This window comes from Ambystoma mexicanum, chromosome 5q (assembly GCF_040938575.1).
Source record: "Ambystoma mexicanum isolate Mex_15411 chromosome 5q, UKY_AmexF1_1, whole genome shotgun sequence".
NCBI classification, from domain to species: Eukaryota; Metazoa; Chordata; class Amphibia; order Caudata; family Ambystomatidae; genus Ambystoma; species Ambystoma mexicanum.
This window is the reverse complement of record NC_090933.1, coordinates 475633631-475705719: the sequence shown is the minus strand read 5'-3', so window position 1 is coordinate 475705719 and position 72089 is coordinate 475633631. Positions and strand designations below refer to the sequence as shown.

Genomic DNA, 72089 nt, shown 5'->3' with positions numbered 1-72089 from the left:
TAGCCTTAAATCAAAGCATAATCAGGTTCTGAATAGAACCGTAATATTGGACCTATTCCAGAAAATCCCGGCTCTCAGATCAGTAACATCTGATTGTCCAGACGTAATCGAATTCTCGGGTCCCCACAGCATAGACAGTGTCTTTATCCACATATCTTCAGCTAGCACGAGATCCAAACTCAAGGCGGAGGCCAAAGCCCTCAAAGAACTAGGCTACTACTTGGAAGAATTACACGGAGACAGGGTGAATCCTAGCCACACATCGATCGGACTAAAGGATAGAGATCACACATACATCAGAGGCCGTGTGCCCCCATATAAGACAGACACTTCCCCAAGAGACCGAGCTTCACATTACGCTTCTCCCAATTCTCAACCGGGCAATAAAGCTCAAGTCAGGAGCGAAAGGAAGACATTTGAGGCCAACCATGACGATCGAGCACGACATCGGGTCTCACACTATAGACCTTATAAAAACGTCGAGGAAACTAGAACCTGGAACCAAGAAGATAGGAGCCCACTTGGAAAACAGCACGGAAGGGCACCTAATTGGGAGACGAGTAAAACTGTCAACTACAGAGACAGACGGGAACTGCAGTTCACTCCAATCAAAACCCAACAATGGCATAAAAGTGCGCGGAGTGGGTCCAGGAGCGAACACAACGGAAAACAGAGTAACAGGGTTTCAGATCGTGATCTGAAGGGACCCCTGCAGAACTGGAAGTCACCAAAGGACCGAGCATACTCCAGAAATAGTACAAGCGAACTATACAATCATTCACGTCCCCATCGGCAAGATCCGGAAAAAAAAAGAGGGTCCGGGACGCAAGAAAGCCTCTCAACAGAAATAAGAAGATAGCCACGATCGACCACAAAAGGAGTCAACGAAGTATCTGACAACCTTCATCAGACCGCAAGCAAATTAAAAATGGGGTCGTGGAACACAAGAGGATTCTCCCAGATGACACTCAAATCAGACGTGCAACTGGGGTCATTCGACCTCCTTTGTCTACAGGAGACGTGGCTCCTAAAGAAGCCAACATTAGACGGCTTCGAAATCGACTTCTCTCCAGCTACACAAGGAACATTAGGAAGACCCACCTCAGGCCTCCTGACAGCAGTCAGAATCTGCAGCGGCCTACAACTTAAACAAACAATACTATCGAATGCGTCAATCCTAGCTTCCTTGATATTAGAACTGAAGTCTGGAGAGTGGGTGAACGGGAACAAACCAACATCGTATCTAGTGATAAACACATACTGGAATCCAAAAGTCGTGAAGGAAGCAGTACTCCTTGAAACCATCGGACAAACAATAGAATCCTGCCTAAACATGATGGCATTAGACCACATCATAATATGCGGAGACTTAAACTTGACACTACCCAACATTGGCCAAACTACACCAAACTGTGACCCATACTCAGCATTGGTACCCAAAGACTCTTCGACAACTCGAGACTCTGATCTGAGAGGTAAAGGATGGGAACTCCTTATGGATGCATTTGATCTTCATAATCTTCATTACTTGACCTCTCATACACCAAACTGTATTCCAACTTGGGAACAAGGCTCTCGTAAGGCCTTTCTGGATCACATATACGTATCCAGAAACCTGCTTGCAAAGACATCTGCATTCGAAGTCATAAGAACCAAAAACAGTGACCATAACCTCCTGATGGCCATATGGTCAGTCCCAGAACGGAAATCGGAGGCAAACAGACAGAAAATGACCTCGTCAATTCTTACTAACGGCGCAGGGACTAGACTAAGACTCACCGCTGAAGCAATAAGAAACATCACAAGGACTTACGAAAGAACTACTGTTGCTCCAGGGGAAGCAAATACACCTGACTATTACCCCCTGTTGATTCCCTATCACCAACAAAGGAATGCTCAAGCCTTAGCCAAAAAGCCATACCACACGCATAACAAGCCATTGGTGGAGAAAAGAAGAGAATTGAGAAGAATCTTACGCAAAGCGAAATCTTGCCCCTCAAAACAAACAGAGGAGGCAGCAGTATTCGCGAAAAAATCCTACAAAAACTGGCTTAAATCACACCGTGCAATTCTGTACCAAGAAGACTCTGAGAACATGTTAAAGACCCTAAGTGGGAAACAATCTAAAAACTTCTGGGCCCTGATTGACCCGAAAGGAGACAACTCAAATAATGCTTTAGCCAATTCAATTGGAGAGACGCATTGGAGATCCTTTTTCTCGGATATGTTTGCCTTACCAAAGGGTAACACCCAAGAAACCATACAGCTCCAAAAAAATCGATGGGATATTGAAAAGGACGAAAAGGAAATCTGCGAAAAAATAAGGAAACTGAATAACTCCCGGGCACCTGGACCCGACGGAATCTCCAATGTGGATCTCAAAAATAACAGCGAAGTATGGGGCGCACTAATATCTCGAATATTCCAACAATGCGCCGCCACCCAATCTATCCCGAAATCTTGGAAGCTAGCAAACGTGGTCCCAATTTTCAAGAAAGGCGATAAAGCCAATCCAGCAAACTTCGGCCAATCGCCTTATTGGACACTATTGGGAAACTATTCGGAACTTTTCTTCTGGATAAATTCAAGATATGGGTAGCCTCCTCTGAATTACACCATGACTTTCAGACAGGATTTGTAAAAAAATATCGGAACACTGGCAAACATAATGCTACTGAGTGTACTGAAAGCCAAGGTGTTAGAGGGACGTCCAAAGATATACCTGGCTTCTATAGACCTCTCTCATGCATTTGATACGGTCAATAGAGAGCTACTTTGGACAAAACTGAGGACACGGAACTGTCCGACTTCAATCCTGAACCCAATCACCGAGCTGTATTCCGGAACATCTATGAGGGTTAGACTCAATGGAAACGGCCAACTTTCAGAGGAGATCAACACTTACAGAGGCGTAAAACAAGGGTGCCCACTAGCCCCCGCATTGTACAATGCGTTCATTGGCGACTACCAAAACTGGGACCTCACTGTTAGAACATTCCCCCCCAAAATTGGAGATGAAAAGGTTGGGAGACTACTCTACGCCGACGATATTTTATTATTGGATCAAACCGCTATAGGACTGCAACGTAAACTTACCTCGCTTTCAGAATAGCTTGAGGTTAATGACCTGATTCTAAATTCATCAAAAACAAAAATAATGATTCTTGAAAAAATCACAACACAAAAAGAAAAATCAAAATGGTCTCTGGCGGGAGAGAGATTGGAGAAAGTAAAATCATTCCGATATCTGGGAGTCACGATCAATACAAATCGCTTTGAAACTCCCATGCAGGAATCCTTGATCGCCAAGACTAAAATTATGATGACACAAGCTCGATTGATGGACAAAAAATATGGAAAATTCTCATTAAAACCAGTGCTGAACTTTTACACAGCGAAAGCAGTACCCGCCATCACTTATGGTGCAGAGGCGATGCTCATGATTCCGGAGCGAATATGGCTGAAACTGGAAGGCTTATTTTGGAGGAAAATTCTAACACTCCCAAATTCTACCCCGATGGCTTCTATCCGCAGAGAAATCAATGTCATCTCTTTAAAAGGAAGAGTCAAGCTAAACACCCTAATGCTGAGCCGGAAAATCAGGCTATCCTCTGAGAAGATCTTCAAGGTAATAAAGGAAGAACTCAAAAAAGGAGAGAATAACATTCTAGCCTCTTGGGAGCAAAGGAACACGGAAATCCTCGATGAAATCGGAAGCTCATGGGAAGAATTGGAAAATAACCCCACCAAAACAACAAAAAAATTCAAACAAATGGATTGGATTAAAACGCTGGAAGAAGCGGCCAAATACAAACTGACTGCAGACCTTCCAGTGAACCACCAAAAACAGAACAAACCCATGAGCTATCTACTACAAAGGCCTAGTAAGCAAATTAGAAATACATTCCTAAGGGCTAGGCTGAATCTCTTACATACGAAAGAAATCTTATTCATCAGGGGTTCTGCTCCTAACAACCTCTGCAGATTCTGCAACAAACCAGAAACAGTAGAAACCCTGAGGCACCTTTTGCTGTCATGCCCGGAACTGGCCGCAAAAAGAATGACACACATGGGACATTTATCCAAAAACAGCAGGTGCGGGGAGGAAGAATACTGGTGGAACATCTTGATGTCAGGGGCAAATGTAAAATCAGTATCTGCAGTCGGTCAGTTCTTTCAGAATATGAACCTGAAGAAAGAAGAGGCAACCTGAGAGCAACCGGGAAAACTAAAATCTCTACCTGACCAGGCGGTGAAGCGGAAAAGAGAAGATAAAATAAAAAAAAAACAGCCTTTTCATGTTCACACCATTTGTAAAAACTGTGAAAACAGTTGAATCAAACAAAAAAAAATTAATATAGCATGCATATCTCTCTAATTTTAACAATGTACTTTCACTATATATTGGCCAAGAGTATTCTTTTCTTCTCAACAACATTGTATTTCACTCTTACTGATTACATTGCAACATTCACACTCTTTCTATTCCCATCTAAACATTGCTCTTGAGTCAATACACCACACATTCCTTACTGCCTAACAACACACCCATCTCTCAAAAACTTCTATACCACCATTTCACTTCCTTACTATTCCATACACCTATCCACATGAGGTCCTAATTTCCAACGCAGGAATGTTCAAACTCATTGCATTCAAAATCACTAATGCACATAAACACACATACACATACTTCCTCACGCCTCTTCCTTTACACCCACACAACCCTCATACCTATGCACTAAATCACATAATGATAACAACCACGGTTTCCCCCAAACATATTTTTTTTAAATGTATTTAATAAACATATAATCATAATGCATAGACAAAACAAAACTTTACAGATTACAATATAAAAACATGACATACATCAACCAGCTAAGATCAGGTAAATAAAAAACTAAAATCGAGGTACAACCCTAGTTCTTAAAATATCAAAAATCTCTGTACAATTCTAATACAATTTCACCATAAAGTATATAAAATATATGTCATTACCCTCCATAAATGTTTGCCAAAGCATTAGTGTATTAGTGCAGTGCATTTGGTTATTATATGACTTATTAAATGTATCTCCAATAAATGTAAGACTCTGGCACTTTGCCAGAATATGTTCAAGTGATTCAATTTCATTCTCGCAACACAGTCTACATTTGCATTCTGTGCGAGGAATACCAATTTTTGCACCCTTGATTCCAAGGACTTCACAATGATTAAATGTTAGTAGAAGGTACTGTCTTATGATCCCACTATCGGGGAAGGCATCAATGTAAGCTGGCTTGCGACGGGGGTCATTTCAATATTGAATTAACAGGCCACTATTGGACTTAGTAGATCATTGTACAATGTGGTTATCACGACTGAAACTGATTATCTTTTGCTTTAACCAATGTTTGATCTTATGGACAGTATTTGATAGCAGAGGGTGGTCACAGCCAGCCTGCCATTTGTTGAAGAGTGATAATAGTTTTCCAAAGGTGCCCATCTTGCTACAATTATCGAGACATAAGAAAGCCTTTAAATAGTGCACCATTACAGTACCATTGCTAAGTGCACGTAGATTTACAAAAATCACAAAGATTCTTGATACATATATCCATGCAATCCCAATTAAGTTGAATTCAAGATATAGATATTCAATTGATAGTGCTTGCAGCATTCAGAACAGCTTTCGCAACATTTTCACCTCAAATATGATTAGGTCCGCGATGTACGCCTGACCCCATATCTCGATCCCACATGTCAAAACAGGCACAATTTTCAATGAGTACAAAAGCACAATATCTGAACAGAGTAACACGCGTTCTTCCCAGTGAAGGCAATTGTGGCACCTTCCATTTTCATGCATTAGTTTCATGGCAATGTAATTTCCAAGGCCAAGGTACTGTTATGATTTAACACATTCAAATTAAGTACCATCCAATACCCAACTAGTTCTCAGGTTCAATTTCGGTTTATTGGAAAACATCATGACCTTGCATTTAGCAATGTTCCCTTTTAAGCAATTTTTATGCCCAAATACGCCAAGACCGTTAATCAGGGATTGCAACCACTTTGGGGTGTGATCAAGCAGCAATAGATCATCTGCATAAGCTAACCAGCTGAGACGTTGTGAGACGACTTTAACTCGGCAGATATCTCTATTACTGAATGCCATTTGCAAATCAGCTAAATATAAATTAAATAGAGTGGCTGCAACTATGCTGCCCTGCTTCACCCCCCTACCAATGGCAATAAATGCGGACAAATGACCAATGCCATCAAGGCACACTCTGACACTGGTGTCAGTGTAGAGCAACATAAGCATCTTCAGAAGTCGTGGTGGAATATTCCAAGCCACCAATTTTCGCCATAAGTTGTTCTGGAGAACACTATAGTCTCTCTTTGAAGCCATGCATTTTCGACAGAGGACATCAAGATAATACTGTTTGATGTGGATGATGTGGCTCTAAAGCCAGTTTGATTGGGACTTAGAATGGCATTATCATTTATCCAAGAGTTCAATTCAGCCAGTAAGACCCATGCAAAGATGTTTTGCTGTACTGTCCAGCATTGCTAGCATTCGATAATTTCCTGGTCATCACAAGGGACTTTCTTATATATAGGTAAATTGTGTCTCTCACACAATGTAACAGGCAAAGTGCCCAACCTTCCAATGTCTGTAAATAAAAGATGTAAATCATGTGCCCACAATACAGATGACATCTTTAACAGACCATTAAATATAACGGCACGCCCTGCTACACGTGACATATTAGCTGCTCTATAATTAGTATGATGTCAGGGACCATTGCTTTACAGATCCATGTCGTTTGGGGGGTGGCCATCACTTCATCTTTAGGGACACTGAACCCCAAGTTGGAATTATTAAGGGCAACCCACAGTGGCTCTGAAACACAATTTATTGGAAAGTCACTTTTAGATGCCACCTTTATTACCTTCCAGATTTCAGTATTGTTGTTTGAGGTAGCAAGGTGAGCAATTCGCAACCAACGTTCCTTTTTCGCATCTGGCTTTATGTTCTTTCAGCAAGCAGCTGTAATTCTTTTTGATACATTTGATCTGATTACTAATTTCAGCAGCACTATAAATGTTCAGAGAGAGAAATAAGGAGGCTGAAATGTTGGCCCATATTTGCTTTTTAGCTGTCTTAATCCTCACATCATAGTTAGCTCGCTTAAAGTAAATTTTATTACTGTGCTTGTAAGGGCTTTTCCATCGTCTTTGCTTGTAAATTCCAACATTTCACAAACAATCAAAGACGAACAGGCTTCTCCTGTACTTGTAGATGATGTAGATGCAGGGATTGAGAATTGTTCTATAAAGGCAGTTAACAGTTGTTCAGAGGCATGTTTGCCTTTGTCCAAATTGTGAGGGTTCACCTAACCAAGATAAGCCACCTTTAGGTCATCCGAGACAACCTTTCATAGCTACTTTTTGACATGTGTTACGACCATCCAAATGCATTCTCCCTTTAAGCCACGTTCCTGCAATACTATAAATGAAAATAAATCCATTGCGACCATAATCCATCTTCCCCAAAGAGATGAGAGAATCCCTGCATGTTCCAGGAGCATAGGATGTTAACGTCATTGAGACATCAAAGAAAAGTGAGATTTGAACAGACGGCAGCCATTACCAGTAACCGTCACTTGGAATCAAACACCTGGGGTCCATAGTACCCTCAGGTGTTTTGGTTCTGTTAGTAGAAATGCTGACACCTTGATTGATCGTAGTGCTGGAGAAATAATGAGTAGTGATACAGCCAGATATCTGCATAGCGCTACAACCAGCACTCATTAGATGAGTATCTACAATATTTGTCCGAGACATGCATTGTTTGCTTTTTGGATTGATGGAAACAGCTTTACAGGGTCTAAATTATAAGAGTTATATTCACTATACTACAAATATACTCAAGTTGATATAACTCAGCCTCAACCAGATATTTGAGATACTAGTTGAGATGTGTTAAATCTGATCAACAATTTTGATGTTATCTGAACAGATTACTCTTAAGGCGGCAACAGAATAGAAAAGGTAATGGCCCAAAATGATGCCGTCAGAATTCCGACTCCCAAAAATCTGACTTTTTCTTTTGTTCTGACCCCCTTACACCACATATATATAGTTGTATGGGGGGGCATGCGGGGGTCTGCATTTTCAGCCGTCAGAATTCTGGGGGTCTTGGAACTCACATAGATCCATGAAAAATACTAAGAACTACATCTCTATTTATGGGGGAAGATATTCCTCTATAGATACTGGCTTAAGCTGCAGAGCTTTCATATGTACTAAAGGATTAGGAGTCAGGTTATTCAGGGTAACCCTCGTCTTTTGTGAGGGAAAAGTGGCCCAGAGATCAGATAGTTTTGTTTGACCAAGTTGGTTAGTGGCAATAATAAGACTGGGAATGGATGCAGTACTTATTATCTGAGAGACCTCACATTCACGGTTACGGGGTCACAAAATCCACCACATTCACGAGTAAAAGTATTCTTACTTTCTTTTGATGTCAATAGATTGAATTTTGTGCCTGGGAACATTATTCATAGGAACACTACACCCCTTTTTATGAGTTTTAGCTCATTTGGCATACATAAATGCCTGTCAGGTGAATTTGGCTTTCCTTTTAGTAGTTTCACCTTTAGGAGGTAGGGACACTTTCACCACTACTGCTGGGATAGTAGCAAGACACTCATCATCAATATTAATAATCATCACTTTAAATGTAGAATTTGGACTAAACACAGTGCCAGATAGGTTGGTGTTACAGCCGTGGCCTCCTCTAGTTTTCTGTCCATGATTGATGTCCTTATGGAGAATCAGAGATTGGAGATCTAATTTATCCTACAGTTTCTCACACTTCGATACCAAAGTGGTCAACAAGCTTTCAAAAATGACATAAACATGTCATTTGAAGACATGCTTGTCATACTGCCATCAATCAAGCCAGAGACGGACATGGCATGATTGGTAGAATCTTCCCCATTATCCCTGGGGCTATCAATAGGGGTCATTAGAACAAACACATAATTTTTCTGGGTATCAACTAATTTAACAACCGCACCATCAGGATTGGCACTCACATCAAAGAATGTTTGGGAGTCAATAGAGGGCGGACAGGGGGTGGAGGTTAAGTCCATCAGATTACTCATATATTAAACTTTAGGCACATCATTTGGGATATATATTTCCGCTTGGAAAGCCATGAGGCTTGCTGTCACTTAATTAAATGAATTGTGAATCATAACTATGGTGATTCCTTTTTCAGGGATCGCCACAGTTTGCACGCTTCCTGCATCGGGTGTCAGAGCATTATCATATACAGATTCTTCAGGAGCTACCAGTAAAGGCAAGCTATAATTGGTGGCAGGAGTCTCATACATCATTGTGCCACACACAGATTCAGGCGCCGGAGCAACAGGTATCACATGCAGCTATTCAGACACTGCAGCAGGGTCAGAATTAACGGTTACAGAAATCACATTATCAATTAGCTTAGATCCCAGACACCCCAAAGATAGATTCAATTCAATAACAATCACTTGAACCGCATTCTCTTAATCCATTTTACTTAACACACTCAGTTTAGGAAAAAAGGATGTCATTTTTCTCACATTAGATGCCATTGGTGCTCTTGTAATAATTTCTGGAGTGCATGTTGTCTGACAACACCGCAGGGGCTTAGAAACTCCGGCATCAACACTGGTATCACCCATAATAACCACACCAAATGGCTCGTCCACACAATCAGCAGGTACAAGCAAACGCGTATGGCCAGACACAGGTCTCAAAAGGAACTAGAAGAGGTATCACACAAAACACAACAGTTTTCTCCACGGGATTTGGCCGATATAATAAAATAAGTAACAAAACTGCTATATAGAGGAGCCACACAGCAGTATCACCATGTGTGCAATTACTTTACTATTAGGAGTGAAAAAATTAAGGTTCATACGTGTGCACTCACTAAGAGCTGGGGATGATCTACACTCCTCCCGGCAAGACAAATGATAAAAGTATTACACTTTTACAAGTACTAACGGTAGTAGCTATCATTTCCATTCATACCATTTTATCAGGGAGTTTTTTAATGAGCGATTATACTCCCGGAGACCCTGCAGCTAACTGGGATAATGATGCTCGAAGTTTTGTTAATACATATTTACCTGGAGAAAAGAGGGAAGAGTTCCGCCACTGCATACAATGTCGCAATGAACTGCGAACTGCTCTTTCAATGCAATTCCAAATGCATGTGCCTAACAACACATTCATCTCTCATCAACTTCTATGCCACAATTTCACTTCCTTACTATTCCATACCCCTATCCACATGAGATCCTAATTCCAACCCAAGAATGTTCAAACTCATTGCATTCAAAATCACTAACACACATTAGCACACTTAAAAACACGTCCTCATGTATTTTCCTTTAGACCTGCACAACCCTCATACCTATGCACTAAATCACATCATGATAACCATTGGTTTCCACAAAACATCATAATGTCCCTACTTATTCAATCACACCACCACGCCCTTCCACACTAAACCAAACCCATCACACCTTTACAGCCTCTTACTCTTATAACCTTCCCAACCACACCTATCATCCCACTACACAATGACACAACACTCTATTCATCTGCACAATCACACCCACACACCCATGCATAATACATGCATAAACATTCCACAACTTTTATACACACACCTTCTTGTTTTCCCAACAGGCAGATCAGAATGCCTTCTAAAAACCAACTCTGTAGATAACAAATAATATATAGAGCAGATAAAAATAAAAGCAAGCTATAGTGTCATTCACCTCTAAAACAATGAATAGAAAACATTAAAACAACACAGTTAGAAACCTCACTCAACAAAACTAAACCAGCCACCACTAAAAAAGTAAGGCCCATCTTGCAAAAGCTAAAAGTAAAAGAAGATGTACAAATAAAAGCAGACTGACTAAGGAACCTAATACTATATCTACCAATGTTAACATAACCACAGTAAAACATTGCAAAAAATGTAGTTAAAAAACATGTCAACCATAGAGTCCTTAAAAACTGCTACAGAAAACAAATCTTCGATTCTCTAATTGACAATTCATTTCTACTAAAGAGAAAGTTGTTTATATTAATGTTCATCAGAATGAAACCACTAACTAAATAATCAATACATTACAAGAAGTACTTCTAAAAATGTGAAATGTCAATATAGATGCCTTTTCAAACTTCTGTTAAGGTGAATGGATTCACACAATCAGCACAAAACCATATTTAAATGAAGACTCTTATAAACAAGAACAAAAAACAAACACTTGGCAGAGGGTATGAAATGGAAGGAGACACCATTATGGCAAAAGAAACCCTTATAGAAAAAACTTCCTGAGCAAAGTTCCAAACAAATGTTACTTTAGCCAGAACAAACTGTCCAGTGTACAAATGGATGTGCTGCTCAATATGTAACGTACGCCAACAATCCTTCCAATCTTTATGGCAATTCCTCAATCACTATGTGAAACTTAACGACAAAGGTAGAATAAAAAGTTTACAAACCATGGACAATGCCCAGTACGCATCCACATTGGATTGGCAGGATGTTCATTATCCTGCATTTCAAGAATTGCTTGAAAAAGCCTGTCCCACCACATCAAAATGTTAGCATTGTGCTATACAAAATCGTGTGAATAGTCTGTACTATGAAAAAGCTCCTGCTCTAGAACTGTAACATTTAAATAACTTTCTCCTACATGGAACAGCCAAACAACTCCTTCAAGAAATAGAGCACATCCAAAGTAAATATTTTGGAACTGAAGTTGACTTAGAAAATTCAGTAACTTTGGAAAAAAACATTAGCGTAAATCTCACTGACATCACCCACCTTACAAATACATACAAAAAAGAAATAGCTAAGTTTCAAAAGACATCTGATGAAATACCAGACAAAGTATGTGTCTGTTGTGGCAGAACTGTTTCTAAAAAGAGCACAAAAATAGTAAAGATGGCCTGCAAAATAGAGGAAAATGAGGAATCCCTATGCTTCCAATTAGCTTTATAGATAACAGCAGAAAATAAATACAAAATAACTGACCCCTCAATAGTTTGTGCGTACTGTAATACAAAGTGTAGCAATAACCAAATGTCATCATATGCTATCACTAATAACAGTGCAGACCACACTTGTGACTTCATCGATTCGTATGAAAATTTGATATTGAATCAGTATAATTCTTGATCACCCTATACTTAAAACACAGCAATATTTACCCATATATCCAAGACAAAAACATTACATCAGTACATTTTTAAAACAACTCTAATAAAAAAGATATGAAAGTGCAATGTGACAAAATGCCCACGCTCAGTACTACCAGGTCTATGCACCTCGAACTGTGCACTTATTGCAACTTTTCACAAGATCCTTTTATGAACCTCACCATCCTTACAATGCCCAACATGTTTCATTCCTTTTAACTCAGACCCAATCTGTGGAACCTCTTTGGGTGCTTTCTATACACTTTCAATACCTATGGTGATCCGTGACCTTCCTGCCTTTATTTATCCAACAGGTGGCCACTGCTCTATGCTGCTATGAGCCATACTATCTTATCAATCCGCCTCCTCTGTAGATCTAGATTTTGTATTTTTACTTCTCTCCTATATATACACAAGGTACATCAATTGTAACCTTCTATCGTGCTCTTTTTCTATTGAACAACCTACCACTATTCACAGCTAGACTTTGTAGACCATTTCAGTAGGCTGTGCATTGCGACACAGTGTCCAGCTTCTTGCTGCTTGCCGTTTGTGACTCTCTGTGGGTAAATCATATATAGTATCCATTAGCTATTGCTTTATTACTTTATCAGCTTGACTATTCTCTTTCCTCTAGTCATACTTTCACACTTTTCGCTTAAGGCAAGGGCAGTAGTTTCCTCCCTGCATCTGTACTTTAACCTAAATAAAAGTGAAGACTTGTTGTGGGCTTTATGTTTATTGTGTCTGGCTTCAGAGTTATATATTAGCATAACTCACATTGTTTACATATTAGCACACCACGTACTTGTATGTGAGGAGCTTTACTTCTCCTGCTGTGTAGCACTATTCCTCCCTTAGATATCATTCCTTTTCTGTAGAAGGGTAAAATAAATGTATTGAACACTACTCCAGGTTTCGTCATTTACTTAGCAAATCATTTATATGGACTTACTGTTTTTTTTTCTCAATTTGTTTGTTTTTTATAGCAGCTCACTTACTTGCCAGAATCACCAGTATCGTCAGTATAGTGCTTGGCTTAATAACGTTTCTTCTTCTGTCTGTCCTTCAGTTTCAGCATTTACGGCATGCTGCAGGACATAAGTGGGTGTCAGACTCATATTCTAAGTCACCTACACCTATTCGATATCTAGTTTACTTATTCACATGTCGGTGCCTTTCTCAATCTACCTACCGTCTCAGATGTAAGGTTCTAACTTGGAAAGTGTGCTGCTTACTATAGCTACTATTGTGTCTGTCTCCTTTCCTTGGCTGCGCGAATGCAACCAGTTGTTCATGCTGGTGGCTAGCGGCAACGCGATCGCATGATCTCCATTACACCATGGTTAAGCAAGGTGGAAAAAGTGGGCACCATCTTGTCGAGGTATCTTTATTCTTAACGGGCTAGTATTTCAAAGGGCGCTATTGGCCAATTGTTTAGGGTATGGTGAACCATTCATTTTGTTTTGTTGCTGGTCTATTGTAGTAATATTACCAACACTTTTAAAACAATATTTTACTCCAATGTTTCCATTACCATGGTGCGTTCTAGATAGAATCAGATAAAGCTATATGGGATTTCTAAATCACCTCATGGTTGGTGATTCCAAACTCTGGATGGCTCTATAAATATCACACTGGGTCTCTGTTGAATCCAGAGCAGATATGTTTTGTCACATATTATATTCACTGTTGCCTACATTGTGGCGTATTCTGCTTATATAAAGTCGGGCTTGATGCACTGGATCCATAATTAAAAACATGGAGGTGTACTCAACATTATTTAATGTAGCCACACTTCCCTTTTATTGCTATATCAATATACTCCAACTCATCGCCGTCTTTTTTCTATTTTTCTTTTTTTATCTCTTAAACACAATTGCTGAATCATTGGCGCTCCTATATTTATCAGTATGTTCTCTTCACGGGTTCTAAATTAGGAAGTGTGCAAAATTCTTGATACAAGAAACTTCTTTATCTACAAATGCAACACCTACACCTCACTAGTCATATTTAAAGTGTAATATAATAATGTTATTTGTACACCTCGTCCTACATTATGGCACTCTAGATACATAATATATTTCATCGATAGTCCAAACACGGTACATACCGCTTGTTTACAATTCCAAATATATAAAAAAATGTAAAAAAATAGCTATGCATGACCACTGCGAGAACAAACACGGCCAATTGACCCGTCATATACTTATTACATTCTTCCCAACTGTATGACTGTCCATAAAGGGGCAGTCATACTCTTACAACCAGTGTGGGGACACTCAAATTATGGCTACTAGGTAAAACTGTATTTTTGTATAGTTTAATCTTGTGCCACTCAATGTTTTCATTTAACCAGACTTGATCACATTTCGCTAAGAAAATGAATTATTTTTCTTTTTTGAAAATTCTGTCTTTATCAACATTGCTGTCATTAATGCGGACCATTTTATATCTTCACAACTGTGTCCTTTTGGTAAAAAAGTGTTCTACCAGAAGCTCTTCTGTTCGCTTATTTGTGTTTTCACTTTTCTTATTGTTTTACAGATGCAGAGCAATCGGTATGGGCACTAAATTGCATATACTACCATCTCGGTGTTGCAGTTGGGTAGTGATGTTTGTTGCCATTTAGTCTTCAAGCCTATGCCAATCTCTTTTGGTCTTTCTGTCGTCACGCAACATTCACATTTTCCACATGGATCATGTCCTCTTGTTGTTTCCATTCCACATAGTGCTGGCAGGTTTATTTGTTTTTGTGAATTAGGGCAAATATAATTTCTCATTATTTGGTCTTTAAGGTTTGCAATCCTTTGAAATGACATCAGAGGAGGACCTATTGGCATCTTCCCTTCATGAAGGATTTTACAATTCTTTTTGATGGATTTTGTAATTTCATTAGATTGGTCTGAATATGTGCTTACAAACACCATCTTCTCAAAATTGTTATCATTTTTGCTTTTGTATTCGAGAATAGTTTCCCTATTGTTGTTTCTGGCTCCTTTGCATTATTTTTTGACCAGTAGTTTTGGATATCCTCTTTTAATTAGTTTACTTTTGAGGACGTTTGCTTCTATTTCATAGTTGGTTGTGGCCGTACTGTTCCATTTCAATCGCAGAAATTGTCCAAAAGGAAGGTTCTCCCTGTTGTGTTTTAGATGGAAGCTTTGAAAGTTCAACAATGCATTTGTATCTGTTGCTTTGTGGTAGGGTTTCACAGCCGGTAGTCTTGTATGCATATCTGCGAAAACGGTAATGTCTAAATTGTTTATCTGTTGGTGATCATAGTTCATTGTGAACTGTAGACATATATCCTGATTGTTCATCCATTCGACAAAATCAGTGGTTTCATCTACATTGTTACCTTCCCATATTGGAAGCACATTATCAATGTACCCTTTCCATAATTTTATTTGATATTTAAAATGATTTAGGTCAGCATATATCTTGATCTCCTCTAACATTTCCACAAATAGATTAGCTAAACTTGGTGCTACTGTAGCCCCCATTGCAGTACCATGGATTTGCTTGTAATTTTCTCTTAGCGTCATCTCTACGTACCATATCATCAATGAATTGGGGTGTCGTTTGAGGTAAGTTTAAGGTATAATAGTTCTTCTAGCATTTGTAGAGCATTGGCTTGAGGAATCATGGTATATAAAGATACAATACCTAAACTGACCAGAGTTTCTTAGGTGGGATCAAATGCCATTCCTTCTACCTGCTTGATGATGGCTGTAGTGTCTCGTACGTACAACTGCATTTGCATCACTAGCGGTCTGAGGTACCTGTCACCAAATTTAGATAGAGGTTCGAGGACTCTGAATTTAAAACCATGTTTGTTCGTGGTTACGTAGCCCAGACCTTTGTTAAGTACTGTAGATTCAGTGGATGTCAAAATATGCGATGAACGAATAATTCTAAGGTTTGGAGGCTCCTTATTACTCTTGGTTCCATCTCCCATGCTCCATGGTCCTGATCTAAAAAACAATTTCCCTTCTTGGCCTCGTCTTCTTCTTCCTCTTTAACCTCTGGGTCTTTGGTTATCATAGTTGCCTCTGTAGTTTTGTCCTCTATACCTCTTGTCTTGCTCTTGATTCCTATTGTCGTCATCTGAGCTATCCACCATAGAGCTGTAGGATGTATTATCAAATCATGCTTGTTTGTCAAGCCTTTTTTCATTCTTTTAATTCTTTCTTTTGTTATGAAATATTTAAACTCTGTCATTTCCATTTTGATTTCATTCAGATGCTTCCTAAATACTTCTAGGGGAACTATTTTCCTGATGTCCTCTTCTAGTAGTTCTATAAGCATTTTGTCTGCCATCCCTGTTGCTGTATATGATCACTATTACCCAGTCTTGTCCGTATTTATTTGCTATGTAACTCTGTTGCAGTATAAATTCTTTTTTTGTCCAGCTAGCTTCATTATGCACTATCAGACACTGGGGTAGTGTGCCGTTTCTTAAATATTCTAATAAAATTGACCCATGAATTCAGTCCTTATTAATAATTTTTTCATTTGTGTAAGTTTGTCCCAATTTGTAAGGTTCATGGTATTGTTGGGATCTGTACTGTCTCCAAATAATGAGGCATTTGCCAATGATTCTGTGACCTATCGATCGTCATAACTCAGTAACTCAGGCATTTGTCTGCTGCCATATTTTCCTGTGCTTTATTTGCAGGAAAATATATCTCACAAATCACAGCAATAAAAGAGTAGTGTGGCTACATTAAATGATGCTGAGTACACCTCCATGTTTTTAGTTATGGATCCAGTCATTCAAGCAACACTTTATTTCAGACTAGACCACGATGTAGGCAACAATGAATATAATGAGGGACATAGAAGTCCTTAGAGACACCACATTAATGAAGGGAGAATGACGGGCATGACAAGACAAGAAAATACCATATCTGCTCTGTGATTATAATGAGATACAGTGTGATATTTATAGAGCCTTCTGGAGTTTGGCATAACCAATCATTGGGTGATTTAGAAATGTGATCCGATATAGCTGTGTCTGGTGTTATTTAGAACGCGCTGTGAGAACAGAAACATTTTGTTTTAAAAGGGTTGGTAATAATGAGCCAGGGAATGATTCCCCAGATGTTAGGGCAGATATTAGAAGTCTGAGGTAGGAACTAAAATCCGTCTGGCAGGAAAAAGCACTCAACCACTTAAGATTAGTTAAGCAGAGGTACTTCGAGAAGGGTGACAAAGCCCACACATTGTTAGCGGCCAGAATCTGTAAGCAAAGAGTGGACACAGCGGTCCAAAAGCTAATCTCCCCCTGAGGAGTCACCTTGATAGACACTTTGGTTAGACTGTGTTGCAGACTATTACCAACGGTTATACTCATCCGAGAACGCACCCCAACCAGACAACACCCTGGTTCCTCCACCTAATGTTAAATTTACACCTATTGTGGAGGCAGACCGTGAGAAATTGAATGCGGCCATCACTGCAGAAGAAGTGGGCCAGGCTATTTCACACCTAAAGGCAGGTTCAGCACCGGGAATGGACGGGTTCACCCCAGAATACTTTAAGAGAATGAAGGGCGCGCTTTCCACGTTCCTTGCCCTCCTATACAATAACATCATGACCACTGGTGTGGTCCCATCCTCCTTTACAGAGGCCAGGATAATTGTGATCCCCATGGAAGGCAGGGACAAGCTGCTTTGTGGGTCATGTAGGCTGATCTCATTGCTTAACGTTGATGTCAAAGTCTACGCAAGCATCTTAGCCAGCAGACTTAATGCGGCTCTCCCCCAGCTTATTCATAGTGATCAAGCTGGATATGTTAGGGAGAGGCAGGGGGTGGACAATATTCGCAAGATGCTGCACTTAATGGCGCCCTCAAGTCCCACAGATGAGAATCCCATTTTCATTTTGTTCGATGCCGAGAAGGCCTTCCACCGCGTCGAATGGCAGTACATGGAACAGGTACTGCAAAAGGCCGCCCTGGGCTCGGAATGGGTGCAGAGAGCATGGCCCTCTATAAGAACACTTGTGCTAAGGTCATGGTTAATGGGGTGGCGTTGTTCCAATTTGCTTTCACTAGAGGTACTAGGCAAGGCTGCCCCCGCTTGCCCTTGGTCTTTATTTTAACTATGGAACCCATGGCCCAGAGCATTGAGAAACAATAGTAGAATAAAGGGGCTCATTAGGGGCCTCAAAGAATATAAGCTAGCCCTATTTGCAGATGATATCCTCGTTTATGTTACACACCCGGAACAATCCATCCTGGTGCTGCTAGAGCGGATTGAAATGTACGGCGCTCGCTCGGGATTCTGCATTAATCAATATAAAACATTTGCCCTACCCCTGGGAGACAGTGAACCAGGGCCTCAAAACCACCTAGAACAGTATTCACTATCTGAGTGTACCGAACACCAAACAGTTAGATGACTTGTATCGAGCCAATTATACCCCACTCTGGACAGCCATGCAGGCAGATGTAGAGAGCTGTAGTAAAATCAATCTTTCCTGGGCAGGTAGGTTTACCTCCATAAAAATAAACGTGCTTCCGCGCCTCCTGTTTCTCTTCCAATCTCTTCCTGTCTTGCTGCCGGACGCTTTCCTGGCGATAGCTAAAAAAATGCTTTTGGCCTTCTTGTGGGAGAGAAAGAGACTCTGAATAACATACAGTACACTCATCCTTCCGAAAGAGCAAAGGGGCCTTGCATATCCTGATCTTGGAAAATATTATAAAGCATCCCAGATCAGGTCCTAGTGGACCATATCCACGAAACGCTGTTCAGGCAGTGGGTTCGCTTAGAAAACTGCCTGTTCACCCCTGTTACCCTGAGCAAATGGTTGTGGGTCCCATACCGGTCCATGCCGCGCAAGATTTGTGAAAACTCAGTGCTGAAAGTCCCGTGGGCCCTATGGAGGGCCAATAGCCCCAGCATGGTCGGGTTACCACATGGCCCTCTCCGCTTAGCTGTATCTGGGCGCCTCCCATAAGAGACGCAACAATAGATCCCAACCGCTTTCAGCCGCAATATGAGCAGGGGTTGGTTAGGGCGGGCCAAATGTGGAGGGACAGGGTTTTCCTATCTAAAACAGACCTGGAGGCAGCCCAACAGGGATAGGTGATCAATCCTCTCCCATATTTGCAGCTCATGGGAGTCCCTACGGACATGAAATGAAAGGGCCAGCTGCAACGCTCACTCACAGCGTTTGAATCCATATTGGATTCCCACAACGGGACAAGGGGTCTCATAAAAAAAATGTACAGGGCTCCCATGGGAACGGGCCACCTGCCCCCATCGAACTCCAAAGCAAAGTGGGATGCCGCATTAGGCTGGGTCGACAACCAAAAGGGATGTGAGGCCATATACAGGGTAGTGTGGAAGTCCTCCATAGCAATGCAATATAAGATCCACAATTGCAGACTCCTTGTCCATTGACACTTTACACCCCAGCGCTTTGCCAAGATGTTCCCCAACGCTTCACCATACTGCTGGAAGGGCTGTTCTCAAATATCAACGTATTGGCATCAGTGGTGGGACTGTCCTCACATGCAAACATTTTGGAAAGAAATCCTGGGGTGGATCCGTCAGATAGAGGGCATACAGAGGTCTCTTACCCCCTCCTAGTTCTGTTTGGGGTGGAACACATAGACGACCACTAAAGAATCCTCCCTCACATGGCAAGGAATTTGCCCCGGGCGGACCGGGAGTGCGTCACAATTAAATGGAAAGCGAGTCCCTCCCCCCACACAAGCCGACTGGCTGCATAAGGCCAAAGATATTTATGATATGGAGAGCCTTACAGCAATGGTCATGGAAACCCATTCACACATAGCTATGCAGTGGCTGCCCTTTTTAGAGTTCTACAGGGAAGTCTCCCTGGCGCATTGAGCCCCCGGAGAGCAGCATTCTGTGCATCCTATTACCACCGGTCCAGCTCCTCATTCAGCTACCACACCTATAGGACAGCAATGGTTACCCCCCTGAGACTCTTAAGTACTGGACCTAGGGGTGGGGTGAGTGGGGGAGGGGGATTGAAACGGGTGGGGGTGGGGGTTTTGCTCGTCTTTCCTGCTTCTTATTTCATATTTCTCTTTCCATTTGTCTTTTTCTGTCCTTCTCGGTTTCATTTTGAAAATACTGAAACCGTTATTTGGAGATCTGTCTCATGTTGTTTTGCACTGCGGTGCAGCAAGTTGATGTCTGTTTGATGTCTCAATAAAAACTATTAAAAAAAAGTGCTGGTAATATTTCTATGATAGACCAGCAAATTAATAAATGGTTCACTATATCCTAAGTAACAATTGGCCAATAGGGCCCTTTGAAATACCAGCATTTTAAGAATAAAGATACCTCGACAAGATGGCACCTGCTTTTCCACCCTGCTTAACCAAGGTGTAAGTGAGATCATGCGGTCGCGTTGCCCCTAGCTAACAGCATAAACCACTGATGGCATTCACTCGACCAAGGAAAGGAGACAGAAACAACCGGAGCTATAGCAAGCAGCACACTTTCCAAGTCAGAACCTTGCATCTGAGCCATTATGTAGATTGAGAGAGGCACTGGTATGTGAATAAGAAAACTAGATATCAAATAGGTGTAGGTGACTTAGAATATGAGTCTGACACCCACTTATTTCCTGCAGCATGCAGTAAATGCTGAAATTGAAGGACACACAGAAGAGGAAACGTTATTAAGCCAAGCACTATAGAGTAGTAGTGATTCTGGCAAGTAAGTGAGATGCTCTAACGTACAAAAGAAATGTAAAAACTAGTAAGTCCATAGAAATGATGTGCTAAGTAAATGAGGGCACCTAGAGTAGTGTTCCTTAAATTCATTTTCTTCTTCTACAGAAAATTAATGATATCTAAGGGAGGGACAGTGCCACACAACTGGAGAAGTAAAACACCTCACATACAAGTAAGTGGTTGGCTAATATATGAACAATGTGAGTTATGCTAACATATAACTCTGAAGCCAGACATGGTAGACAGAAAGCCTACAAGTCTTCATTTGTATTTAGGTTAAAGTACAGATGCAGAGAGATATCTACTGCCCTTGCCTAAAACAAAATGTGTGAAAAGAGAAGTTGCACAATGTGTTGTAATACAGAGCCTACTGAAATGGTCTAGCTGTGAATATTGGCAGGCGGTTCAATAGAAAAAGAGCAAGATAGAAGTTTACAATCAGTGTACCTTTATTTTAGATAGGAGAGAAGGCAAACTACAAAATCTAGACCTACAGAGAAGGTGGATTGATAATATTGTACGGCTCATAGCTGCATAGAGAAGTGACCACCTGTTGAATAAATAAAGGCAGGAAGGTCAAAGATCACCCTAGGTATTAAACGTGTATAGAAAGACCCTGAATAGGTTCCACAGATTGGGTCTGAGTTAAGAGGAATGAAACATGTTGGGCATTGTAAGGATGGTGAGATCCGTAACATGATCTTGTGAAAAGTTGCAATAAGTGCACAGTTAGAGGTGCTGGGTATTTTGGCCCATTGCACTTTAATATTGTTTTTTATTAGAAGTGTTTTAAAAATGTGCGTTTTAAGTATACGGTTGTAAAAAATTGTACTGATTCAATATTACATTTTCATAAGAATCGATGAAGTCACCATTGCGGTCTGCAGTGTTTTGACTCAACCTATATTGCCAGTCCATGAAGATTTGTTTACTATAGGAGTGCTCAAATCGCAGTAAATGATGGACAACTCACCATTCATATAGAAATCACTGAAGAAATTGAACATGGTTTTAAACATGAAACTAAAACTTGTAGCTATAAAAACTATAAACCTCTGCTTCTGTATGTAAGTGATGATCTGGTTCTGGCAAAACGTTTGTAGTTAAAATAATCGACACATTTCTACTAGATTTAACAAACAATAACCATTCATCTGTTATAACAGCCCCCACAGGTAGAGCTGCCTAAAACATACGAGGTGTAACATTACAACTGATACTGCTCCTCCCACTATAACACCAACATAAATTAGAATACTACAAATTATCAGCATAAGCTGCTACCGATGAGCACAGGATTTTGAAACAAATGAAAGTGCTCCTGATAGATGAAGTAAACATGGTTTCCAACCTCATGTTGGCTATAATTCATCTCAGAATGCAGGAAGTCCTAAAAAAACAACTACGAAGTACTGTTTGGAGGAAAACACGTTTTTGCTGTTGGGTACCTCGTAAAGTTGATATTGATATTTTATTTCTATCACGCTCGTACACAAGTGTTTCAGTGTTTCAGTTAACAGCAGTAAAAGGATAGCCTATTTTCTTAACATTAGGACTCAATCAATGCCATAACACACTCTGCAGCATTTTAAATGTAAATCTCTGGCAACATTTTTTTTGCTACAGAGAACTAACTCAAAACAATTGTCAGTCTGCAGATCTCATCTATGCTAACATTTTACAAAGCATTAGAACTGGTCTGATTACTAAAGATGCAAAAACCATTTTAAAAACTAGACTAATCCATGAGCTCTATGGGGTAAACACATCTGCCCCTGATGTCAAGAAACAATTAACACAATTTAAAATGTATGTCCTTGATGACAACCCTTGCAAGCTGTAGTCAATACAGTGATACAAAGTTGAAAAATGAAATGCCACCCATAGTGTATACCACCTCCAACACAGCTGGATTAGAAAAAGTATTAACCCTTGTTATAAACTATAGAGTAAGTCTAAAATGTAACCTTGAAGTAGAACAAGGTTAATTCAATGAAGCAATTGGTAGAGTTGTTTTCTTCCAAACATATCCACATGACAACACCATTTAGTTTGTCAACATCCACTTTGACAAACTTGCAGAAGTTAAATAAATAGTCAGTACAATAGCACATGTCCTTCTTTTCAATGACATGTGCGTACACAGAGAACACAGAGAACAATTCTCTCTATCTATTGCATATGCTGTGCCTATTCACAAATCACAAGATCTAACCCTAGATCACACATTGATTGATATTGGCAGCACAGTCTTCCAAGAAGTTATTGGTTACATAGCACTTTCACATCTCTGTACACCAATGGTTTATTCCCAGTTAACTTTGATGCAAAGTCTATGCAGACATTCTTTGCATCATCCTTGAATAGAATAAGCTACATAAACTGCACATCCCCTTTCTAGATATGTACCTTGTACCTCAAAAATGAAAGCTCTTGAAAAGAAAACTAATACAAGAAGAACCTATAGCAGATCTCCCTGCAATACCGCTAAAAAAACAAAGAACAACTGCTGCATCTAATAATGCAACCACCAAACTCTCTAGTCCAAAAACAACTGCATGTCCATCAGAAAACAAAGAGACCAATGTCTCTTCTCAAAAAACAACTGCAGGCCCATCAAATGATACAGAGCACAACTCTCTGGTCCATTTAAATTCAACAACACAACTTTAGTAAATTGCTATGCAAATGTAGCAATCAATCTTCTCTTCCAATCGCCCAGAAATGCCATAAATAATCTTGACAGCTCTTACAGTGTCTCAGGTATAAGGCAAGAGTTGGACTACTCTACGGGAATGGTGAATTTCACCATAAACACACAAGAATTCCTAATGTATTCCTAAGTACCAGAAAACAAAAACATCCCTGTAAATGAAATCTTAAAGATTTCATACACGTGGAAACATGCATGCACTCTCTGAAACCATGTTTCACAAGAGCACATCCCTAATGAATGATTTGTGTATGTATCCATACCAAATTATGAATCGCTTCCATTTCACCAGCTTCTGCAGAATACAGGTCATGGCATAGTATGCCCTTTTTGCATTTCAGACAATCATTCCAGCATACAAATAAACTCACATGGCCAATATGCATTACCAATGCTCTTAAGGTACATTGCAGATGGTACGAAAAATAACTGTAATCTTATTAGCTTTACACACGGCCAAGAATCTCTTGGCAAGAAAACTTTCACATCAGCAAACATAATCTACCACACTGGTACCACAACCACGTCAGGCCACTATAGTGCATATATGATAAAAGAAGTGGTTGGTTTGAATGTAACAACACTTCTGTTACTCCAAAACATAGCTAACCAGCAAATCTACCAAATATATAGTTAATATTCTGTCAACCCAAATGTACTCACTAAAGTATAGTACAATGCACAGTTAGAATACACCAATGGGTATCTAACTACATCCATAATACTACAATAGTATTTGTAAAATCCAAGACAGTTAGAATACACCAACAAGTATCTAACTACTTTAAAAATACCTTTCATTGTAATACACTACAAATTTGCCGTCACAGTTATTGTTCCTGTTCTTGGAAAGATCAATATAGTTAGAATACACCAATGGGTATCTAACTACTTAAAGCTACCCTTAATTACATCTACATTCACATAATATATCCATGCTACCGCACACATGTATTATTTAGCATGTATATTCTTTAAAAGTATGTAATTGCCAGAAACTGTATGTAAATACAGTAGTTCTTTTTATCCACTATGGATTTTTATTTTATTTCCCAATGACCCAATTATTATTTCATGTTGATACAACAACAGTGTACAACACACTAATGTTGTACCAAACACAGCATATAGTATGCACTATTCATGAGGGGCAAATAAGTCAATCTTCAATTCAAAATAAGTCAAATAAAACAATTGTACAATTGTTTGCAATGAAATATTTTAAACGATCTTGTTTAACAAACTATGCTGTTGTTTCACAGAAAAAAACCCACCAGAGATTCCAGCTTTATTACCATATGCAACTAAATAACCATGGCCAGTATTATCCGATGTGTTTCTTCACAGATAAACACATACATATTATATAGGCACTATCCTCAATTGTACTACAATCATAAATACCATATACACTTCAATAATATCATTCCACCATATTACAAATACTGTATATTCCCCCTACAGTACCTATAATTACTGTACACATAGTATTATAGTGTGGGTGGCCAGTGGCCAGAATCTGGCCAATGGCCCAAAACACCAAAATAGAATTAAGCCATATAACAAGTATGTACAATACACCTTCAAATAGCAAGACTCACCTGAACCCCCCCATTCCCAATGACATCCATGGACAGTAAAATATACAGTGCACTCAGTGGCAACTGCATCGCTTTTTTCATCTATACAAGCTCTGTATGAACTGTTTTCTGCTCCCCACCCATCGAGACCCTCGTTCTGCCATAAAATATACCCAAATGTATCTCCAGACTTTTTTCTCAATGCGCTGTCCGCGGACCATGTGGTCCGCGGATCCAATATGGTGACCGTTAAAAAAATGATGACTCACCTCATGTTTTTGAACATCCAATCAGCATGTGTCTTTGATGTACGTGGACACCAAACCACCCCCTGAGTGGTCCAGGGAGATCCGCGGACTCTGAATCAGGAAATGGGTCAGCGGACCGGACCCAGATATCACAAATTATTTTGTACCTACTTTTTGACCATTTTTTAAAAAAAACTACTGGACGGATTTACACCAAATTTGAAAAAGCATGCTTTTGTGACCAATCTGCCGCTCCTCGCGCCTGTTTGGTGCAAATCCGTGCAGCGATTTGGGCTGTTGGTGCGTGCAAAATGTATTTTCCATTATGTCTATGAGGATTTTAAAAGTTTTGGAACCCCCCATAACTTTGTCCCCCCCGAACAAAACTGCTCCAAACTTCACTTCTAAAGTGGGCATATACTTTTTTGCAAAATTTGGTGAGAATTCGTCGAACGGTGCCAAAGTTAGAAGCCGTCCAAAAAGTACTCTTTCTATGAGTTGAGCAACTTGACCATAACTACACTGCCGCTACCACAAGCCGTATGAGTAATATTGTATCTAAAAGGAAAAAGAATTACAGCTAAAAGAAACAGAATACACAGTATAAAAAGTCACTTCATTTTATATATTAAAAAAATCTGTGAAAGAAACTTTTTCTTTTAAATCTTTCCACATAAAACATTCAAACTACGCTCAAAGAAAGCAGCCATAAATTGTGCACTTTACTATACATAGCTACGGTGGATAGGTCAACTACCAGACCTGTGCAGCTGTGAGCCAAGTTATGGCAGTTTAGTGCCATAAAAAAGACAAGGTTTCCCGATAAACTGCCCCAAATTATTCCATTGAAGAAACATGTTGTGGGTTGATTTTAACCGGCTAGTTGGAGAAAGCAAACTCTTAAAAGTCACACATCACTGCTCTTGGTTCTTGCTCGCAAAAGTGCCAGTTCATGCCTCTCCCTAAATGTAATAGAGCTGAAAAATTCGGAACTACGAGGATATTACACATAGCATATCTCACAAACTGAGTGCTGTAATGAGGAAGCTTGGATATCAAGACGATTGCTCAACTTGAACTTTCAATGTAAATATATTGGACTGGCTGAATACACTTGAAGGTCATAGAAGGACTAAAAGTGAGTAAAATAATTAAGGGTGTTGAATGATAAACAGAAGAAGGTGGAAAAGGGAGAATCAGCGAGACCGAGCGAAAAGGAAAATTTGAAACAGAGGAGCTAATAAGATGAGAAAAAAAAAATAACAGAACGAGAGCAAAAAAGAGGCAGTGGATAAACAAATTGACATGTGCTACCTAGCATCAAGCTATAATCCACTAAGCCTACTCTAAAAAAGCATTGCCATGACAAAATAAACATTAAACATAACTTAAAAACACTGAAAGGAGTGAATTAAAAACACTGAAAGGAGTCAATTATGTAATGGTAATACAGCACTCTTCCGCAATGCCTGCTATCTTATGTTAAGAAACTGATCTTAGCGTAAATAGATCTGTGTGGAATGTGTGGATTGTTGTTTGGCAGTGGACTGGCGGAAGTGGCTGGAATTGCTTGGATTGTTGTACTACGTCCACATGTCAAAATCACAACCTTTACTTCTCACACTGGCACAAAGAGACAGAGCCCTGTGGAGGAATGAACAAAATGAAGACTGCACAATTCAATACAAATCTTTCTGGAGATTGGAGGTAAAGATGCCAATACTGTCAGTCTGTAGGACACACCCCCTCAATGAAATTAAATGAGACAAATATAAAACTTTGGACCGCAGAGGCTACCTCTGAGCAGAACCAATGAGAAACTATCTGTGTGTCTATAATAACAAATTCAAAGACAGACATTGCAGCCCTATTTATGAAATGTTCTGTCGACATTAAAATCGAGGGAATGGCATTGTCACAATTGCCAAGTGATTTGGTAAAAACAGAACACAGTAAGATTTCCTGTAATCAATGATACCTTGTTTTTCTTGACTGGACGTAAAAACCTCGCATTTAAGAGTTTATGATAGTCTGTAGCCTGTGCCCAAACTATTAGGACTCCTCCGTTACCACCAGCACCCATGGCTCCTAGAGACACAGCTTTGGAACAATATAGGGGGTACTCTGGGATAGGTTTGTGAGATGACTATGATGTTTTAAAGAGAATTAGGTTTATTCCTATTTTGTTCAGAAGTTGCTGGGACTCTGGTCTCTATTCAAACAAGAGCTTCCCATGCATCTACACTTCTGCTGAAGTGTCTGGACTCTCCCTCAGATCAAGTACATCCCCCCACACCTTCTTGTTGGAGGGTGCAGCAGCACTCTGGTTACCCAGAGTAATCTTGATAATGAACAGTAAACAGTCAGAAGAGGCTTACAGCAAGCAGGAAAGCAAAGAAGAGTGTGGTTTGGCGAGGAGTGACTGCTTGGGACAGACCATGGGGACCAGGGGGAGGGAGGGGTGTCTGGTGGGCACATATGGGTCTCAAACGCTGCAGCTGTTATACCTTGATGAATATCAATCTAGCAGAGTAAACCAGATCAATCAGATAGAAATATATCTTTAAGGCAGTTAGCACTGCAATAGCCACCAGCTTGTCCCAAAAGTAGGCGGCATACCCATTGCTATGGCATGAGGACGGTCTGTGTGGTTTGCCATGTTACTTCGAGTCAAATTTTAATATAGGCCAGGTTATGATTGCTTAAGCATACATCAGAATGGCCAGCAGGGTGTAGTCACTTAGGACATGGTTGAGGGCACAGGGCAGCCCACCGGGGCACTTGCTCAAACCTAGTGTGATCACAACCACAGAGAGGATGAAACATGTAGACAGCCAGGCACCACTTCAGTGCATCAAAGCTGTCATAGGAGACAAGGTCGCTGATAAATCCAAAGATGGTGCAGGAAATCAAGGACTCCCCCACTTTCTGAAGCCCTGGGACTGTAGCCATTTCCCTTAGGTTGGCCTGTGCCATGGAGACCTCAATAACATATGCCACAGTGGTGAGGCAGGAGAACACTGTAGCAGCAATCTGGTAATCTTTTGTCTCACTGCGGCCAACATGATTCTCTTGAAGGATGTACAGGGGGTAGATCACTGAGGCAGAAAGGCACATACACGGCAAAGTTAATGGGAACGTTCTTGTAAATTGTAGCCTGGTAAATTCCACCATGAGGATGGCCAGGGTGACTTGAAAGTAGAAGCACCAAGAGAACATGCACCAGCCACCAGTGTGACGCCTTGAGGCATTCTGGTGCACCACGAGACTGAAAGTCGCAAATGTGAAAAAGGCTTCCAGGAGCCAGAGGATGCCAACCGGTGATGTTACAACATGGCTATTGCCCGTCACTGTGGTAGTCCATGGCATGGGCATTGCTGAAGTACCCTTTCTCTGACTGGGCAGAGAGGCGGAAAGTGAGGTCCTTCTTTCATGGCGGCGGGCATCCAGGCTTGTCTTAACTGGAAAAATAAACGAATTCAACGCTGCTTTGGAAATAAAGTGAAGAACATCGTATGGGCCACCCACCCAGGTTTGCTTCCTAGTGTATATTCATTAAATGTTCCTCATTGAATTTTAAACACTTTTTCTGGGTCATGGATTGAATGTGGGATATTTCCAATAAGCAGAACAAAAACACAAAAATTCAAACATACGTGCAAACAATATATTACAAAACGAATTATAAAATGACACGGCGCACGCTCCTAACGTGTTGCATCAATAATCTTAAAGCAGGCATGAGAATATTGCTAATCGAACTCACTTTCATTGAAGTGCTGAGACACTGATGGCAGCACAGGTAGAACATTCACTCTAGCAATGACAGTGAGAGTCTAAACATTGCGTTACTACCATTACTGGGAATACAAGCAAAATTTAGTTAAACTTGGACGCATTTAGTCAGTTATTCCCAGAATTAAATTAAGTTGTGAAGGATGTGGGCAGTGTGGAGTTGTATAATACGTGCAACTAGGAGGCTAGCATGTCCTAAAGGCGCCCTGTGTGTTTTATCTGCAGGAGTTGCATGTGTGCATAATACGATCATATTCGACATGCATGCCACCATTCACAGGTGTCACACTCCAGAATAGCATACACATCACAAAAGCTACTGTCCCCAAAAGAAACCTGCATTATTTAATTGTAGGGGATACATTTCCTATTCATCCGATTTTTTAATGAGCACACCATGCAGCTGTACCTTCAAAAACATCTGGATGTGCAAACATAAAGGGCGGATTCAAAGATCTGGCAAGTAACATATTACACCCCTCTTTTCAATGGGACCAGTTGTGTTGTTTGTACTGCTAAAATGTGCCTCCAGGTACCGTACTGCTGTAGGCATGCTAGGAAGAATGTTAGAATTACTTTAGTGGAGCACCATTTGTACGGAAATAAAATGTCTATTTATTTCCTCACTTCCGAAAAACCGCTAATTGTCAATATTTTCACAGATGCTTTCTGAATGTTCCTATAGCTTTAACGCAATTAGAGGCCCCTACAACTATTTATTATCTATCGGCCTCTTAATCGTGACTCCACATGTTTACAAATGTCTTAAATTGGATTATACATTTAATGAGATTATTTATCCCATCATAATACTTGGAGACATCTTTAAAGACCCCAATGAATCACAAGCTGCTGTCAGAGAAATCGCTCTGAAGGATTTGGATTTCAATTTTTCCTACACCTAGCTGGGCAGGGTGATATGTGAACTACCGTTATGGACAATACCAGAGCCTTTTCCTTGGAATGGAGTGTCACTCTGCCATTTTATGCAATGTACCTGCAGTCTCTAAATCTTCTGTGAAAAAGCTATGCTATATTTGAATAAATGAAAATATACAACCCATAGTTTAAGCCCTTTGTTCACTAGCTTTACTTCCTGTATAGTTAACAATGTATCTATGGACAAAACAGACAGGACATATAATTCGTCCAGAGCTTATTAACATAATAACATCCCTTAGAAAGAAGCTTGTTAATTAAAAGATTTTCGGCAACACACATGGTAAACAATAAACTTAAAGTCAATAAAATGATTAATTTGGAAAAAAAAAGAAAATGGAGGAAAGACTCCCATCCCACCAATTTGCTTTCTTTGGAACAAGCTTGAAACACTTCAAGATCAGGCATTTTTAAAGACAAGGACTATTGTACACCCAACAAATAGAAGAAGCTCAAAAATCTCCAAGAGAACTGTTTCAAATTTTTAACAAACCGGGAAAAACTAGCACTAAACCTACCAACACCCAATCATGGATCTGGAGATGATAATGGGCCTCATTATAACTACTGCAGAATGGGTTTAATGGCGCCGGTAATGGTGCCGGCGCCGTTCAACCCACTCCGCAATATTACGAGGTTCCCTCGCGGGACCCGCTGTGGATGTCTGGTTTATCCAGACGTCCATTGCGGGTTCATCGAGGGAACCAGGGAGCTAACAACGGGCCCATTATGAGTGGGCCCGTTGTTAGCTCCCTCCCCATTCCCATTGAGCCCTATGGGGGCTCAAACTGGAATGGGGAAGGACCAGGCCCGGGTTCCTTGAAGAGGAATTACCGGGCCCTCCAAACTTGGAATGGCCGGTAATTCCCCATTCAGGGAACCCGGAACCGGACACGGTGTTGGAGGCAGCCATGGGGCCAATAGCACCATGGCTAACTCCAAAGTCATAATGAGGCCCAATGTGATTTTCAAAGAAGTTACTATAGCTTACATTTGGGACTCCATTTTTGAAATTATTGTAATGTGAAGAAAACGTCTGATTGAGTGTATTCAAATCTAGTCTTTCTTCGAGAAAACGATTGAAAAAATTTGATTACATATCTATTGCAGCTGAGCTGAAAATGGTGAACAGATATTGCAGAAAGGGACAGAACAGGATAGGAATAATCTCGACATAATAGTAACCATTTTGATTTTGCACTCATTACACCTATGCAAACTAAGACAATAATTTCAACTCTTAATCTCACTAACTGCTCAGGTGAACACTGCCTATCTACTGGTGTCAGGGAATGCAGGGAAACTCTGAGTTTTTTCATCTCAGACATAGTTATCTACTCATTTAGAGAGTTCACAGACCCATCTGAAATAAGGCAGGTTTGGGTAACTTTGTTTATAAAATAAACCTTTGCTTGATCAATGAGTGCGAGTAGTGTATTGTAAATATCTATTGCCCTCCTCTTAAAATTCCTTAATTAAGTTACAAATAAACAATTCCAACTAAATGAATAGGACAATCTTTTGCTGTGAGACTGTCAGTCCAAGTTTAACCCAAACAGGGCGACAAAATATACTCTTACAGATATAAAGGCTCCAACTTTTCCTCCTTGCACTTTAACATCTATCTGCTCTGCTTGCACACCTAATGTCCTCCTTCTCCCCTCACTTCCAGTGTTATGCAGATGACACACAACTCTTCTTCAAACTTCCCTCTGATCCTCTCCTTACTTCCTCCATCATTCATGACTGCCTATCTGCCATCCAATCCTGGTGTGCCTCCAACAATCTCTCCCTCAACGCCAGCAAGACTGAGATCCTTCCAATTGGGACTCCTGCCCTCTCTTTCTTCCACTCACTCAGGCCACCCTCTATGGGCTCTCCCCATTCTCCTTCATCTGAAGCCACGAACCTTAGAGTCATCTTTGGCTCCTCTCTTTCCTTCCTCCTTCACATCCTGGAATTGTCAAGAAGCCCCACTTTCAACTCCACCTCTTCAAAAATCTGTCCTTTCCTCACTTTCCCCCGGGGACCACACTATCTACAACTGACTCTGACTAAAATGCTCTCCCTCCAGATCTCTATGTTCCTCTGGCACCAACTCTCTGTGTATGAAGCGCTTCGATAAACAGCAAGCTGGGGGCCAATGTATTTCCTCAACTGGCTCCCTCCTAAGGTACAGCCTCCCCCTTCCTCTCCGTCTTGAGACAGATCTCCTCAAATTCCGAAAGCTCCTGAAGACTTTCCTTTTCATCTCCTTTTTCCCTCACTCCCTCCATTGCTAAACCCCACAGTCGCTGAGATTGGTCACCAGGGCCCGTATGTGTCCACCTGGATCCTGGCCTCCCACCCCCAAACAACTTTAGCCTCTGCACGCTCCCAGCACCTGCCTTGGTGCCCACTAACCTGCGTATCAGAGGCCTGCACTTACATATTGGCAGCTGACCACTACTAAATGATCTCTGCAAGTCATCCAACAGCTGCTTGCAACTTCCTCCCTTGCACTTCCCTCCTTGGTACTCCTAGCACTTATCCCCCTCCGTCATCCCTTCTCTCTCTGCACTTGTAGGTTCTGAATGCTCGCAAGGACTATTAGGAGTGCCTCTCTCTTTCATTGTTATATTTCCCTTTCATTCCCATGTTCCCTCCCTGTTGCCCTGTGGTCACCTTTTACATGATATATAAGCCCCTTACAAATGCACAATAAATAAATATATAAAGTAAATCTTCTCCAAATAAGTGTTCGAGAGAAAACATAGATGGTCATGCTTTAAGATCTCCATTTGGCATTTGACACATTTGACATGCCCTCCTTTTTCATTGGATTGGGAGGGTGGCTGGGATGTTCATAATGCATTAATGTGAATTGACTCATTCCGAAATTAGAACGTCTAGGGTACACATTGGAGCTTATGAATCTGTACTCGAAATGGTTATCTCTGTGTACCAAAGCAATCAGGTATATATCTGCTTCTTTTTAAAATGCACATTGAGTCCTTGCATGGTGTCCTGAATGATCTGGGAGTGATCCTTCATAACTATGAGGACAATATTCAGATTCTTTGTTTATTAGATGGAGACTGCAACTCTAACATATCACACATACCCCATAACTTCAGTTAAGTGGAAGACATCATGAAAACAGCTTAATTAAAATAAACTGGCTTGGGTTAACCAGATAAAATTAGAATGTCTGCTGGCTACCACATCCAATACCCTGCCTAAACATATATGCGTGTCTCGGGAGGATAGCTTAGGGGCAACGTTCTCGCCTTGGAAGCAAGATGACACATAGCAACACAGGTTCCTCTGGGTATTAAGCGGGTTATAAATAACCTATCATACATATCATATCATCATGAAGTTACCATAGTAGATATTTTGATCCCAACACAACTAAAAGCAAATGCACTAGGGATAATCCTGTGCTCGCCCATGTCAATGCAAACTGATGCCAATTCCATCACAAGCACAGCCAACAGCTTATGTTTATATGACAACTGAGTGTTTGACTAAGCTATTATATGGGCAAAGCTTTGTTATTGGCCATCCCCACCCCCTCTGGTCCCCCGTGATGTTCCTTGTGCCACCCACCCCTTTGTGCACATAGGTGTTGCATGTTTTGCTTGATTCTTCTACCCTGCTCCCCCTTCCCCCATCCAGCCTACTTCTGCAGGTGTCCGTCCTGATACATTCTGGTTTCACCATCACCGTCTTGTGGCCAATGCTGGATTTTACTTTTATGGACTTCATCGATTCACAGTGTGTCACCCTTTCTCAACTCTCATGCTGAACTTCCTTTGCATCTTGTACTCATGGTGGCCCTGAATCATGCTGTTCCCATCTTCATCTTGTATCATGGCTTGCAACATTATATGTTACTACTGACGTCTGCAATTGTATTTGCTCCCCCCTCTTGCTTCTCCACTCTTTTTTACTGCTTACTCTCTGTTCTCTCCTCCTATCCCGTCTCCCTTGTCCTGTCTCCTCCCCTCCTCCCCTTATTTTCTTCTATGCACTTACTCTATCAGAATTGTCCCTGGACCTAGTATGATAGCAACCTCGTCTGTCTCATCCCCCCTCCCCTTACTTGTTCCACCCCCCCCCCAGCACTATCTGAAATGTCATCAGGCCGAGTACGATACTTACTGTTCATGGCCTGTATGAATGTCATTGTATTTTCCTTTGTTCCCTCCCTTGCCTTGAAGCGCTTTGAAACACATTGGGCCTCATTACAAGTGAGGCTGAACGGGTTAACAGGCTCTGCTGAAAGAGGCGGACCCGTTAAACCCGTTCCGCCTCATTACAAGCTCCCCTCGCGGGACTCGGTAAGTAACGCCTGGTCAAACTAGGCGTCCTTACCGGGTCCGGCGAGCGGAAGAGGGAGCAAACAATGGGCCGCTCGTAAATCGGCCCATTGTTTGCACCCTCTCCCATTCCCATTGAGCCCTATGGGGGCTCAGATGGGAATGGGGAAGGTCCGGGCCCAGGTTCCTGGAGGGAGGAATTACCGGGCACTCCAAACTCGGAATGGTCCGGTAATTCCCCATTCTGGGAACCCGGACCCAGACCCGATTTCGGCAGCAGCCATGCCGCCAATAGCTGTCCAAGGATCTTGGTCAACCTTTCTCTGTTTCGATGGCCAAACATGAAACTTTCTTCCAGAAGAGTTCTGATGCACTGAGGATCTATTCCAATTATGAAAAACAATGATGATTATATTCGAAAGCTAGGATTCTCCCCTAGATCTGTCTCACACGGCACACGGAGACCTTCGGGACATAGCTCATCAACATATACAACTACAAAATGTATCCAAGGTGTAGTTTCTCCCTTGTTCACACATATATAGTACAAATACATTTTTCCAGATTTTGTGCAAACCGATTCTCTATGTATAAACTATACAAAAGTGTACCTTTTTCCATGGATTCTGCAAGGTCACGTTTAAGTGTCTAAAAACAAGGTTATACATACATTGATTGACCATTTACAACGTGTTCATTCATATATGCGAGTTGGGATTCTCATTTTAACCTTTTTTCCTCCCTAAATTGGTTGCATTATTTTAAACTTATTAATTCAGTTTTTCTAAACTGGAACTCTGTTTCATAATGAGAAACATTAAACATGTTTACAGAGATTAATTGAAATTATTGTTCAAGTAATGTTTTTGCCAAAATGATGAAGTGCAAGTGATGCTGCAGTGGATTTGCATATAAAGATATGTTCTAGCTTCCAAACAAGAATTGATTTTGTTTATTATTGCACATTTGGTTGATTAAACAGAGCTATATTTTTAAATGCATCTATAATGTTCGAACTGCTGTCTGTACTATGACAATACTGTACCTGCTGTACTTCAAATATAATTTTCTTTAAATGATGTTATGGTTGCCAATTGCAACCGTTCACAAACAAAGACAAACACACAAACAGTACAATCCCAATAGATAGACAAATAATATATATATATATATATATATATATTTTTTTTTTAAAAGCAAAACAATTACATTATATATACACCATAACAACATACTGTAAACTCTAATAATGGTAACATTCCTAGTTTCATACCATTAATTACAATTATAAAGTTAACTATACTGATAATTCTATAATCATCATGCAAAGTGGACGTGACAATTGCAGTCTGAGGCAACAGTAAAAGATGCAATAACTTAAAAACCTATAAAATGCCGAAAGTACAGCTATACTGTTGCCTTCCATAAAATGACACCACCAGGCTTTACCAGCATATACACAATTGTCAGAACACACATATGAGGTGAAATGCGGTCTCCTTACATTTTCTGTAGCAGCACAATATAATGTTAATGCAATGCGCCCTGCTCGGAGGTGCCTGTGGCATAGGTGGAGGTTGGGCCACTATTTTTCTGTTCCATTACATGATTCTCACATTTGGAACCTCAGTCTAGTTGTTCTCTAAGATGGCCAACTGCCGGGAGGTTCATATTTCATTCCCTCCCGGCAGCCGGCACATTGCAACCACTGAGGATTGTCTTTTCTTGCTTTGGTTTGCCGCACTGAGTGTTTTTCTGTCTGTTCCCTTTTGGAACGCTCTGTGCTACTGCCTTGCCTGCGGGCTCTCTCACAACGCTAAAAGACTAGAGGATGGTGATGTATATTTTTGTCTTGGACCTATTTGCAGCAGCCCTCTTCAGTACACAGCCTACAATATGGTATCATATGTGCAAAGGGTCCCTTGTTTTTCCATCTTCATCCAGTTTTTGACCATAGACGCATGTGTTTACCAATTAAATTTAGACATACCACAATTCAAGTTTGTATCAAAAACTATTACAATTTTATTTTCATATAAACATATATAACATCTTTATGTTTTTTTTATAAAAGACACCCACTTCATTGAAAAAGATAATGATATTTTTTTTTCGTTTGTTTTTCTCACTTTCTTTTCATGTTATGGTACAAAAATATTCTATTCTAACAACCAATCTCTGGGCCAAATCATTAAGAAGCAATTCAATTTCAATCTATTATGCTGTTGATTTTAGTCACACAACGAGATCTTCTCTGTCAGTCTCATATACTATGTTATACCGACTGATAGTCTCCTTATTGTTTTCGCATAGATGGCCTTTCATTCATCCATTCTTTTATACTCAAACAAAATACCCAACATGTTTCTTTCCTCATCTCAACTCTCATACTTGTTTTCAGGAATTTTTTCTGGCGAAGAAAACACAAAAAGAAAAAAACTGTTTTTTGTTTACAAAGTGCTGCTTGTCCTCAATATTCGCCTGGTCTCTAGGTTTCCTTTCTTGTCCCTTCTATTATATCTCTAGGTCAAACTCTGGACGATGTTCTGTGAAAAAAACAAGGTATGAAGATGTTTCTTTTAGTGACCAGTCTTTCAATTCAGTTCAACTTCTACCTCTTTCTAAATATCTTAATTACATTTCTGATGGGTTCATTAATCCCTATCATATTTCTTTTTCACAATTGCATCCTTTTCAATCTTGTTTGTCAAATACTGGTACAACTCTCTCCTAAATGTCCTCCTCCCTCTCATTTAATTGGTTTCTTATTGCTCCAATTCTTTAAATTCTCATAATTACCTGTGGGATATTTTCCCGATGAGTTTCTTTTTCCACTCATATGCCTGCCAGTTCTTTTTCTTGGACATGCTTTTCTATTGTTCTGAGGCTTTTCTTAGCGTATTTCACTTCTTCTTTTGTCTGCGTACTAGTAGAAAGAACAGGGTGTCATCTATCATTCTAGTCTACTATTCATACAATTAATCACTCTCCCCTATTTTCTCATCATTTTCCTTTATCTCGTTATGAGTTGCCCTTTCTCACGGCACTCGATTCAGTGGTTGTCTAGTAGTTCTTAAGTTTCTCTTCTAGAAACTATTTGTTTAGGGTTGCAGCAGTTCTCTAGTAGCTTCTCAGTGGGTCTGCAGATAGGTTTTATACCCCCTGGAGTGGCGAAATATTCATTTTTTTTAAAAATGTTTCTACCTCTAACATGCATTCAGTTGTCCTAGTTTACTGGCTATTTCAGGTCAGATGATTTATTTCTCTTACCTTTAGTAACTGTACTGATGGTTCGCGTAGTCTTCCTAAACTGTGTCCTGTGGCCGGGAATTTCCGTTCCTGCGTACATTTCCTCTCGTTCTAGACCACCCTCTTCTTTTCGGTGTTTACCGCATCCTCAGCCTCCAATTTTCCTGTTGTTGCTTATTCACAGGTGTCCGTGTTAGAGGAGTCGAGTCTTCATCTTTCTTTGCGTCCTTCTTCCGCATTCACTTCCGCTGCCCGTTGACATCCGTCTACCAGGCCTTGTATCTATTATGTCCGAAGTCTCACGTGGTTTCTGTCTATAATGATGTCATCACATCTTGTTTACATTTTTTGGGTCCTTTTTTCAAAGTATGTTCTATGGTTTGCTTGTTTCCTCGTGGTGGGAAAGGCTGCCAAACTGATCGCCATACACCACTCATTCTCCCTGACCTCAAAGAGGTGATCTGTAAGTTCCACAATGTTTGATATATCCGTGTGTTGATGGTTATAAAAGAGACTAAATTGTTTTGTTAATTCCTAAATTACTCAGATTTTTAGTTTAGGCTGATTTCCACACTTCTTGTGAGAAAAATAAGTTATTTCTCTTTTTTCAGGAGTCTCTTACGATCCATGTTAATAGCATTACTTACCTTCAATTTGAAAATGACTGACCATGTCAATTCTTCTGCTCTGTGTATTATTTCTACAAAGTGTCCTACTAGTGGTGCTGTATGGACATGGTTCTTAATGCAACTCTTGTGCTCTGTTATCCTTGTTTTCACCTTTCTTTCTGTTTTTCCCACATAGAGCTTCTTGCACGGGCACCAAATGCAATATACCACGAATGTTGATTTACAATTCGTCAGACTCCCTTGTTTTCATTCTGTCTCCAGCCCTAAATCAATTTCTACTGTTTTCTTAGTCTGTTGGCAGCATGTGCAATTCCCACATGGGTAATGACCCATTGGGGCTTTCAATACCCACTTTTCTGTCAATGTCAGTTGTTTTTTTCCTTTGTATTGTGATGTCGTTCCTCATCACCTGGTCCTTAATGGTTTTGCTCCTTCGAAATGCAATCAAAAGCTTCTCTATTGGAATACTACTTTTTTCAGGATCTTCCAGTTAAGATAGATGATTTGTCTGATTCTGTTTGATAAATCATTATATGTGTTCGCAAACACTATGCCATCTTTTTTGTTTTTCATAGGTTTGCGTTGATACTCAAGGATGGCCTCTCAGTTATTGTTATCTGCCCTCTTCATCGCTTTTTTTGTTAAGTTTGCTGGGTATCCTCGGTTTTGCAGATTTTTTCTGGATGTTCTTGCACATTCTCTGTAGTCTTCCCTATTAGTGCTGTTCCGCTTGAGCCTCAAAAATTGGCCAAAGGGCAAGTTATCTCGTATGTGGACTGGATGGAAGCTTTGGTAATCTAGAATGGCATTCCGATCAGTTGGTTTTCTATATAGTTTTACATATAGTGCTCCATTTGTTGTATCTGCTTTTATTGTAATGTCAAGGTAGATGATTTCTTCTTCACTGTGGTTATAGGTAAACTTCAGATGTTGATTTTGTAGATTTATCCATGAAAAGAACTCTAGCATTGTGTTTTCATTCCCTTTCCATATCAGGAGCAAATCATCTATATACCTTTTCCATAATTGGATGGTGTCTAGATGATGCTTTTTTCAAATGCCTCCATATATAGGTTGGCTATACATGGGGCTAACATGGCCCCCATTGCTGTTCCCTGTATTTGCTTGTAATAATTTCCATTGAAATGGAAACAATTCTCTGTAAGAGCTACTTCAGCACACAATAGTGTAAGGGAGCTTGGGGTCTTATTGTCCCTTGTTTCACTCAACAATCTTTCTAATGAAGCCCTCTGTGGTATTTTTGTATAGAGTGCAACCACATATAAGCATATTAGGATTTCTTCTTCGAGGTTGAATGGTCTCCCTTCTATTTCTTTTATTAACTGAGTCGTAACCTTTACAAATGACATCTTTTTTTTGCGGGTTCTTCACCTCTGGTGTCTCCGCTCTGCCTTAGCGGGCTCTCTCCCTCTTTCCTGCTTTACTTTCACCTTCGCGCTACTCTCCCTCTTCCTCTCAGAGTACCTAGGCTCCCGGACCTCGCCATGCTCTGTGGTCTCTCCTGCTTGTCATTGTGCTGCTTTATTGCTTCCGTGCCCACAGTCCATCTTAACCCACACACAGACTCTTTCCTTTCTTCCCCCCTCTCATTGCCTCACCTGGTTGCATTCCATCCCAATGGATCCTGTCTGGGTAGCTCTCCACTCTAGTGCAGAGATCTCTCTGTCATCTCCCTCTGCCCTCGTGCAGGATAGCGCTGCCATTATCCCTCATAGCACTACCAGCCTGCCCTCTGGTTGGGATTCCTTTGGACCATTACAGTTTGCTTGGAGAACCATCAGGGATCACGACATCCTTACAGTCCATCTGCCATCTGCAGTTTTTTATGCCTACGTGATACTTTTTTCCCACACTCCCGATCTCAGGAGAGGGGCCATAGGTCTGCACACTCACAGGCAGCCACTGTGTCTTCCTCTCGGGGTCTATCCTACCTCCATAAAAAAAAAGACTACAGATCCGAAGATGCTTGGTGGAGGACAGTCCAGACTCCAATCCTATAGGTGAGGAGGAAGAGGAGAATTGGGATTCGGGGGAAAGAAACCAAGGGACCTGACAGTTTGCAAAGCCAAAAGACAATCATGGCAACTGACGAAGAAGTCCAGGAGTTCTTGTCACCTGTCCAAGGCCTAACCCTGGAGGTGCAGAATCTAAAAACTGAAAACACATTGCTGCTCCAGCTGGTCACTGCCCGCAAACACCTCCCTGCGGAACTACCACCCACGGCCCTGTCTTCCGGGAAATTCGACGGTAGACCTAAGAAGCTGAAAGAATTCCTAGACATCTGTATGATTCACTTCACATTCCGGGCAACCACTTACACTTCGGAACATGCCTGCATCGGATTCATGATTTGTAACATGACAGGAAATGTGTTGGCATGGGCTATGCCTTTAGTCACCAGTGCTAATCCTGTTCTTCACGATTCTCGAGGCTTTCTGGTGCAACTTAAACAAGCCTTTGAACTACCTGAGATCACATACAGAGCATGTGAACAACTGTTGGACATACTGTCAAACGAGAAATTATATCGCGCCTCCTATTGCAATAAATATATGTATATTGGCCTACGCCAAGCTGCTCGAAAGTCACTTGCGAAAGAATCTGTGTTTCAAGGTCCTGACCTTAAATCAATGTAAGCTGCCATTTTAGGTCAAGCCGCCATTTTAGGATTTGCTTTGTAAAGTCACCCTGTGAGTTAAAATGGCAGACAATGTCATTCCAAAATACAAAATGGCTGTCTTGACCTCTGTACATAGCTAATATGTAACTTGTCTGCAGGCCACTTGTTGAGGTTGTGAACTGAGACCTTGTCCTTCGTTGACTTGTGTGTAAGGGATTACTCGTGTAAAGAAACTAATCCACGAGTATACTATAAAAACAATGTATTCAAATACTGAACATAGAACACTTGTTTAACCACATTGTATTAATGTTTAAGAAGACTAACATGGAAAATCCCCGATTACACAGTTGCTGTATAGGCTTGTTGATACATGTATTAAAGGCAAACCAGTTATATGCAGTTGTTCGAGACTTGGCATGAACCCAAGATCAGTGATGTATTGAGTGGAATATTAACTCGAAGTTGGGCTGGATATCGTGCTCACAAAGTGTTTAAAAAGTCAATGCATTCTAATGTACAGCGTCTCTCACTGAACACACTGAACTACGCTGGAGTTCGTTGTGTTGTACTGAGGGCCGATAGCTATCTGATTTTGCTCTTTTTTTGTAACTGGATTCAGTATAAAATAAAGTACTTTGTATGTTCCTTTGTAACCCGTGTTCAATGTATTTCCTTTTGGGGTACTCAGCCTCGATATTTTGGTTTTGTTTTCACAGTCTGTCAGGGAGCGGAGAATGTACTGTCATACACCACAACCTTCAAGAGGTTATCCACCGAAGTGCGCTGGCCCGAAAAGGCGCAATATGCCATTTTCCGGTGAGGTCTGAAGATGGAGATAAAAGATGAGTTGGCCCGATCTCTGTGAAGCCCCCACCTTCTCGGATCTACTCTCCACTACGCTACAGATAGAGTACCGCATACAGGAAAGGAGGATCGAGAGGAGGCATATGCAGGGCAACACTCAGTTCAGCGGCTTCCCATCTACTACTCCTTCCTCACCTCAGCGGTCTTCTCAAGAAGAACCTATGCAGATCGGCTTGGCTCGACCCTCCTTGATGCCAGAAGAGTAGAAACATTGGAGGGAGAAGGGTCGCTGTGCATATTGCGGTTCAGATGGACCTCTGCTCTGGGACTGTCCTGAAGTGCCCCATCAAGGTCTGGGAAACGGGCGACCCCGGTCCTAGGAGGGACGGGTTACAGTGGTTTTGCTTCCAGTCCCTAGGTTTCTCTTTCCATTTCCTCTTCCGACATCCAGGAGGACACCAGCCTGATTGTACTGGCCATGCAAGTCTGCATCGACCAAGGCAAAATTGATACCTTGGCCCTTTTGGATTGTGGGGCTGCAGGGAACTTTGTGGACACCATCTGGGCAGACAAGGTGGGTCTCCGACGACTCGAATGCAAAGAAGGGCAGAAGGTCAAAGGAGTCGAAGGTAGCCCGCTCAGTTCTGGTCCCATCACCCAGACGACAGAAGACCTGTTAGTCACAGTTAAACAACACTCTGAGGTCCTCAGGTTAGACATAATCCGGGAAGCCCACTTTCCGGTCATCTTGGGAATCACCTGGTTACGCAGACACAACCCAATGGATAGTCTGGGCCCAGAACTAATTGGAGATTGACTCACCTTTCTGTAAACAACAATGCCTCTCAGGGTTCTCATGCCAAACAGTTTGCATGGTTACATCACCAACAGACAACACTGTTGGTGTTCACTCTATCCCTTTTGATCTGCCACCCATCGACGCAGTGTTCTCTGACCAATCCCAGCTGAAGCTGCCACCTCACAGACCGGAGGACTGTGCTATCTAGTTGGTACCGGATGCCCTGGTTTCTTTTGGTAGGATATTCTTGCTCTCTCAGGTCGAGAAAAAGGTTCTCCGAAGTGACCTGGGTAACAACCTCCAAAACGGCCTCATTCAGGCATCGAAGTCCCCTGCAGGTGCTTTCCTTTGTTTTATTCCCAAACGGGATTCGACCAAAATCAGACCCTGAATAGACTGTAGGTCCCTCAATAAGGTAGCAATCCCTATTCTACACATTACCGACATCATTGAGGTGGTCCAGGGTTGCCAAGGTGTTTTCCAAACTAGACCTTTGCAGTGTGTACCATCTTTTGAAAATCCGCTTGGGAGATGAATAGAAAAAGGCCTTCAGAACAGCTTTCGGGCTCTTCGAGTATCGGGTGATGCTGTTCGGGCTGGTCAATGCCCCCGCCATTTTCCAGAAGTCCATGGACCGATTGTTCTCTGATCTGATGTTCATTTCAGTTATTGTGTACCTGGATGACATGCTAGTGTTCTCGCCTTCCCTCAAGGAGCACCATTACCATCTACAGGATGTCCTGCGCCATCTTCAAAATCATCACCTACTCTCAAAAAAAGGAGAAATGTGTGTTTGGAGTCATGTCAGTGACCTATTTGGGGTTCATCCTCTCTGAACAAGGCATCAAGATGGACGGGAAGAAAGTTTCAGCCATTCTTGACTGGCCCACTCCGAACTCGATCAAGGAGGTGCAAAGATTCCTAGGGCTAGCCAACTTCTACCATCGTTTCATCCCAGGGTTCTCAGAACTGGTCCTACCCATCACTTCTCTCCTGAAGGGATCCTCTGCACCGTTCCGTTGGACTACACAGGCTGATGACAGCTTTACCCACTTGAAAGACATGTTCTGCAGCGCTCCCATCCTCAGCCAACCCGACCAAGGTAAACCTTTCATTGTGGAAACGGACGCTTCAGCCGCAACAGTCGGTGCCGTCCTGTTGGAAGGAATACGACAATGTGGAACACACAATAGCTTACCTGTCTTGGACCCTCCCAGCAAGCCAATGCAATTATTCGGTCATAGAGAAGGAGCTTCTGGCCATGAAGCTGGCATGCGAGGAATGGCGTCCCTTCCTCCAAGGAGGCATGCATCCATTCCTGATCCGGACAGATCACAAACATCTACAAGTGCTACAGTCATAGGAGTGTATGAATTCCCGTCAAGCACGGTGGGCGCATTTCTTTGCACGATACGATTTCCAGGTTACGTATCTCTTGGGCAGTTTGAATACACTGACGGATGCCCTCTCTCGCAAAGCTGCTTCCGATCTTGTGTATACCCACCAACCCGAGAGGTTCTTTCTGAGAAACCGGATTATAACCTAGGTGTCCTCCTTCCTACAGAGTGTTAAAGAAATCACGATAAAAAAAACCCCTTCATTTCAAAAGAAACAGCCACCTTTCTAGAAGACAAGGACGGTATGATGTTTTATAAGAAACGGCTGATCGTGCCCACATTCCCTCTCCGACTGGCAGTCCTGATTGGTGTCACCACAACACGCCCGCAGGCCACCGCAGACAGGCTGGTACACTGGAGCTGGTCAGACATACTTTTTATTGGCCTAACCTGAAGAACGACGTGGAAGAATACTCAAGGTCCTGTCCCATAAGCACCAGAAGCAAACATCCTACCACCAAACCCATCAGCCTGCTGGAACAGGGTGACCGGCCTACTCGACCATGGAATGGAGTCAAGTTACCACCGATTTTATAGTGGACCTGCCAGCATCGCAATCTTGTACTTGCATCATGGTCACCATCGACTAACTATCCAAACTGGTTCACTTTTCCCTGTTACTCAGTATTCCATCAGTGGCTGCAATGGCAAACGTATTCATCAGGGACGTGTTTTGGCTCCACAGGTTGACAGACAAGATAGTCTCTGATAGGCCAAGCCAATACACTGGAAGGCCTTATGCGCTAGGTTGGGTATAGAGCGGTCTCTCTCATCTGGCTTCCATCCCCAAACCAATGGCCGGTCGGAGGGCTTTAACAGCACTTTAGGACAGTACCTTAAATGCTACATTAAAAACCAACAGGATAACTGGGTGCAGTTGCTACAAACGGCTGAATTTGCATACAATAACTCCCGCCATTCAGCCACCGGTCTTACCCCTTTCAACTGTACCTATGGACCGCATCCTGCAGCATCTATCCAACAACTACCAGGCCATCCAACCTACCTTCCATTGAACCAACACTGCCTCAGATCAAGGAGGCCCACAAGACCGCGATACGCAGCCTCAAAGAAATCCTGAGGACTTATAAGTCTCAAGTTGATCGTCATCGCACAGGGGGTCTCGACTGGAAGGTGGGCTCCAGGGTCTGGTTATCCTCCTTTTCTTGCCTCACTGGGTTCTGCCCTCTAAATTGTCCCGCACTTCCTAGGACCTTACCCCATCCTAGCCAAGATAAACCCAGTAGCCTACAGGCTTAAACTGCCCCCCAGCCTTAGCCGCATGCACCCTGTTTTTCACTCTTCCCTTCTCAAACCCGCTATTCCAGATTTGACCAACCGACCCGTCCCTCGACAGCCTCTGCTCAAGAGTTGTCCTCCGAGTGTATATGAGGTGTCACAAATCTGCGATTCCCGCTACCGTCAGGGTCGTCTTGAGTATCTGGTTAGTTGAAAGTGATTCTCACGACCGGTGTCATTTGTACAATTTGTACATGCCCCGACTCTGCTTAGGAATTCCACCAGGCCCATCTGGGGAAACCCAGCTGCCCACGGGTTGCAAGGGGGCATACTGTCATGCACCCTGCTTGGTGGCGTCTGTGGCATAGGTGGAGGTTGGGCAGCCATTAATCCATTCCATTACATGCTTCTCATTTTTGGAGCCGCGGTCTAGTTGTTCTCCAAGAATGCTGACTGCCGGGAGGCTCATATTCCATTCCCTCCCGTCAGCCGGCGTGTTGCAACCACTCAGGTTTGTCTTTCCTTGCTTTGGTTTGCTGCGCAGAGTGTTTTTCTCATTGTTCTCTTTTGGAACGCTCTGTGCTACTGCCTTGCCTCCGGGCTCTTTGCCTCTGGCATCTCCGCTCTGCCTTAGCGGGCTCTCTCCCTCTTTTCTGCTTTAATTTTGCCTTTGCGCTACTCTCTCTCTTCCTCTCAGAGTACTGAGGCTCCCGGACCTCGCCACGCTGTGTGGTCTCTCCTGCTTCTCATTGTGCTGCTTCAGAGCTCCCGCGCCCACAGTCCTCCTTAAGCCACACACAGACTCTTTCCTTTCTTCAACCCTCTCATTGCCTCATTTGTTTTGCATTCTTGCTGAATGGATCCTGACTGGGTAGCTCTGTGCTCTTGTGCAGAAATCTCTATGGCCCTCATTACGACCCTGGCGGAATTCGGAAAACGATGGCGGAGATGCAATACCGCCATCGAATAGCGCTCGGTGCGACTATGACCCGTCACCGCAAAGTACGATGCCATTAGCGACACCGTAGTGAACGCCAACGCTAACTGCACCAAGCACGCGCGCGCGCGCCATGCCAAACCGTAAACACCACCATGGCGCAACGGTACGCCAATTCCGACCCTAGCGGACATGTACCTAACGCCATCAAGCATGGCGGAATGCACCATTCCGCCATGGTGAGAAGTACGGCATTGCGAATCAACCGTAAACGGCCCCACTGAGTGCCCGTACACCGCTCCCTGCCCACAAAGTACAACTCCCCGTAGGTGCAACGAAGCCACAATGCAACCAGTGAAATGTACAAGTCACCCATGCATGCCAACGAACAATAGAAACACAACAGGGGCCAATGGGAGCTGCAGGGCACAGATGGCACGAATACAGAAGCCATCCCAATGGACATGACCACAGTCCCCCACCAAGAAACGCACGCAAACACAGGCACCTGTGACCAGCAATATTCCGAAAATCACATCATTCCACCAGTCCACCTGGCTGACCGGCATCTGTTACACAAAACCCAATACCCCGCCCCTGAGCATGACAACATTCAAACTGTCATATTGGCAGCCCCCATCCCTGACCTCACGGGCTTCGTAGGCAAACGCGCCCAGTACAGTACCACGCAACTAAACTCCGAAGCTGGAACCCAGTGCAGATCTCCTCACAATACATCGCCCCCCAAATAGGCATATGCCACATCACTTGCAAAGAAGAACGCTACACGGGCCAAATCAGAATAGAAATTTAATGCACATCAAAATCACCAAGCCCATACAGCCATCAGGCCATGAACTCCAAAACACATTTCACCATTGTGGGCTGCATCCGCAAGAAATGATCAGCCACTACTTGTGTGACGCCCTGTTCCCTCATGGTACACAGAGCCACATTCACGTACGAAAAGGCAACATGGAAGCGCACAGAACCGCAGGGCCGTCCCAATGGGGAGGCACTAGTCCAGCTGAAAGGCCGAAATGTTGCTCCGAGCCACCAGTACTGCGTAAGGGCATGTGGCCCATTGGCGATCGTCCCATAAGATCGTAATGCTGCTCCACTGATTAACACGAAGCAGCAGGTGTCGGGAGTAAAACCCATCTGCAGGAGTGGCATACAGATGGCAGTGGCAAAAGGGGAGGAGATACCTGTCAACCAAAAGAAAAGAAAAAGAACAGAATGGCCATCAGTACTACATTCCAACAACTCACTGCAATGATCACACTAAATCCACAGCCACATGCATGCTAGCCCACTCCAAAGGTCCATCACCACCCAAAAACCACTTGCGACTCATAACTATCTATATCGAGGTGTAAACACCATCACAAACAAGTGTACCTGTGCATGCGCCTGTGAAAACAGAATCCATCTGATGGGATTGGTAACGTGCATGGACACAAGTGTCTGAGGGCGCGTCGAGACAGGGAGGGCTCAACAAGGCCAGATAGACGATGGTCCCACTATGGCAGCCCTGCATCACATGGCGTAGGGGAGGCGGATAGATCCCAAGAAGCCCTGTACATGGCAAACTCTGTATCGAATCACCTGCCCATCCATCCATTCATCATTCCCTCATCCCGGGATTAAAACGCCTGAATATTTACTCACATAACATTAGAAATATCCATTGAGTCTGTGCGTTATGCAGCCTGCAAAATCCACAGTGCCCCAGCCCGTAATTCCAGTGTAGTGAAGTAACATGTATTTGGGAACGTCCTGCCTTATCGTCCACTACGCTATTGCGCATCCCATACTATTCATATCAATCATTGCATACTCGCCATGGCCCCTGTCCCAAGGACATTGAACAATAGAACGTTATATTTGCAGTCAGACCTGTGGGCATCTCCTCGCCGCTAGCTGAAAACCGAAAGCGCCGCCCTTCGAATTCCTCATTTGCAACATCACGTCGAAGAGGCATCTGTGGCCGCTTGAAAACACTAATTAATCCATCGAGTGCGGCTGTGTGTGAAAATGGCAACTGCCTTCACCCACGAATGGGACGCCCCGCCCGTCGTTGCAACTCGGTACAGTGATGAATGAGGGCCCACCGTTACTCGAGTACTACGTTCCACTGACCCTTCACAACTCTGTTCGCGACTGCACAGATAGTATGTGAAACAATGGGACCACAGCAGAATGAACATATCAACCAATGTTACACGGCCATCGGGTACAAATACATGATTGCAATAGCAAGATGCCATTCCACGAATTGCAGCGTTGTGCGCGGGACGTGCTCGGCCAAAGGGGAGAGCAGTTTGCACAGGTGGAATGAATCACCACAGGTGGAGGCCATTCAGCCTGAAAACACATAAATTGCACAGCCAGTCTCCTCCCACAACCACACCGAAATGCTACCGGCAGGACTCGCGATGTTGGCCCTGGGGGACCTGATAGCACTGCAAGTACTCCAACTCCAAAAAGAAGACGAACACCAACTACAACCGGCCGCACGGAGGAGACGCAGGAGGAGGAGGAGGCCAAGGCAGGGCCAGCAAGGGCCGCCAGCACAGCCACTACCACCACGCAGGCAGCCCGCAATCCCACGCCTCCGAGCACATCCGTTCAACCTCACTGATGAGCAGATCCACACCCTCTACCGTCTGGACCGGGACACCATAGCCGCCATTGTGGACATGACACAGGCTGACCTTGTCAGCATGATAGATAGCCCAACCGCCATCCCACCCCTACTGAAGGTGGTGTCTGTACTCCACTTCCTGGCCACTGGCACCTACCAGCACACAGTCGGACAGTTGCATGGCATTTCTCAGCCACTGTTCTCACGGACACTATTGCAAGTGCTCGATGCCCTCCTGCAGCACGCAGACGACTACATCTATTACCACGCTCGGAGCAGGAAATTACCAACACAAAAGTGGGATTCCATGCACTTGCCGGCATACCGGGTTGCATTGGTGCCATCGACTGCACCCATGTGGAATTGGTCGTCCCACATGCCATGGAGGCCCAGTACCGCAACCGAAAACAATTTCATTCTCTGAATGTACAAATGGTGTGTGACTCCAACAGGATCATTACACATTGTTGTGCCCGATTGCCTGGATCAACCCATGATTCTATGGTCTTGAGGAACTCTACAATACCACGCTACATGGAGCGACACGCAGGGAACAGATCCTGGCTACTCGGTGAGTCTCATTACATGCATGATAATGTGGGGTATGTGATTCGGCAATGACCTGGCAGGAAGGGGGGGGGGAGGTGTGCGTACGTAGCAATGGCATTCCACATCATACGTTTCTCGTCCACATACAGGTGATGCTGGATATCCACTGAAGAGATGGCTCCTCACACCAGTCCGGAACCCACGGGACCAGCATGAGGAGGACTACAACCATGCCCACTCACGTACCCGTGTAGTCATTGAACAGGCATTCGGCCTACTGAAGGGTCGTTTCCGCTGCCTCAGCAGGTCTGGCGGGGCACTCCTGTACCGCCATGAGAAGGTTGCAAAGATGGTGATGGCATGTGTCAGGCTCCACAACATGTGCGTACGTAGAAATGTGCCCATGCCCCCTGACGCAGAACTGCAAGCACCTGATGATGGTCATGATGAGGGTGGGGATGTGGCAGCACCTCAAGGAGTCTGCGAGGCACCGGAGGCCCGTGACATTCGTCAGCATCTCATTGATGTATGCTTCTAGCACTCACGCCTGGTGGCTGATACATGGACACGGGACTCGTGGCACTGTGTGTGTCTGGGACATGCACAATATGGACTGTACGCCTATGATGGCCTAGTACACAAAGATCAATGTCCACACATCTCATTGGTTGATCGTGCACTTTTTATGGCATATGTGATATCATGTTGTACACCCTATCGACCCGCCACCCAAGTGAGCCCAACACACCCCCTCCACCCTCCTACCTCCCCCCCGAACACCAGTGTCCAAAGATGCTCATTGTCAGTGGGCAGTCGCTATTGCAAGCCCCCTCTGCGGGTATCAGGGGCACCCCTGCCTGTGGAGCGCAGGTTCCTCCCAGATCTACGTTGGGGGCTGCCCTGGACGGAACTTGCAACGGATGATGTCTCTGCCTGCTCACGTCCATGCATGTCCCTAAGGGTTTGCGAGAGCTCAGTGAGCACACGGCGCACTGCGGCAAGTTCGGCACATACGTCCTTGGACGTCGCATGCAGTTCCCCCCTCAGGCTCTCGGTGCTTCTCTCCATTTGTGCCCTTAGTGTCTCTGTACCTCTCTCCATTTCTGCCCTAAGTGTCTCAGTTGATGTTTCTATGTCTGCCTTAGTGCCCCCACATTCATCGGCATGGTCCTTGAGGAGCGTGGCCAGTTGCTGCTGTTGCACGATTAACTGGTCGAGGGACTGTTGCCTCTGCTGGGCCATGGCCATTTGCGGGGGTGTCACAGAGGGGCTGTTGTCCTCATGTTGCCCTGCCACAGGGCTTGTGGGGGATGGCCAGTCGTCGTCTTGTGGGTGCCCCTGCGTGGTATCCTCATGTTGTACGGGATGGGACAGACAGGGGGATTGGGACAGGTCATGGATGGATCTGACTTCGACATCCCCGTCTTCTGTGTCGGAGCATGCTGCCATCAATGGGGTGTCACCTATGGTGCTGCTGCCACCGGAGGCAGTGCCTTCTGTGGCATCCGTTGGGGGGACCTGTGGTGGTGGTGTTGTGGGCATGCTGGCTGCTGGGGTGCCTGTTGATGTTCCCTCCTCTGTGCTGCCACCTGATTTGTGCTGCTGCCGTGTCTTGATGCGTGCAGCTGAGGTGGAGGGTCTTTGGCCGTTGGTCTTGGCCCTCTTTGCAGGTGTGCTGGTAGGGGTGTCCTGAAGCTCATCGTTTGGATCGGACCCTGTGGTGGAGTAAAGGAGGGCGAGGGTTATTAATGGGTCTGTGGGAATTGGAATGGCATTGTATCACATGCATTGGGGTGGTACCTGAGGGTGATTTGGGTCGGGGCCTTGGAGGTGCTTTCATTTGTGTGTGGAGTGAGGGTGCAGTTGTTTGGCAGCCTGCAGTTAGGGTGTGCCTGCTGCACGTGTAGTGCGTGTTTTAGGGGTTTTTAATTATTTATGTATTTATTGTGGGTTTTAACGTGCGCTATCAGGCCGATGTGTGTGGCCGTTCTCCTGGACATGTGTTTCTGTTGCACTATGTGGACGCATGGTACTTCACATGGATGGACTTTGTGGATTTGGCATTGTTTTATTTGGCCCACCTACCTGAATCTTCGGATGTCTGCACTCCTTTCTCCATCCCTCCGACTCCCTCTATGCTCTCCATTCCGATGGTGGAGGCACAGATTTCTTCCCAGGGGGTCAACTTGATGGGTGATTCAGGACCTCCCCCGGTGGCTGTGGCAATGTTGCGGTTGGCAGAGAGTATGCTGCGGACGCGTATCCGCAGGTCGTCCCATCGCTTACGGCATTGCTGTGGGGTGCGGGGTGCGGTCCCCACCGCACTTACCCGCTGTGCCACCAGAGCCCATATGGCCTTCTTGTTTGCAAGTGCCGTCCTGGTCATTTGCGTGCAGAAGACGACGGCAGCATTCTCCTGGAGGGTCTCTGTTAGCACGGTGAGTTCCTCACGGGAGAAGTGGACCTGCCGCTTGCGGTCGCACGCTTTCTTCGCTACTTTTCCCATTTTTCTTGGTTTCGCTAGGGTGGATGACGGGTTGGGGTGTGTCTCAGGGTAGTGATTTTAGTGGTTGTGTGGTTTTAGTGGTTTTATAGGTGTACGGCGGGATGTTTCCCGTTCCGGGCCCATGTTTTAACTTCCGTTTCCGTATATTTCCGGTCACCGTACTTTCCGGTAGGCGCACACTGCGGTGTCCGCTGTGATGGGTGGCGGTATTGCACCTAGGGCGCCGTACGGCGGCGGTGTGGGCCGTTTTGGGTTAATTTCCGCCATCGCGGACTTTGCACTTCCGCCATGCCGTGGTGCTCGTGCCCGATGGGTCGGAATGGGCCGCACTTTGCTCCTTCGTGCAATGGCGGAAACGCTATTTACGCTGTGGCGGTCCGGTCAGTCACTTTCCGCCAGGGTCGTAATGAGGGCCTATGTCATCTCCCTTTGCCCTCATGCAGGATAGCACTGCCATTACCATCATAGCGCTAACAGCCTGCCCTCTCGTTGGGATTAGCGCTGCCATTTCCCTTCGTAGCGCTACCAGCCTGCCTTCTAGTTGGCATTCCTTTGGATCATTGCCATCTGCTTTGAGAACCATCAAGGATCACAACATCCTTAGAGTCCATCTGCCATCTGGGGTTTTTTATGCCTATGTGAGGCTTTTTCCCCACACTGTCGACCTCGGGAGAGGAGCCACAGGTCTGCACTCTCACAGGCAGCCACTATAGCTTCCTCTCGGGGTTGGCCATACCTCCATAAAAAAAAGACTACAGATCCTGAAGTCGCTTGGTGGAGGACAGCTCAGACTCCATCCTACAGGTGAGGATGACGAGGAGGATTGGGATTCGCGGAAAGAAACCAAGGGACCTGACAGTTAAATGTTTCAAGGTCTCCATCAAATCCTTCATAGACATAATCTACAATAGACCTTTCAGCAGTCCAAGAGGATCCGTGGGCAAGGCATTCCAATGTTAGTAATTGGGGCAATTTGAACCTCAAATATAAAGAGGGAGACTGATTACATGGGCATAGATAAATGCATATATCGATAAATCTTCCCTTTTTCTAATTATACCTACATACTCTTTGTACATCGGCCATAAGCCTAGTTGTTCTATAATTTATCTTCAATCTACTTCATAAAGCTTCTTGTTGGTTTTAAGACGGTTTGTAAGCAGCTCATCAGTGTCAGACTCGATCTAAAGAGCACACATCTTATCTTTAAAAATATTAATAAATAGTGCAGACCGATTCCGTCATGACATCCATATGTAAATCCAAACAGAGTGAGTTGTGTTGAGGGGCTATTACTTTTGCGTAAGAACACAATTGTTTCCATTGTACTTTGGCCTCAAGTGAGATCAAACCGAGTTCATGCCTTACAACTGCAATATAAAATATATTATGTATGAGTAACCTTGGCCTTGCTACTCCCAAATGCATGGCAGTGTGTGTTAAAATGTCATATAATCAGGTTAACATACGTTATCTACTTTATTTAATTATATTCTGAATGTAAATGAGACATTTGTGCAAGTGGCCAGCCATCAATCTGGAAAGAAATAGGGGATGCACTTTTGGAAAGCACTATCAGGCCGATTCATGGAATAAATAGCGCGGCGCAAGTGGGCAAAAACGTGCGAATCGCAGTGCAATTGCGAAAATCGCACGAAAAGCAGCGCACATCGATTCATGGAAGGGCGTGCGCGAAAAAACCATCTGATGTGCGCTAAAAAAGTGCGCGGCGCACGTTGGCGCACAGGCCATCTAACGGCGTGCGCCAGGTCACAGCGAAAATCGCACAGGCCACAGCGAAAATCGCACATAGCGCGGCGCATGCTACAAAAGTAGGCGGAACACGGGGCGTAACACTCGGAATGGGGAACAACTTGCCAAAATGTGGGCGTCACGGGGGAAGTACAGGGTGCAAGTGAGCGGAATGCCCACACGCTCGCCTACAACACGTATTCATGGAATCGAATAGGGCAAAACAGCACACGGTCAAACCAGCGCACAGGCACAAACACGACCGCCACAAGAAAGCAGGCGGTAGCGTCCCTGTGCCTGTAAAAAATGTGCGCCAAAAGGTGCGCCAACAAATAGCACCTATATACAGCTATGATGAATGTCCAATACTGTGGCCCTCCAGGACAAATGACGTGCAAAGGGGTACCCACAAACACGGACACCCGCTGACTGAAAAATAATGTGTGCGTGTATTTCGGGGTGCGCGGGAAGTTTCACATGCAAATTGGCTGGGTACGTGGATTCCAGTGGTGCGCGGGAAGTTCCACACGCGATTTGGCCGGGTACGTGTATTTCAGGGGTGCGCGGGAAGTTAAACACGCGATTTGGCTGGGTACGTGGATTTCAGGGGTGCACGCGAAGTTCACACGCGATTTGGCCGGGTACGTGGATTTCAGGGGTGCGCGGGAAGTTCAACACACGATTTTGCTGGGTACGTGGATTCCAGGGGTGCGCGGGAAGTTCAACACGCGATTTTGCTGGGTACGTGGATTCCAGGGGTGCACGGGAAGTTCAACACACGATTTGGCTGGGTACGTGGATTCCAGGGGTGCGCAGGAAGTTCAACATGCGATTTGGCTGGGTACGTGTATTTCGGTGTTGCAGGGGAATGCTACACGTGATATGGCCATGTGGGTCCCCCCAGGTGTTCCCTCTACACCCTCCACGGCCCCTGCAGGCAGCCCACACCACAGGGTACTACCCTGCACCCCTGCTCATGTCCCACAGGCAACCCATCCACCATGGCCATGCCCACCAGCCAACCCATATGTCACCTTGCACCACTGATCACCAACATATGTCTCCCACCACCCCCACCCCCCAGCCACCAGGGGCAGCCTCCACCAGGCCCCCACTCATGTCTCCCACCACCCCCACCCCCCAGCAACCAGGGGCAGCCTCCACCAGGCCCCCACTCATGTCTCCCACCACCCCCACCCCCAAGCAGTGCAGGGGCAGCCTCCACCACGCCCCCACTCATGTCCCCTATTACCCCCACCCACCATCAGTGCAGGGGCAGCCTCCACCAGGCCCCCACTCATGTCTCCCACCACCTCCACCCCCCAGCAGTGCAGGGGCAACCTCCACCAGGCCCCCACTCATGTCCCCTATTACCCCCACCCCCCCGCAGTGCAGGGGCACCCTCCACCAGGCACCCACTCATGTCTCCCACCACCCCCACCCCCCAGCAGTGCAGGGGCAGCCTCCACCAGGGCCCCACTCATGTCCCCCTGCACCCCCACCCCCCAGCCACCAGGGGCATCCTCCACCAGGCCCCCATTCATGTCCCCCTGCACCCCCACCCCCCAGCCACCAGGGGCAGCCTCCACCAGGCCCCACTCATGTCCTCCTGCACCCCCACGCCCCAGCCACCAGGGGCAGCCTCCACCAGGCCCCCACCCATGTCTACCACCACCCCCACCCCCCAGCAGTGCAGGGGCAGCCTCCACCAGGACCCCACTCATGTCTACCACCACCCCCACCCCCCAGCCACCAGGAGCAGCCTCCACCAGGCCCCCACTCATTTCTCCCACCACCCCCACCCCCCAGCAGTGCAGGGGCAGCCTCCACCAGGCCTCCACTCATGTCCCCCTGCACCCCCACCCCCCAGCCACCAGGGGCAGCCTCCACCAGGCCCCCACTCATGTCTACCACCACCCCCACCCCCCAGCCACCAGGGGCATCCTCCACCAGGCCCCCATTCATGTCCCCCTGCACCCCCACCCCCCAGCCACCAGGGGCAGCCTCCACCAGGCCCCACTCATGTCCTCCTGCACCCCCACGCCCCAGCCACCAGGGGCAGCCTCCACCAGGCCCCCACCCATGTCTACCACCACCCCCACCCCCCAGCAGTGCAGGGGCAGCCTCCACCAGGACCCCACTCATGTCTACCACCACCCCCACCCCCCAGCCACCAGGAGCAGCCTCCACCAGGCCCCCACTCATTTCTCCCACCACCCCCACCCCCCAGCAGTGCAGGGGCAGCCTCCACCAGGCCTCCACTCATGTCCCCCTGCACCCCCACCCCCCAGCCACCAGGGGCAGCCTCCACCAGGCCCCCACTAATGTCTACCACCACCCCCACCCCCCAGCCACCAGGGGCAGCCTCCACCAGGCCCCCACTCATGTCCCCCTGCACCCCCACCACCCAGCCACCAGGGGCAGCCTCCACCAGGCCCCCACCCATGTCTACCACCACCCCCACCCCCCAGCAGTGCAGGGGCAGCCTCCACCAGGCCCCCACTCATGTCTACCACCACCCCCACCCCCCAGCCACCAGCCTCCACCAGGCCCCCACCCATGTCTCCCACCACCCCCACCCCCCAGCCACCAGGGGCAGCCTCCACCAGGCCCCCACTCATGTCTACCACCACCCCCACCCCCCAGCCACCAGGGGCAGCCTCCACCAGGCCCCCACCCATGTCCCCCTGCACCCCCACCCCCCAGCAGTGCAGGGGCAGCCTCCACCAGGCCCCCACTCATGTCTACCACCACCCCCACCCCCCAGCCACCAGGGGCAGCCTCCACCAGGCCCCCACCCATGTCTACCACCACCCCCACCCCCCAGCAGTGCAGGGGCAGCCTCCACCAGGCCCCCACTCATGTCTACCACCACCCCCACCCCCCAGCCACCAGCCTCCACGAGGCCCCCACCCATGTCTCCCACCACCCCCACCCCCCCATCAGTGCAGGGGCAGCCTCCACCAGGCCCCCACTCATGTCCCCCTGCACCCCCACCCCCCAGCCACCAGGGGCAGCCTCCACCAGGCCCCCACTCATGTCTACCACCACCCCCACCCCCCAGCCACCAGGGGCAGCCTCCACCAGGCCCCCACTCATGTCTCCCACCACCCCCACCCCCCAGCAGTGCAGGGGCAGCCTCCACCAGGCCCCCACCCATGTCTACCACCACCCCCACCCCCCAGCAGTGCAGGGGCAGCCTCCACCAGGCCCCCACCCATGTCTACCACCACCCCCACCCCCCAGCCACCAGGGGCAGCCTCCACCAGGCCCCCACTCATGTCTCCCACCACCCCCACCCCCCAGCAGTGCAGGGGCAGCCTCCACCAGGCCCCCGCCCATGTCTACCACCACCCCCACCCCCCAGCAGTGCAGGGGCAGCCTCCACCAGGCCCCCACCCATGTCTACCACCACCCCCACCCCCCAGCCACCAGGGGCAGCCTCCACCAGGCCCCCACTCATGTCTACCACCACCCCCACCCCCCAGCAGTGCAGGGGCAGCCTCCACCAGGACCCCACTCATGTCTCCCACCACCCCCACCCCCCAGCAGTGCAGGGGCAGCCTCCAACAGGCACCCACTCATGTCCCCCTGCACCCCCACCCCCCAGCCACCAGGGGCAGCCTCCACCAGGACCCCACTCATGTCTCCCACCACCCCCACCCCCCAGCAGTGCAGGGGCAGCCTCCACCAGGCCCCCACTCATTTCCCCCTGCACCCCCACCCCCCAGCCACCAGGGGCAGCCTCCACCAGGCCCCCACTCATGTCCCCCTGCAACCCCACCCCCCAGCCACCAGGGGCAGCCTCCACCAGGCCCCCACTCATGTCCCCCTGCACCCCCACCCCCCAGCCACCAGGGGCAGCCTCCACCAGGCCCCCACTCATGTCCCCCTGCACCCCCACCCCCCAGCCACCAGGGGCAGCCTCCACCAGGCCCCCACTCATGTCCCCCTACACCCCCACCCCCCAGCCGTGCAATTTGCCTGGGTACATGTACTTCGTGGTGCGCGTGAAGTTCCACACGCGATTGTACGTGTACTTGGGGTGCGCGTGAACTTCCACACGCGATTTGGCCGGGTACGTCCTAGGAGGGACGGGTTACAGTGGTTTTGCTTCCAGTCCCTAGGTATCTCTGTCCATTTCCTCTTCCGACATCCAGGAGGACACCAGCCTGATGGTACTGGCCATGCAAGTCTGCATCGACCAAGGCAAAATTGATACCTTGGCCCTTTTGGATTGTGGGGCTGCAGGGAACTTTGTGGACACCATCTGGGCAGACAAGGCGGGTCTCCGATGACTCGAATGCAAAGAAGGGCAGAAGGTCAAAGGAGTCGAAGGTAGCCCGCTCAGTTCTGGTCCCATCACCCAGATGACAGAAGACCTGTTAGTCACAGTTAAACAACACTCTGAGGTCCTCAGGTTAGACATAGTCCGGGAAGCCCACTTTCCGGTCATCTTGGGAATCACCTGGTTACGCAGACACAACCCAATGGATAGTCTGGGCCCAGAACTAATTGGAGATTGACTCACCTTTCTGTAAACAACAATGCCTCTCAGGGTTCTCATGCCAAACAGTTTGCATGGTTCCATCACCAACAGACAACACTGTTGGTGTTCACTCTATCCCTTTTGATCTGCCACCCATCGACGCATTGTTCTCTGACCAATCCCAGCTGAAGCTGCCACCTCACAGACCGGAGGACTGTGCTATCTAGTTGGTACCGGATGCCCTGGTTTCTTTTGGTAGGATATTCTTGCTCTCTCAGGTCGAGAAAAAGGTTCTCCGAAGTGACCTGGGTAACAACCTCCAAAACGGCCTCATTCAGGCATCGAAGTCCCCTGCAGGTGCTTTCCTTTTTTTTATTCCCAAACGGGATTCGACCAAACTCAGACCTGAATAGACTGTAGGTCCCTCAATAAGGTAGCAATCCCTATTCTACACATTACCGACATCATTGAGGTGGTCCAGGGTTGCCAAGGTGTTTTCCAAACTAGACCTTTGCAGTGTGTAACATCTTTTGAAAATCCGCTTGGGAGATGAATAGAAAAAGGCCTTCAGAACAGCTTTCGGGCTCTTCGAGTATCGGGTGATGCTGTTCGGGCTGGTCAATGCCCCGGCCATTTTCCAGAAGTCCATGGACCGATTGTTCTCTGATCTGATGTTCATTTCAGTTATTGTGTACCTGGATGACATGCTAGTGTTCTCGCCTTCCCTCAAGGAGCACCATTACCATCTACAGGATGTCCTGCGCCATCTTCAAAATCATCACCTACTCTCAAAAAAAGGAGAAATGTGTGTTTGGAGTCATGTCAGTGACCTATTTGGGGTTCATCCTCTCAGAACAAGGCATCAAGATGGACGGGAAGAAAGTTTCAGCCATTCTTGACTGGCCCACTCCGAACTCGATCAAGGAGGTGCAAAGATTCCTAGGGCTAGCCAACTTCTACCAGCGTTTCATCCCAGGGTTCTCAGAACTGGTCCTACCCATCACTTCTCTCCTGAAGGGATCCTCTGCACCGTTCCGTTGGACTACACAGGCTGATGACAGCTTTACCCACTTGAAAGACATGTTCTGCAGCGCTCCCATCCTCAGCCAACCCGACCAAGGTAAACCTTTCATTGTGGAAACAGACGCTTCAGCCGCAACAGTCGGTGCCGTCCTGTTGGAAGGAATACGACAATGTGGAACACACAATAGCTTACCTGTCTTGGACCCTCCCAGCAAGCCAATGCAATTATTCAGTCATAGAGAAGGAGCTTCTGGCCATGAAGCTGGCATGCGAGGAATGGCGTCCCTTCCTCCAAGGAGGCATGCATCCATTCCTGATCCGGACAGATCACAAACATCTACAAGTGCTACAGTCATAGGAGTGTGTGAATTCCCGTCAAGCACGGTGGGCGCATTTCTTTGCACGATACGATTTCCAGGTTACGTATCTCTTGGGCAGTTTGAATACACTGACGGATGCCCTCTCTCGCAAAGCTGCTTCCGATCTTGTGTATACCCACCAACCCGAGAGGATCTTTCTGAGAAACCGGATTATAACCTAGGTGTCCTCCTTCCTACAGAGTGTTAAAGAAATCACGATATAAAAAACCCTTCATTTCAAAAGAAACAGCCACCTTTCTAGAAGACAAGGACGGTATGATGTTTTATAAGAAACGGCTGATCGTGCCCACATTCCCTCTCCGACTGGCAGTCCTGATTGGTGTCACCACAACACGCCCGCAGGCCACCGCAGACAGGCTGGTACACTGGAGCTGGTCAGACATACTTTTTATTGGCCTAACCTGAAGAACGACGTGGAAGAATACTCAAGGTCCTGTCCCATAAGCACCAGAAGCAAACATCCTACCACCAAACCCATCAGCCTGCTGGAACAGGGTGACCGGCCTACTCGACCATGGAATGGAGTCAAGTTACCACCGATTTTATAGTGGACCTGCCAGCATCGCAATCTTGTACTTGCATCATGGTCACCATCGACTAACTATCCAAACTGGTTCACTTTTCCCTGTTACTCAGTATTCCATCAGTGGCTGCAATGGCAAACGTATTCATCAGGGACGTGTTTTGGCTCCACAGGTTGACAGACAAGATAGTCTCTGATAGGCCAAGCCAATACACTGGAAGGCCTTATGCGGTAGGTTGGGTATAGAGCGGTCTCTCTCATCTGGCTTCCATCCCCAAACCAATGGCCGGTCGGAGGGCTTTAACAGCACTTTAGGACAGTACCTTAGATGCTACATTAAAAACCAACAGGATAACTGGGTGCAGTTGCTACCAACGGCTGAATTTGCATACAATAACTCCCGCCAATTCAGCCACCGGTCTTACCCCTTTCAACTGTACCTATGGACCGCATCCTGCAGCATCTATCCAACAACCACCAGTCCATCCAACCTACCTTCCATTGAACCAACACTGCCTCAGATCAAGGAGGCCCACAAGACCGCGATACTCAGCCTCAAAGAAATCCTGAGGACTTATAAGTCTCAAGTTGATCGTCATCGCACAGGGGGTCTCGACTGGAAGGTGGGCTCCAGGGTCTGGTTATCCTCCTTTTCTTGCCTCGCTGGGTTCTGCCCTCTAAATTGTCCCGCACTTCCTAGGACCTTACCCCATCCTAGCCAAGATAAACCCAGTAGCCTTCAGGCTTAAACTGCCCCCCAGCCTTAGCCGCATGCACCCTGTTTTTCACTCTTCCCTTCTCAAACCCGCTATTCCAGATTGACCAACCGACCCGTCCCTCGACAGCCTCTGCTCAAGAGTTGTCCTCCGACTGTATATGAGGTGTCAAAAATCTGCGATTCCCGCTACCGTCAGGGTCGTCTTGAGTATCTGGTTAGTTGAAAGTGATTCTCACGACCGGTGTCATTTGTACAATTTGTACATGCCCCGACTCTGCTTAGGAAATTCCACCAGGCCCATCTGGGGAAACCCAGCTGCCCACAGGTTGCAGGGGGGCATACTGTCATGCACCATGCTTGGTGGCGTCTGTGGCATAGGTGGAGGTTGGGCAGCCATTAATCCATTCCATTACATGCTTCTCATTTTTGGAGCCGCGGTCTAGTTGTTCTCCAAGAATGCTGACTGCCGGGAGGCTCATATTCCATTCCCTCCCGGCAGCCGGCGTGTTGCAACCACTCAGGTTTGTCTTTCCTTGCTTTGGTTTGCTGCGCAGAGTGTTTTTCTCATTGTTCTCTTTTGGAACGCTCTGTGCTACTGCCTTGCCTCCGGGCTCTTTGCCTCTGGCATCTCCGCTCTGCCTTAGCGGGCTCTCTCCCTCTTTTCTGCTTTAATTTTGCCTTTGCGCTACTCTCTCTCTTCCTCTCAGAGTACTGAGGCTCCCGGACCTCGCCACGCTGTGTGGTCTCTCCTGCTTCTCATTGTGCTGCTTCAGAGCTCCCGCGCCCACAGTCCTCCTTAAGCCACACACAGACTCTTTCCTTTCTTCAACCCTCTCATTGCCTCATTTGTTTTGCATTCTTTCTGAATGGATCCTGACTGGGTAGCTCTGTGCTCTTGTGCAGAAATCTCTATGTCATCTCCCTTTGCCCTCATGCAGGATAGCACTGCCATTACCATCATAGCGCTACCAGCCTGCCCTCTCGTTGGGATTAGCGCTGCCATTTCCCTTCGTAGCGCTACCAGCCTGCCTTCTGGTTGGCATTCCTTTGGATCATTGCCATCTGCTTTGAGAACCATCAAGGATCACAACATCCTTAGAGTCCATCTGCCATCTGGGGTTTTTTATGCCTATGTGAGGCTTTTTCCCCACACTGTCGACCTCGGGAGAGGAGCCACAGGTCTGCACTCTCACAGGCAGCCACTATAGCTTCCTCTCGGGGTTGGCCATACCTCGATTAAAAAAAAGACTACAGATCCTGAAGTCGCTTGGTGGAGGACAGCTCAGACTCCATCCTACATCCTAGGTGAGGATGATGAGGAGGATTGGGATTCGCGGAAAGAAACCAAGGGACCTGACAGTTAAATGTTTCAAGGTCTCCATCAAATCCTTCATAGACATAATCTACAATAGACCTTTCAGCAGTCCAAGAGGATCTGTGGGCAAGGCATTCCAATGTAAGTAATTGGGTCAATTTGAACCTCAAATATAAAGAGGGAGACTGATTACATGGGCATAGATAAATACATATATCGATAAATCTTCCCTTTTTCTAATTATACCTACATACTCTTTGTACATCGGCCATAAGCCTAGTTGTTCTATAATTTATCTTCAATCTACTTCATAAAGCTTCTTGTTGGTTTTAAGACGGTTTGTAAGCAGCTCATCAGTGTCAGACTCGATCTAAAGAGCACACATCTTATCTTTAAACATATTAATAAATAGTGCAGACCGATTCCGTCATGACATCCATATGTAAATCCAAACAGAGTGAGTTGTGTTGAGGGGCTATTACTTTTGCTTAAGAACACAATTGTTTCCATTGTACTTTGGCCTCAAGTGAGATCAAACCGAGTTCATGCCTTACAACTGCAATATAAAATATATTATGTATGAGTAACCTTGGCCTTGCTACTCCTAAATGCATGGCAGTGGGCCTCATTACGACCCAGGCGGTAAGGGGTTTACGGCGCCGTAAACAGCGCCGACCCTTACCGCCTGAGTACGAGGTCCCTTAGCGCCATGGCGACTTTAACACCTGCTTTTAGCAGGTGTTAAAATCCATGGCGCTAAGGGACCATGGAGTTAATTACGCCACCGTAATTTACGGTGGCGTAATTAACGCCTTCCCCACTCCCATTATGCCCTATGGGGCAAAAATGGGAATGGGGAAGGGTAAATGGGGATTGGGGACTTACCGCCCCGCCAAGGTCGGAATGGGGCGGCAAGTCCGCCAACCACCATGGCGTAAACGTAGTTTACGCCATGGTGGTAAAGTCACGGCCCAGGCGGTAACTTACCGCCTGGGTCGTGATGAGGCCCAGTGTGTGTTAAAATGTCATATAATCAGGTTAACATACGTTATCTACTTTATTTAATTATATTCTGAATGTAAATGAGACATTTGTGCAAGTGGCCAGCCATCAATCTGGAAAGAAATAGGGGATGCACTTTTGGAAAGCACTATCAGGCCGATTCATGGAAAAAATAGCGCGGCGCAAGTGGGCAAAAACGTGCGAATCGCAGTGGAATTGCGAAAATCGCAGTGCAATTGCGAAAATCGCACGAAAAGCAGCGCACATCGATTCATGGAAGGGCGTGCGCGAAAAAACCATCTGATGTGCGCTAAAAAAGTGCGCGGCGCACGTTGGCGCACAGGCCATCTAACGGCGTGCGCCAGGTCACAGCGAAAATCGCACAGGCCACAGCGAAAATCGCACATAGCGCGGCGCATGCTACAAAAGTAGGCGTAACACGGGGCGTAACACTCGGAATGGGGAACAACTTGCCAAAATGTGGGCGTCACGGGGGAAGTACAGGGTGCAAGTGAGCGGAACGCCCACACGCTCGCCTACAACACGTATTCATGGAATCGAATAGGGCAAAACAGCACACGGTCAAACCAGCGCACAGGCACAAACACGACCGCCACAAGAAAGCAGGCGGTAGCGTCCCTGTGCCTGTAAAAAATGTGCGCCAAAAGGTGCGCTAACAAATAGCACCTATATACAGCTATGATGAATGTCCAATACTGTGGCCCTCCAGGACAAATGACGTGCAAAGGGGTACCCACAAACACGGACACCCGCTGACTGAAAAATAACGTGTGCGTGTATTTCGGGGTGCGCAGGAAGTTTCACACGCGAATTGGCTGGGTACGTGGATTCCAGGGGTGCGCGGGAAGTTCCACACGCGATTTGACTGGGTACGTGGATTACAGGGGTGCGCGGGAAGTTCCACACGCGATTTGACCGGGTACGTGGATTTCAGGGGTGCGCGGGAAGTTCCACACGCGATTTGGCCAGGTACGTGTATTTCAGGGGTGCGCGGGAAGTTAAACACGCGATTTGGCTGGGTACATGGATTTCAGGGGTGTGCGCGAAGTTCACACGCGATTTGGCCGGGTACGTGGATTTCAGGGGTGCGCGGGAAGTTCAACACACGATTTTGCTGGGTACGTGGATTCCAGGGGTGCGCGGGAAGTTCAACACGCGATTTTGCTGGGTACGTGTATTCCAGGGGTGCGCGGGAAGTTCAACACGCGATTTGGCTGGGTACGTGGATTCCAGGGGTGCGCAGGAAGTTCAACACGCAATTTGGCTGGGTACGTGTATTTCGGTGTTGCAGGGGAATGCTACACGTGATATGGCCATGTGGGTCCCCCCAGGTGTTCCCTCTACACCCTCCACGGCCCCTGCAGGCAGCCCACACCACGGGGGACTACCCTGCACCCCTGCTCATGTCCCACAGGCAACCCATCAACCCTGGCCATGCCCACCAGCCAACCCACATGTCACCTTGCACCACTGATCACCAACACATGTCTCCCACCACCCCCACCCCCAACCACCAGGGGCAGCCTCCACCAGGCCCCCACTCATGTCCCCTATTACCCCCACCCCCCGCAGTGCAGGGGCACCCTCCACCAGGCACCCACTCATGTCTCCCACCACCCCCACCCCCCAGCAGTGCAGGGGCAGCCTCCACCAGGCCCCCACTCATGTCCCCCTGCACCCCCACCCCCCAGTCACCAGGGGCAGCCTCCACAAGGCCCCCACTCATGTCCCCCTGCACCCCCACCCCCCAGCCACCAGGGGTAGCCTCCACCAGGCCCCCACTCATGTCCCCGTGCACCCCCATCCCCCAGCCACCAGGGGCAGCCTCCACCAGGCCCCCACCCATGTCTACCACCACCCCGACCCCCAGCAGTCCATGGGCAGCCTCCACCAGGCCCCCACTCATGTCTACCACCACCCCCACCCCCCAGCCACCAGGGGCAGCCTCCACCAGGCCCCCACTCATGTCTCCCACCACCCCCCAGCAGTGCAGGGGCAGCCTCCACCAGCCCCCCACTCATGTCCCCTTGCACCCCCACCCCCCAGCCACCAGGGGCAGCCTCCACCAGGCCCCCACTCATGTCTACCACCACCCCCACCCCCCAGCCACCAGGGGCAGCCTCCATCAGGCCCCCACTCATGTCCCCCTGCACCCCCACCCCCCAGCCACCAGGGGCAGCCTCCACCAGGCCCCCACACATGTCTACCACCACCCCCACCCCCCAGCAGTGCAGGGGCAGCCTCCACCAGGCCCCCACTCATGTCTACCACCACCGCCACCCCCCAGCCACCAGGGGCAGCCTCCACCAGGCCCCCACTCATGTCTCCCACCACTCCCACCCCTCAGCAGTGCAGGGGCAGCCTCCACCAGGCCCCCACTCATGTCCCCCTGCACCCCCACCCCCCAGCCACCAGGGGCAGCCTCCACCAGGCCCCCACTCATGTCCCCCTGCACCCCCACCCCCCAGCCACCAGGGGCAGCCTCCACCAGGCCCCCACTCATGTCCCCATGCACCCCCACCCCCCAGCCACCAGGGGCAGCCTCCACCAGGCCCCCACTCATGTCTCCCACCACCCCCACCCCCCAGCAGTGCAGGGGCATCCTCCACCAGGCCCCCACCCATGTCTACCACCACCTCCACCCCCCAGCAGTGCAGGTACGGGTACGTGGATTCCAGGGGTGCGCGGGAAGTTTCACACGCGATTGGGCCTGTGAGAGTGGGTCACATGTATTCCTGGTGTGGGCGGGAAGATTCACACGTTCGCCTACGACGTGCCGAAAAAGTGTCCAATCCTGACACACGTACGCCAGCATGAAGCAGGCGTACGTCGACCCGCGCAGCATAAAAGTGCGCGAAAACCACAAACAAGCTCATACGCCAGGATGAATATACCATTCCTAGCAGCAGTGGCCGTGGGTTACCAAAGGAGAAGGAGGAGGATAGTGAGGGCCCGAATTTTCACTCCCAGAACCAGCCTTTTTGGGATGCCTGATGACCAGGTGTATGGGAGGTACAGGTTTCCTCCAAACATGATACTTGACCTGGTCAGTGAGTGGGAGGATGACCTCACATCACCCACCCTGTGCTCCTAAGCACTCAGCCCCCTGGAGAAGGTCCTCAATGTACTGCACCTCTTGGCCACAGGATCATTTCAGCGGACAAGTGCCATAGTGGGTGGGGTGTCACAGGCCACGCAGTCAAGCTGCCTACACCAGGTCTTGAACATCATCACTGCACGCCCATCAGTCCGTAGGCACATATACCTGCCCAGGACACCTGCAGAAAGGCAGGCTGCCACCCTCGATTTCTACGGTGTGGCACAATTTCCAAAAGTGCTAGGTGCCATTGACTGCACCCATGTGGCACTACGTCCCCCCAGGGCATCTGAGCACATCTATAGGAACCGCAAGCACTGGCATTCCATCAACGTGCAGGTAGTATGTAATGCTAAGGGAATCATCACCTCAGTATATGCAAACTATCCAGGGTCCACCCACGACAGCTTCATTTACCGAATGTCTACCCTAAGCCGGGACCTCAAAGCTGGGCGGCATGGTGATACATGGCTGCTTGGTGAGTATGAATGCCACTGCACATGCATGCATGTCAGATGCAGAGTAATGTCACTACCTCACTAATGATACCCATCACCTCCTCACCAGGGGACAGTGCCTACCCTCTGAGCACCCACATGATGACGCCAATTCGGAACCCCATCACGCCTCCAGAGGTAAGATACAACATAGCCCATATAGCAACCCGGGGCATAGTGGAGCGCACATTCGGAGTGCTCAAGTCACGCTTTCGCTCCCTTGACCGTTCTGCCGGGCAGCTGTTATATGCGCCCCCAGTAGTGTGCAGGATCATAGTGGCAGCATGTGTCCTGCATAATGTTGCAACACGCCGGGGCCTGGCCGTGGACATGGTGGTGCCCCCACATCCCCAACCACATGCACGCCCGCTGCGCATGGGAGGGGAGAGGGCACGGGGTGAGGCAGCTCGTACGCAGCTCGTGGCTAATTACTTCACATAGAAATCACACCCCAGTGGAGTGCACATAGGCCTGGCACATACCATCTGATTAGCAATGATGACTCGGCCTGACAATTAAGACGAACAAAGGGACTGTCAACTGTCAGAACCATAGCAGCCTGAGATTGTTCATGTGGAAGTGTCACAATGTGTGCATCCCTACCTACACAAATACCACCAATGCAGTGTCATGAAAATACACTTCCATGCTGCATAAATGAATACCCACTTGCAAAATACTACATGAAAACAGTGCCATGTCACCCACCCCCTCCACGGCACGGCCACACAACACACCATGGCATGTCATGCAATGTGAGAGGAAAGAAATGAATCCCCACAACATCCCCCAAGTGTCAGCAGCTACAGTGTCCCTAATGGAAACCTGTCCACACATGAAATGCTCACAGTAATGCAGGACCTACAGCCCACATTACCAAATACTTATCAATAATACCAATCACCTACACAACCTCCAACCCACCTTAAACATGACATTACAGACTTAAAAATTAGCTAGCCTCAACACCTGAGGATGACAGCCCTCCGAACACTTGCAAGTATACAGTGTTGGCGCCACGCAAGAGTGTAGGTGCACTGCTTACAACATGGACTCCAGTTCCAAGGTGGGCAGCATTGTGAAGACATGAGGAATGGACCTGCAAATATGGAGGATGAGATGGATACAGAGGCACATATGAATACACCACGCAGTGTACAATACAACAACAATATGCACTATGAATGTATACACAGTATTGACTACAGACTGCCCACACAGCTCATGGGAGTCCAATGTCACCATGTACGTCAATGTCACTTGGGCACACCCTTTGCAAGCCCATGGAAACGGGAAGCAGGAGGGGTGTGTGTGACAAAAGCCCAAGCATCTGAACCAAATCCATGACAAGCCTGCATGTGCCCAGCCACAATGCAGCGTATGCCCACGGGAGCCACACAAGGCAACACACTGTCCCCAAAAAAAAAAAAAAAAAATGGCCATTAATGGGCCGGGGGGGGGGGGGGGCGGGTTGGGGAGGCCACCCAGGAGGTCCGAGGACAGGGTGCACACCAAAACCCACCTGTGTGGATCTTGCGAAAAAAAAACACCTCCATGGGCTCATGGCCCACACGGCTACCCTATTGTGGGAGTATCACTGCTGTCGCTATTCTCACCCTGTGCAGCTGCATCCGGAGGTGGTGGCACTATGGGAGGCAGCCCACGCAAGGCCCTAGTCTGTTCCTCCATGGCTGCAAGCATGCGGGTTTGGTAGGTCTCGTTCTGGAGGATGAGTGTGCGGAGGTCCCCATGCAACAACTCACGGGATGCCATGACCTCCGCCCTAGTTGCCTGCATCTCAGCTGAGAGCGTACGGGTGAGACGCTCCAGCTGCTGTTCTGTCCTTCGGTCTGTTGAAGCCTCAAGCTCAACAAAGTCGTCCTGAGGTGAAGGAGTTCCAGCCGCAGGGCTTCCCGGTGGCCCTGGCACTCTATGGAGATGGCTTCCTGCAGAGTCGCCAGTGCCGCCCGCCTGTCCCTGTTGGACGCCAACATGTCCTCCCTGTGTGACTGGCAGATGGAGTCGGTTGCCTGCTGTAGTAGCTCCATCAGCCTCTCGGGGGGGACAATGGAAGTGGCCACCCTATCCATGGCCTGAGCCATCATCTCTGATGATGCTGCCTGTTGGGTTGCCATACCGTAAATGGATTGCTCCCATGCGGTATTGCCAGGTGGCGTACGGCCACCACGTCGGCGGGCACCACACCTGTCTGCGGCAAGGCGAACTGCGCCTTGCTGTGCCGGCACTGCCTGAGGCTGCAGGACTGCATTCCCCCTCTGATCTGCTGGCCCAGGAACAGGATCAGATGTCGCGGAGTGTGACCATGCATCCGTAACCACCAAAGGCGTACCTGCCAACACTGACATCCCCATTGAGGGTTCTAACCCTGGTGCAGGTGGGTCGGACAGAACAGAATCCCTCCCAGGAACACTCACCTGCGACGGCACGTAGGTCTCATCATCCGAATCAACACCTGAGTACAGCTCGGGGGAGGTGCAGCCAGAGACACCCCTTGAGAGCACGACCTGCAGCAGTTGTGGGTTCTCACCCACCACCACACCACGTCCCTCACTGGTGGTCGGTCGGCCCTCAGACCCCCCCTGGGTCTGCACCATCTCCACAACCCCAGCAGTATCAGGTGCGTCTTCCCCTGCAAAGACATAAAAGAAAACAAATGGAAACAGGCATTAGCACCATGGCACACAATGAGGGCTGAGAGGCTACAGAAACAGTACTTGATTGACACATGTCCCACATGACTAAAACACTCCCATGCATGCACCGTCACTGCGTGTGATGGGGAGGCAGATGCCACACATTGATGACACCATGATGGAAGATGAACACATTTGCTGCATGCTGCCTAGCAGTGCATCACACATTGGCCAGTGATTGGCAGGTCAAATACACATGCCATCACACAGATGGCATGTACCCCAGCCATGAAGTGAAGAGGGAGAGGAGGTCACCAATTGTTCATTCAGTCCAGTTTGTTCATATGATTGATCATTTTCATTGTAATGGTTCTAATGTTTAACATGCAGCTGCCAGTCAAAAATGGTCCTATAGCACAGGGACATGTCCAAACTAATCATGTCCACGAAACAGAGCCAGTCCACTGTACCATAGCCATGTCAGACATGTGACAATAGGACTGAGAAATCCCGAGTAAAAGTGGTGGTATGCAAACAATCTGCCTGAATAAGCAGAGGTAAATAAGCAACAGTGTAGTGGCAAGATGACACTCCAAGGGCAACTGGCGTGGTGTTGGGCTGGATGTCTAATGTTGGCCGAAGGGACGCTGCTATACCCAAATGCTGGTGCAAAGAATGTTTTGGAAGAGGCACATGGGTGAGCCGAACCACTCAGGCACACACACCCTCCCCTGGCACCCAAACAGAAGCCCTCCCACACACAACATGCACATGGATGACACACACATGCATGTGCACTCACCGGACAATGCCTCGTAATCTGCCACTACTCCCACGCCTTGGATCTGTTCCTCCATGACGTAGGTCCCAGCAACCTGCTCATGTGGAGTGAGTTCTATGTCCTCTGCTGGAGACCCACCTCCAGTCACTAGAGTTGCGGCATGACTTGAGGCCAGCTTATTCTTTGCCCTGCGCTTCAGGTCATTCCAGCGCTTGTAGCAATCATTAGCTGTGCGCCTCACGATTCCAAGGGCACTTATGATGTCCGCAATGGTCTGCCAGTGTGCCTGACGTTGTGCAGGTGTGGTCTTGGATCCTGCAACAATCACCATTTCGCGGTCATGTGCGGACACATACTCTACAAGTGCATTCAGTTCGGCCTCATTGGAGCTGGGCTTCCTTGACGGGCCGGACTGTGTAGCCGTGTCTGGGGCATCAGCCTCTACTGGACGAGCACTCTTCCTCTTCCGCTTGGAAGGTGGTGGGGATCCGGAGTGTCCTGCGCCGCTCTGGACACTAGGGGCAGGAGCGTGGGATTGCACACTCAGCATGGGAGTTGGTGCAGGCATTATCTCAAGTGTGATGGTGTCAGGGGGAATGTCAGCATGATGGACTTGGACCGACACTGTCCTGGCTGGGTGTGTGAGAGGTGGGGTGGATGGAGCCGCAGCTGCCCCTGCAGCCTCCCCAGCCTGCCTACGCGGGGCAGCAGATGACCTAGCTGCTCCTGATCCACGTGGCCTGATGACACCAACGTTCACCGGCGCACGTGGCCTAGACCTGCTGACCTGGAAGTCAGCCATGGAGTCACCCTGTGCTAGGTCTGGTTCCACAGTGGGCTGGTCCAACAAGGGCTGAGCATGGATGGTGTCAGCCATGGTAACCTCAACCAGGGGGGGCGGGGGGGCATGGGTGTCCCTGACTGCTCCTCCACACATGGGGGGCTAGGGGCACCCTGCAAGTCACGGCCACGTCCCCTACCGGATCCACCACGGCCACCACTTGGGGCTCGGCCACCTTTGCCACCCTTATGGCTTGTTCGCCTCCCAGCCATGGCACTGATGTTATTGTGCGTATGGGAGTTGATGTGAACTATTGTCCTGGGCAATTGGGGGTCAAAGGGCTTGGGTACCAGATGGTAATCATACCCTAGTGCTCTAGCAAGGCTGTATGTCACCCCTGGGGAAAGATGACGGGTCACGCAACGCACAGGCAGCCCAAAAAAGGGAAGTAAGGTGCACGCAACCCCTCCTAGACCACGTGCGTGGAAAAAAAAACCTGCACTACGCTGTGGCACCCAGGAACACAAGAATGAACGTATGCGTGTCACACGCAGCCTAGAATGACCTCTGAAGGGGTACACGACACACGGGGCAAGCACAGATGTTAGATACGTGCGCGACTCACCGTCTGCCAGGAACAAAAGCGTGAAAAATATGCGCATGTGCGCGTTGGCAAAACCCCCGCCAAAAGAAGAATTGTACGCTGTCTGAGGAGACAGGACAACAGTAGTAGGGGAGCTGTTTGAGGAAACAGGCCCAGGAAAAGAGGAAAAGAGAAAAAACTGTCAGAGGTAACAGGGAATACGAACTGGAAATGCCGTGAAGTAAATCGCGTGTGAACCGACAAGAAGTACAGATTTTTTCACCCACTCGCTCTCCACGAAAAGCACGTACAAGGAAATGGCGTCCTACACGTTCCTTTTATACACACCTCACAGACGCGCATACGCGATGAGGCCATTTCCACCAATTACGCGCTTTGACACTCGGACGTGTATCTCTTCATTTTTACACGCGCCATTCTCTACGGCCATGCGCGTGACGTCACAGCTGCGCATGGTGGCCTTTGGGCCAATGAAATGAAACTG

At 46.5% G+C, this 72089-nt stretch overlaps 1 pseudogene; it reads right to left on the bottom strand.

Moving 5' to 3' along the window:
* Positions 1–28031: 28031 nt before the first annotated feature.
* On the bottom strand, positions 28032–28905 carry LOC138498593 (myeloid-associated differentiation marker homolog; annotated as a pseudogene).
* Between the last annotated feature and the right edge of the window lie 43184 nt (positions 28906–72089).